Source organism: Phalangium opilio, unplaced genomic scaffold, assembly GCF_054372755.1.
Source record: "Phalangium opilio isolate 3A_F unplaced genomic scaffold, DU_Popi_V2 ptg000217l_1, whole genome shotgun sequence".
NCBI lineage: Eukaryota > Metazoa > Arthropoda > Arachnida > Opiliones > Phalangiidae > Phalangium > Phalangium opilio.
This window is the reverse complement of record NW_028324218.1, coordinates 12019960-12091518: the sequence shown is the minus strand read 5'-3', so window position 1 is coordinate 12091518 and position 71559 is coordinate 12019960. Positions and strand designations below refer to the sequence as shown.

The window sequence follows — 71559 nt, the reverse complement described above, 5'->3', positions numbered from 1 at the left end:
GCGGATAGTTAAAAAATGTTTTTGAAAATTTCCGAAGACCTTTATTAAACAATCATTCCAAAGAAGTAAAGGATAAAAATGTTAAGGTTAAAAAAATGAAAGGTTTTGAAGAGGTAAAAAATCCTCTAATGGTATATGAAAACTGTGAATTAGCAACTTCAAGAAGTTTTGTTTTACTAAAAAAACAACGATGTTAAAATCTCATAATTACTTTTTTTGTCCATACAATCTAACCAATAGATTCAATAAAAAGTGAATAGCCCCTAAAAAGTTACGTTAATTTAAAGGTGAAACCTTTCTCTTTCATAAAAGTTTTATAATTGGCCCCTAAAATGTCATCGATAGTTTATGGAAGGCCCCGGTCGCAACGGTCATTAAAGCGCCACCTCGTACACACAAAGGGTAAAAATATTTCCTCTATGAAACTGGATATTTCCCCACGTAAAAATCGACATGCATGGGCCTAGATGCTCTAACCCTAAAATTGCTTTTATAAATTATGGTATTGGCAATCGAAACTATAGCTGCCACCATGTTACCGAATACTTAGTCTACTGTGATTACCTGAACCTCCAAAATTTGGGATTGTTCACTTTATAGTAGACATTTTTCCTAGAGTAAAAGTTACTTCGGTCATTTCCGAGCCAAACATCATAACCAGCGTCGGCAAGAACTAATGCTGTGCAAGAATTTGAAAACGATAAAATTAGTTTCGGTTCTGCAACTGCTATAGGTAAGGTTAGGTTCCCGCTAGGCGAGGTTGGGTTCTTACTAGGCGTGGTTCGGTTTCTTACGAAGCGAGGTTGGGTTTCTTTCTAGTAAAGGTTCGACTATGCTAGGTGAGGTTCGACTATGCTAGGTGAGGTTCGACTATGCTAGGTGAGGTTCGACTATGCTAGGTGAGGTTCGACTATGCTAGGTGAGGTTCGACTATGCTAGGTGAGGTTCGACTATGCTAGGTGAGGTTCGACTATGCTAGGTGAGGTTCGACTATGCTAGGTGAGGTTCGACTATGCTAGGTGAGGTTCGACTATGCTAGGTGAGGTTCGATTATGCTAGGTGAGGTTCGATTATGCTAGGTGAGGTTCGATTATGCTAGGTGAGGTTCGATTATGCTAGGTGAGGTTCGATTATGCTAGGTGAGGTTCGATTATGCTAGGTGAGGTTCGATTATGCTAGGTGAGGTTCGATTATGCTAGGTGAGGTTCGATTATGCTAGGTGAGGTTCGATTATGCTAGGTGAGGTTCGATTATGCTAGGTGAGGTTCGATTATGCTAGGTGAGGTTCGATTATGCTAGGTGAGGTTCGATTATGCTAGGTGAGGTTCGATTATGCTAGGTGAGGTTCGATTATGCTAGGTGAGGTTCGACTATGCTAGGTGAGGTTCGACTATGCTAGGTGAGGTTCGACTATGCTAGGTGAGGTTCGACTATGCTAGGTGAGGTTCGACTATGCTAGGTGAGGTTCGACTATGCTAGGTGAGGTTCGACTATGCTAGGTGAGGTTCGACTATGCTAGGTGAGGTTCGACTATGCTAGGTAAGGTTCGACTATGCTAGGTAAGGTTCGACTATGCTAGGTAAGGTTCGACTATGCTAGGTAAGGTTCGACTATGCTAGGTAAGGTTCGACTATGCTAGGTAAGGTTCGACTATGCTAGGTAAGGTTCGACTATGCTAGGTGAGGTTCGACTATGCTAGGTGAGGTTCGACTATGCTAGGTGAGGTTCGACTATGCTAGGTGAGGTTCGACTATGCTAGGTAAGGCTCGACTACGCTAGGTAAGGATCCATTACTTTACGTGCTGATCGATTACCGAGGGGTCGGACGTTCGGCATTTTAGTGTACGGGATTTTGAGATTTCAAGATTTTGACCAAGTTTTTGAGATTTTCCCCAGATTTTGAGATTCTGGCTGAGATTTTAGAAATCTTGAAATCTACTCCAAGATTTTAAGATTTCGGGATTTTGTTCAGGATTTTCAGATTTTGAAGGAGATTTCGGGATTTTGTTCAGGATTTTCAGATTTTGAAGGAGATTTCGGGATTTGAAACAAGATTTTCAGATTTTGAAGGAGATTTCGGGATTTGAAACAAGATTTTCAGATTTTGAAGGAGATTTCGGGATTTGAAACAAGATTTTCAGATTTTGAAGGAGATTTCGGGATTTGAAATCGACAGTACTCTATTATAGCGCAGGCGCAAAAAATCGAGACGGAAGGCAGAGTTTTACCCTCGTGTCTTTCCCTCTTAAATAGATTCAAAACGTGTATTGTAAGCATGGGAATTTTCAGATTTTCATATTTTAGGGTGAGACTTCGGGATTTCTAGATTTTAATGTGGGATTTCGGGATTTTAGGTGAAGATTTCGGGATTTTCAGATTTTAAGGTAGTGATTTTGGGATTTTCAGATTTTGAGGTGGGGATTTTGGGATTTTCAGATTTTTTTTTTTTTTGCTTTGACTATGACGGGATTTCCACACTAAGCCTGTGGCTTATTTACAGGTGGGTCCCTTTACAATGCATAGAGGGGTGGTGGCTAGCCCCTATGCCACAGCTAACCTACAGCGCCCTATACTAACTATTACCGTTAACCTCTGCAAGTTTTGATGGAAAGGAGAAACCGGGTTAGACCGCGGAGGAAAACTCCTTTTAACAAGCGGGGAGAGAACTTGCAAACTCTACGCAGAAGGATTTGTTCCCAGATTTTCACCCGGTGCCACAGTCCGGGATCGAACCCGGGATCCTCTTGCTGCGAGGCGAAAGCGCTAGCCGCTACGCCACCCCACTTTCACGTGAGATTTTGGGATTTTCAGATTTTGACGTGAGATTTCGGGATTTTGAGATTTTAAGGGTAAGATTTCGGGATTTCGAGATTTTCGAGAGAGATTTTCATAGATTTCAAACGAACTGTACGGGATTTTGACAAACGTCCGACCCCTCGTCGATTACGCTAGTCTAGGTTGGGTTTGTTATGTTTTAGTTTGTTAAGGTAAGATATGGTTGTGTTCAGCTATAGGTTAGACTTTATGATGTTACATCTTTGTTTCAATATTTAGTTTGAAACGTACGCCCCGAACATAAGTAAAATGTTACAAATATTTGAAATCTTCCCATTAATGACGAAATGTTTTGAACTTATAAGTTATTTTTAAAAATTCCTCATCTTCGATCATCGATGTGGCTAAAAACGAAGACACGAGAAATTTATTTCCACCATTCTTTCTCAAGCGCTTAACCTTCTCGTCTCGACAAAATGGAACTTTTATTTTAGCGGAGGGAATCCTCTGTTCACTAACTTGAATGGTTAACAGCTTTTTCGAAAGTATAAAGGTTAATACCTAATGCGTAACCAGGTCCATTCACGACGAAGTAGGTGCTGCTACTTAATAAACCATGTAGTATTAGGATCGGTGGCCTTTCTTGATAACCCATTGCCTTATCGTCATGAATTCCACGCGGTATTCGTTGAAGTGCAAGGACGTATCCATCGCTAGTTTTTACACGGTGTTCCTCAGCTGGATAGCCGTACATTTTTATCAGCTCCGCCTTAAGTTCAATGATATATTTACATTTAATAAGAAATAACTGTAATTTTTTTATTATACTGATGTGAAATATATCAAAATTATTTGGTGCATAAGTATATGGGCCTGACGTAGGGGATTATGGTACGTCATTGTTAAACGCAGAATCGAGACACAGCTAAAGAGTCTTCAATTAGAATTTTCTTTTCCAAGCCGAAACAGAAAAAAGGTGTCACCTACTATTTCTTTCCTTGACAAGAGCTCATTAGATAGGGAGTTCTATACTTTAATATTTCTGGCGGACAGGAATCGAAAATCCTTCATAACGATGTGCTGGGAGAGGCTTCGGATGTGAATTTCAATGGGTGATGCTTTCTGATCTCGGCCAATCTCTCAAGATACACCTCTACCGTTTTATAAATGTCACGCGCTCGTAGCAAATATTCTTCTGGCCCATACGAATTTAGAGAGTATTGCATGTTCTTACCGTAGTTAGGTTGCATTGAGGATGTCCAGTACAGGCTCCATGAATCCAGTTGAAACACAGATTTAAAATCAGTAACGTAATAATTGTATTTGGCCACCTAAACTGCAACACATTACTCTTTTTATTTGATCTATCCATTGCAAGCAGGCACATTTATCTGAAAAACAAAAATGAATTCTTTGAGAGGCCTTTAAGTGTACGGGATTTAGAGATTGCGAGGTTTCGACAAGGTTTTGACGTTTTCACCACAGACTTGAAAAATCTTGACATCTTGTTCGAACTTTTCAGATTTTAGATGTACAATGAGATTTTGAACTTTATAATAAGATCACTTGTTTTTCAAGGAAATTTCGTGATTTTTTTTTAATGCGATTTCGAGATTTTTGTAATGAGATATCGAGTTATAATTTTAATGAGATTCTGAGATTTTTTAATGGGTTTTTGAAACTTTGCCGGTGATTTCCAAATATAACATTGTACTTCTGAGGTTCAAGGTATATATTGATATTTCGGGATTTTTACATTTTAAGGTGGGATTATGGGATTTTAGGTTAAGATTTCGGGATTTTTCGAAAAAATAAGGTTAAGATTTTTGAGGTTTTAGATTATAAGGTTGAAATTTCGGGAATTTAGATTTTGAAGTGATATTTTGGAATTTCTAGATTTTAAAGACCGATTTTATACAGATTTCTGACAAACTGTAAGGAATTTGACCAACGTCCAACTATTAATCATTTCTTTGGTTGTACACGCTAAAGTGGCTACTAATCCTTGAGATTATGTGATTATTCTGGTGGTTTCAGAAAGTGATTTATCAGGCGACGGAAATGTTGAGGTATTTACAACCTAAGACATTAGATGGGGCTTCAGCGTTAGCATTCGTACAAATTCACTTGAAGGCATTTCTAACGTCTTTGTATCCACATACCGGAAGTTCCGTTTTTAGAAAACCAGATGGTTAAACATAGTTGACCATTTAGCCAACGACTTTTGAAAAGGGTCCAGTGAACTTAAACTTTCGTTTATTTAAAATATTTTGGTTTTTACATACAAATATTCGGTTCTAATCAATTTTAAATGGCATAAATACCGTATTTCAGATCTTAAGAACACTTCAATCGGCGTAGGGCCATGATATAAAGAAATTCTAGTCACAGAAAGTACGTTCTTACTTATCTACTAAGCGATTGTAGTCCTAGCAACAATATAGTAGACCATTTTCAAAATGATAAGGCTTCAAAGTTGCCAATCCTTATTATTTGAAGTCATATCTAGCGTATTTGGATCTCTTTTATCGGATGTTCCGTCTTCTTTAGACCACAAGGTGATCAAATACCAGACTTTACTTTCTTTACCACTTTGTTTTGAAAAAGGGCTATTAGTTCGAAATATTAGGTTACTTACAATAAGAACCAATGGAAAATCTGTGCAGTTTTGGATCTCCAGACCGTTTTATTAACCTAACACTGTTAAATCATGAACGAAATAGTGAACAATTGTTCACTATTTCGTTCATGGTTAAAGTACGCTAGCTTGAAAAACGATGTTTTGACTATTCAAGGTGTACGTGTGCACAAACGAGTCACACGTAAATCAACACAATCACGCTAAATTTCATCTCATTTTCAGCACACCTACATGTTTTAAACTTTACATTCATTATACTTCAACTTCCACTAGGTGTCTCGCCTTGGTGAGGTCTTTTTTTTTTACTAGATTTTAAGAATCGCTATACTCATCGAAATTTTTTATCTTTCATTCTCACAATTATGGTGTTTGTTTTTATGTTTTTAGCAATAAATGGTTGAATAAAAAGTGATTTATGCTGTTCGTTTATGTATTAGATAGAGTATCTGTAAACCGAGTAACGTCTATAGGCTAAAATTGACGTTAAAAGGTATATTTTTTGGTATAAGGAATGGGAATTTCCGCTTCTTAGAACAACCATGGAACAACTGAACATAAAATTTTGAAAATAGCACCACCTATCGCCACTAAGCGGAAACATAATACGTTTTACCTTTATTTCCCCAAAAAATAATGCTTTGATGTGCTTTTTGGCCTATTGACCGAGGGGTCCGACATTTGCACGAAATCCCGTACGCTACTCGCAAAATCGCGAAATCTTTCACACATAATCACAAAATCTTTGAAGAAATCACGATATTACGGAATATAGAGGAAATTTTGTAATTTTTGACGAAATGGTGAAATCAAGAAGAAATCACGAAATCATTACCGAAATCGCGAAATCCCGAAATTAAGAAGAAAAACAAAATCAAAGAAAAAATCCCGAAATCTTTGACGAAATAACGGAATGAAAGAGGAAATCCCGAAATTTTTGGCAAAATCGCGAAATCAAAGAAGAAATCCCGAAATCTTTGTCAAAATTACGAAATCAAAGAAGAAATCCTGAAATTTTTGGAAAAATCACGAAATCAAAGAAGAAATCACGAAATCATTGCGAAATCACGAAATATTTCTCGACATCACAAAATCTTTGGTGATATGTGTGTTTGTTTGTTATTTTAGCTCAGCAACAAATCGTTAATTTCCAAATTTCACCAAACAAGATTGATATCAGTAACACCAGAAAGTTCTAGAAGTGATTTGATTGAGTTTCTAAAGGTTGGATCTGAGAACCCCACTAATGCCATTGAGCCTTTTAAGATTATCCTATTATACAGGGTGTTTCTGGTAAGTCTGGCATAAATTAAGGAGGATGTTCTTTGGGCGATTTTGATTTGAAAAGTTCTATGATATTTTGCAGTCCAGCTGGCCACTGTTAAGATTGGAGTATTTTACCTATGATCCCTTAAATTTAATAAGAAACTAAAAGACAATTCTAATTTAATTAAGGGGTCACCTCTAAAACACTAAAATCATACTCAAAAACAAGTTGGAAAAACCAAAATATTACCTCTCCGAGTCAAGAGGTCTACTACTACAAACTTATTTAACTAGGTATGGAATTATTTCTCTTTTTTTTTTGAAGTAAAAATTTACGAATTATTGAAGCAGTATTCCAAGCATTGCGAATAGACAGTAAAGCAGACGACATTTTACATCAAATAAGGATAAATCTTGGACACATGGAAATCAGTCAATGGGGAAAAGAACAGGAAATGAAGTGTATAAATTTTTGAGAGATATAACCTTTATGTGTTTGTAAAGGCCCAATTGTCTACGCTTCAGCTGTTTACCCGATATACTCATAGCTACATTCACAACTGGTTTGCAGTGTAAACACTATCGTCTTGTCTCACCTCAACAATGTTCTTAGTTTGTCAACATGCACCAAAGCTGATTTGTGGCTAGACGCACAGAAAGTCTTGCGCACCATAAAAAGAATAAAAACTCCGTAGCTAATACCCGTTTACTATTAGACGGTCCTTTCACTGGTCTAATTGCCACCATGATCTTTTCTCCTATTATAATATCTATACATCATTATTTAAACGTGTATTTAACTTTCGGCTCACTCTGAACCGTTAATGTCTCTTCAATACAGACACGAAAATCAACACCCATAGTTTACTACACCTTGGGCCTCAATTATTTACTCTTTAGTTCACTAGACCTATTACGGACAAGACTTGCCCTAGAGTTTTTCTTGATATAGCGAAAGCAAGGATTATTCTATATACAAATCTATATCTATATAAATCAAAGTCCTGACTGATTGACTGACTGACTGACTGACAGACTGACTGATAATCAACGCCCAGCCCAAACCGCTTGCCCTAGAAGGCTGAAAATTTGCAGGAACGTTACTCATTAGTAGTAGGCGCGTACTAAGAAAGATTTTTCCAATCCACCGCCATCTTAAAAAATGGCGCCCAGAAATGTAAAAAAATATTCTCTATGCAATTAAGTACGCGCGTTTCAACCGATTTCACAAATATTTAGTACACTGGTTTGATTTAACCTTAAGACGGGCTGAATGGTCTTTCGGGTTCGCTTTTTCGCCATCTTTTAAAATGGCGCCCAGAAATGTAAGAAAATATTCTCTATGCAATAAAGTCCGCGCGTTTCAACCGATTTCACAAATATTTAGTACAATGGTTTCCTTTAACCTATAGACGGGCTGAAAGGTCTTTTGGGTTCTATTTGTTGCCATCTTTTTAAATGGCGGCCAAAAACTTAAAAACCCTTCTCTATGGAATAATGTCCGCGTGAAAAGTAATAAAAAATATCCCGACGGGCTGACGGGCAACGCCGAGTGCCTTCGCTCCTAGGATGCTACAAAAATATTAGTCATCAGTAAAATCTACACATTCTTTATATCATTTTAGTTGGAAGTTCTTATTACACGCGAGCGCCGCCGCGGGTAACGGCTAGTGTAGTATATAGTAATATATAAACACCCATTTCAAATAATAATATTAAAAAATTTCCTTGGAATATCAAAATGAAACAGAGCTTTCAAGTTACGAAATTACTAAAGGCATCGTAATTACGAAAAATACTTCCATATATTCACTTTATATTATGGAAAAAGGGAATATTAAGGTTCTGTATGATTTCTTAACACATCAACACAAGGCTAACTGCTAACGCGACGCACTAGTGTAAAAATGGACGGACACACACAGACAAAAACATAGACTGCTTTTTAACTCTTTTCGTATTAATTTTGAGTTGAGAAACAAGATTATTTTAAATATTAAAATAAATATAATTAATATTAAATATTTTCTTCGTTAGTTGTCCGCCTTATTGAGCGTTACATCGTTTTGATAAAGAACAAATAAACATTCTTGAGAGACTTGACTAATATTGGCGTTTGAAATGAAACATACGCCGGGTGCATCGCCTTACTGAAATAGGTAGTATATAATGGTGTCGAACTACAGTTAAAAGCAAGAACAACCGCAATTGCGAAAACCTTTGGTGGACAACCCACCCTAGGGAGGCTAGACGTTTCTCGTAACCCTAGCTGATCGCCGCGAATGTCTTGAAGACAATGGAGTTAGAAGCCAATGAGACAGATTGGTGTCTATGTGGAATAGACGGAAGACCAGTAGATGGTGGTGTTTAGAAGCCAGTATGTACAGACTGGTGTCCAAGTGGAATGGACAAAGACCAGAAGATGGTGGTGATTAGAAGCCAGTATGTAAAGACTGGTGTCCAAGTGGAATGGACGAAGACCAGAAGATGGTGGGGATTAGAAGCCAGTATTTACAGACTGGTGTCCATGTGGGATGGACGAAGACCAAAAGATGGTGGTGATTAGAAGCCAGTAAGTACAGACTGGTGTCCGTAAGGGATGGACAAAGACCAGAAGATGGTGGTGTGAGAACTCAAGTAGATGAGCCATTTCCATGACTGTGAATGCAGTTCGGAAATGGCGAACACGTTTGCTCCGATTTGGAAACTGCGAACGCGGTCACGTGATTGTAACAACAGACACACACACACACACACACCCACAGACAGACAGACACACACGATCATTACAGAACCTCTCCGTGACATACGTCACTCGGAGAGGTAACAAAGGCCCGGACGACAATATGTCATAGAACATTTTCGACTCAAAATCGCTCAAAGAACATCCCCCTTAATTTATGGCACACTTATCAGAAACACACTGTATAATAGGATCATCTTGAAAGGCTTAATGGCTAGGCATTCTGGGATCGAACCTTGAGAAACTCAATCAAATCACTTCTAGAACTAGCAGAAAATATTTTAGCAATATTAACCTCTAATTAGGCCTAAGCATCATTTTATTCGAATCATTGAAAAACTGTTTAAAACAAGATGGCCCAAGGGCTGGTCCTTATAGTAGCCACATCGTTATCTATTTAATTAGCACATAAATAAAAAGAAAAGATATACAGGGTGTTTCTGGAAAGTCTGGCACAAATTAACAGGCATGTTCCTTGGGTCAAAAGGAGTCCGAAAGGTCCTATGACGTTTTGGGGTAAAGCGCTCCGTTGCGACGTTATGGGCTCTCAAAAGTAGGACGAAAAACAAGGAGATTTTGCAGAATTATAGCACTAGTATTGTGGTTTTAACCCAATTGTTTTCGATTATTGAGCATAAGGTAATGATCGAAATAAGTTCAAACTTAGTGGAAGACCGTGAACGTGTTAAACGGCCAAAAGCGTTAATCTCTTTGTTTTTATTAATGATTGTAATTAAAGGTAAGGAAAGTAGCTCAGATATCGGTTACTTGTTTGTTCAGATGTACTGGTAACTGACAGTCTTTTGTTCTTTATTTCAATTAAACACATTAATTTTACAATAATTCGAATGAACCCCATTATCTTTACAATATTAATTCACACAGTGGATACTGTACTGTTTAGTGTTTTGATAGCTAGGAAACTCTACCCTCTATTCAATCCCTTGAAATATAGATTATTTGATTGCACATTTCTACGTAATTCTCAAAATTCCGTTCACTATTTGAAAAGCTTTGGAATTTCAATAGATTTAATCTGCGAGATGAACGAGCTGTGGATCAAATATCCTTTTTGGAACCCCGGGTAAGAATATCCTTGGTGTTTTGAGAAGAGGCGCGATATCTAGTCGTGCCCTAGTGCGAGTGCAAGTGTACCGAAACTTCCTTCGAGTCCCTTCCCCCTCAGTTTCACTTCCCAAACGGTAGATTTTTACATGTGTTATCTAAGAAGGCGCTAAGTTGGAGATGGAGAAGAACTTTAAAGGGACAACGTATCGTAATAGTGTCTTAATTTTAGTGATAAGAGTGTATCTTATCCTGTAACGTCTTCAAAGGGTTTATGACTTGCAAAGTGGTTTCAATTAGTTCATGAACATCCAACAAAACAAGTTGTTACTATTATGAGCTATCTACTTAAGGTTTCTTCTCTTAGTGTTTTAGAAATTTTCAGTGTTTTAACACGGTGTCTTGTAACAGGCCCATGGGCAATGCAGTACACTGTTTCCCATATTCAAGTTAATATATGAATAATGGGGGCCCACTTCATAGACAATATGTTTTGGGGGCAAATGGGACAGTGCCCTTATGACCCAATAGATATGACGGCCCTGTTTTGACATTTCAGCTTAATCCTGTGCTCAGAAATTTATTTCAAGGACCATTAAAAAAATTAAACCAAGAATTATATAATTTGAATAGTAATTTCTTATTGTGACATGAACAGGTAGAAAAATTCGTTGGAGAAATATCATATGTTTAAACCTATAGTAAATATTTATCACTTACAATACAATGTGAAACAGAGTGTAGGTACTTAGCAAGAGTAAATAAATATGGTGAGTTAAAATATTTTAAATAATCGGCCATGGCTAAACTTCATAATCAAATTTGAACTCTTCTCACATGCAAAAATATAGTTTATTACGAGAATCCAAATTTTTATATAACGGGATTAAATATCGGAATGTCCTTCATTCTGAATGTAAATCATTTAGGTTTGATCAAGTTGATAGTTTGTCATTATTAGTTTTGTATTGTCAGGGATAGATTTAATTTTAGAAGTAGGAATGGAGAACAGAGTAATGTGGGCGCGCGTCAAAGTCCTGGACCCCCTTCCACGCGACGGGGGGTATGAAAGAAAAGGCGGGTCTTAGCGACAGAGGTAAAAACGAATTACGTATTTTTCGCCGTCCCCGTCAGCAGCGTCATCAAACCGTAGTTTAAGTGAGCCAATAAGACAATTTAAGCTTTTCGATAAGTGTTGGAGGGAGGGGCTCTATACTGGGTTATGAGTCGGACTGAAGTAAATATTAATCTTTCTCCATTCCTACTTCTAAAATTAAATCTATCCCTAGTATTATATAACGCTCACAAAAGTAATATTGAAGTTTTTCGTTGATTGATTTAGATTTGCTTTTCATATTCCCTTGAGTGGGGTTTGGGAAGGGAGGCCACTACTCCCTTGTTTTCTTTTGAAGTATCGCCGGCCGTTAAGTCTCACTTTTCTTGAATAGACAGTCAGCTGAAAAATCTCCGATGCAGCAATGCATGATGATAGAATCGTAAACAAGCACCAAGTTGCGTAAAAATACGTTTGTCCTTAGTTCACGAGTACCGGCCATCGTATCACTTTCGTTGAATTCCCAAGGGGAAACGAGTTGAGTTTCAGGGATATTGATGAATATCTCTTGGCGATAATGCGGACCAGAAAATTTTGATATTATTTCTAGTTGCAATAGAGGAACATTAATTAGATTTTAACCCTTTGTGTAACTCGCATTTGTATGTGCACCCGTTTAACTGCAAGATAATGTGTATCACGGTAAGTGTATGTTTTATAAATTTTACTAGTCTGAAAATTTTACCATTTTATAAGGGGAACTAGGCCTACTGTTTAAATATAAAATAAATTAAATTTGAGAACTTTACGGTAGAAATTGGTTTCGTGCATAAGGTGGAGAAAGCAATATCTATTTCTTTTTTGAGAATTTTATGTAAATTTTGAAAGGAATATCTGAATTGTGAGAACTTTCCGTCAGTTTTGAAAGCAATATCGAAATTTTGAAAGTGTTAATTAAGTTTCTAAAACAATATATAAATGTTGAAAACAATATCTAAATTTGGAAAGTGTTATTTAAGTTTCTAAAACAATATCTAAATTTTGAAAGTGTTATTTAAGTTTCTAAAACAATATCTAAATTTTGAAAGTGTTATTTAAGTTTCTAAAACAATATCTAAATTTTGAATCCCATATCTAAATTTTGAAAACATTACATAAATTTCCAAAGCACTATCTAAAAACCAATATCTAAATTTTGAAGCCAACATCTAAATTTTGAAACAAACATCTAAATCTTGAATCTAATATCTAAATTTTGAAAATAAAATCTAAATTTTGAAACCAATATCTAAATTTTGAAACCAGTATCTAAATTTTGAGTCATGCATATCTCGATTTTGAAACCAAAATCTAAATATTGAAATACATATCCAATTCCAAATTTTAACAGACATATCTGAATTTTGAGGAAGGTTTTGTAATTATGCATGGAGTTGGTTTATTTGAAGCCTACCTGACGTGAAATTAAATCGTGACGTATGTGGGGTACATTCCCGCAGACCTTTTTGAATACACAGTATTTTATAAGAACACTAATATTCCTTCTGACATGCTCTTCATGATTTTATATTCTTGTTGATTTTATAAGGCACACCTACAAAAACTAAACAAAAAATAAAACACAAGACGGCTAGCATAAAATATATTTTACCAGAAGTGAGATGAGACCAGAAGTACTGAGCTAACCAAATTCTTCACTCGGCGAAAGTGAATATTCTTGATAACACACCAACGGTTGGCCCTCTGGTGGCGGTTTCAGAAATTCCCCTCCAAAACGTGAGAAGCTCGCGGTGGTAGACGACCGAACTAGATTCAAGCACCCGCGTCCGTGTTCCGCGGCTTTAGGTTGAGGGGAAGGGGGTAGGAAATATTTTGGAACTCGACCAATTTTTTTCTCTCTAGTCTTAGCGCGTGGGAAGCGGCATAAAATCCTCAAATTTGTTCACTAGTGCCAGGATCTACTATCAATGCTAGAGCCCTTCACTTCTAGTCTCATCTCACTTCTGATTTTACCTATTAATTTATCTAAGTTAAATAACTAGAATTGAGATAGTAGATAAAGCTCTGTAACTGCAGCTAGATTTTATTCTTATATTTATATTTGAAAATATTAAATAGATGCAATCAATTATAGGTTTGAAAGAACCTTGTAATTTATATTAAAAGTACCTCTCGACGATATAGCCTTGAAGTCGAACCTATACTTATCTCTTACACGAATTAAACTGTATTTATAAGAGATATATGATATAAGTATGACGCTTTTTATGCTACTACAGTCTTACTAAAAGCTAGTTGACCAATCGCCACTTTTTAATCCACAAATGGTCGAAAAATTAAAATATTGTATCGAAACTTTAAAAATGATTTTTAAACAACGTTTTACGGTTTTCAGCACATCTATTCGGTGATTATATGGATTCTATTTATTTCACTAACACTTGCAAGGAGGAGGATAGTATTCAGAACAACAGAGACATCTGATTGCGGTAAGCAAATATTGAAATTTCGTCGACAAATGGATAGGCACACAACAGGCATTTGTTTGTTTTTAAGTCGATTTAGCTTCAACATATCATTGGTTGTATCCTTCTACTACCATTCCTTTTATTTTATTAATCCCTGTAATATCTGTTGTCAAATTTAAACAATAGCATATTTATGATGTGTGTGTTGTCTGTTGACCTATAGCCTACAAGTTCAGATTGCATTCCTCTCCTTCAGCTCCTTTCATGTAATATCTGTTGTCATATTCTAACAAAAGTGTTTTTTCTGATGTAAGCATTGACCTGTCCAGACCAATGAAACTATGTTACTGTGATCCTCATATGCAAAAATTAACACTAAAACATGATATATATATATATATATACCATATGTTTATAAGATATGTTGCATAAGTATGAAACTACCTATACTCGGTAATGCTAGAGACTTATTGGGAGCTAGTTCGAGAACGACGCGAGAATGGACTACACACTCATTTGGACTCCTATCTATTTAGTCTGTACTAAGTCTTTAACAGCGTCTCATCAGGCATAGCTTTACGAGAATCTATGCGATTTCACATAGCTCTCAGTAACCATTGACAAATTTATCTTATTAACTCATGATATACGTATTGGAGATGCTCCTATTGTGTTGCTGCATTTTGTCAATAGCCATAATGAACCTTTAACGTAAATGAACTACATAGACATAAACGAAATCCGTTTTGTTTTCGAGAGCTGTACTGAAATTTATTTTATTTAACTTTTGAAATAGGAGGACCAAACAGCACGATTCAATTTCAAAGTAGTTCTCTAAGGCCAGAAATCATTTTAAACCCGGGATATGTCTACATATCAGCCGAAATGAACTTGAAGCGGAATATTAGCTTAAATGGCGTACGATTAAAGATGAAGCTAGTAAAATTGGAACCCAGACGTATGAGAGTTCCTTGTTTTAGGAGGTTCGGTTCCTGGTGAGTTTTGGACTTCTTTTTTAACATTTACCATTTTTCCATGCCTGAAATGCACTGTCATGTGACTTAAAACACAAAGTATCTATAGGCCGTGATTTAACTGTCTGATCATAAACCGATCGTTTCCTCAAAACATCTTTTCATTTCAAGTATTTAACCCAAATGAAGTACTAGGAAATTTTTGATCTGATTCTCGTTTGACCGTGGTATTACAATAACAATAATGTCCTCCAAGAAAAAGTTCGTTTTGATCAGTTTTGATTAGCCTACCAGTTTCTATCAGTCATTAGTTCATTGGTTGTCAAACGCTGTGTCGTGAGACTTCAGATCAAAAATTTTGACTCTATAATTTGGAGTAAGTTTACTAGGCAAAATGGGCCATATGTTACTGAACAATCTTGAAGTTATTATTTTACACTAAATAAGTATTGTATGACGTACACTAATTAAGTATTGTATGACGTACACTAAATAAGTATTGTATGACGTACACTAAATAAGTATTGTATGACGTACACTAAATAAGTATTGTATGACGTACACTAAATAAGTATTGTATGACGTACACTAAAATTCTCTAAAACATAAAGAAAATCCACATGGAAAGGCGAGTCGCAAATTTACAATCGACAACTTTGGCAAACACTGCACTAGTTGGTCTAGTCACGCCAGATGGTAGAGCAGGTGCCTCATCGTTATTGTCGTAAACTCCGAAAGTTTGGGCTTATTTACATTAAGCAGAAGTGGATCATATTACAGCTCCCTAGAAGTACAGGACGATATAACATCGCTGTGCATCAGCATTGTCTCCCAGCACTGAAGGGAAGAGGGTAAATGCGAAACGCAGCGGCGAATTTGTGAACTAAACCAGAGGAATGATTTTGGCGCGAAAGAAATTTTTTAAAAGTGGGGAAGCAAACGGAAGTAAGTGGTAGCCAATGAAAAAAGGTTTGAGAGAGAAGAGCGCTGAAGGAAACAAGTTGTTCCATACAAAGTGTTGGGTTGTGAATATAAAAGTAGAAGTCCACTTTATGTTTCCGATTTTAAAAAATAACTGGCCGGTCAGCCGGTCTGTAGGTATTTCGCTCAAAGGCTTGTGTTGGAAGGGAAATTATAGTCTGTCAAACGAAAGAAGAGCCCTGAGAAATTGGTCCAAATTGGTGTCGCCACCATCGACCCCATAGTAATTTATCAACTTGTTTTGTTTTGTCAATAGTCGTCTGTAATATAGTCTGCTATAAACAGATAGGCTTAATCGCAATAGAACCAATACATTTTGCAATATATATTTAATATGTTTATGTTTCATGGTTTTTTACGATCATCGAGTATTAAAGAATATAAAACAAAATTAACGACAAGACACCAGTTTTATCTTTATTGAACTAGCATTGCAATATATTTTAATGACATTAGTTAAAGTACTTGTCCATAAGTCTAAGTAGTTAGCACAAAGCGTCTTCAGTACACGTCTTCATCAGAGTCTTCGCTGTCTTCTTGCATATTAATTATAAGAGGTTCAATTGTGGTTTCCTTTGACTACGGATAGTTGAGCCTTTACACATTTTCGACATAAACATATTAAATATATATTGCAAAATGTATTGGTTTTATTGCGATTAAGCCTATCTGTTTATAGCAGACTATATTACAGACGACTATTGACAAAACAAAACAAGTTGATAAATTACTATGGGGTCGATGGTGGCGACACCAATTTGGACCAATTTCTCAGGGCTCTTCTTTCGTTTGACAGACTATAATTAGAATTCAAATGATCAAAATAGCCTTCATCATGCTAGAACATTTTTCATGCATTCCTAATACAGCACTGAGTTTCCACCGATTTAAAGGTTTTTAGCGGGAAAAGTTGGACAGATTTTTACTAATTATAGGATAGAAATTTGTTTTCCTTTTTTAAGTCTGACAAATTTTTTCAATGCTTTAACGTTTTCCGTTTGCGAAAGATGCCTGGTCAATATTTTTCAGTTTTACCAAACGTTTTAGTCGCTTACGGTTAAGTGCTTTTAATATCACATAAATCGTGTTCAATGTGTCTTTCATTTGGGCATTGTAATTAAATACATTGATCCTAGGTCTTTTTCCTGATTAGCAAAAGAAAAATAAGCCATTCTAAATCAAAATTATAACGCGATAACAACTTTCACACTAATCACGACACTGACAGCCATTCCCATCAACCGGAACTTCCGTAGGTTAACTGAACTCCAGATCCGGGTTAATGGGCAAACTAAACTTGTGAAACTGAGCTATAGATGGCGGGCTTGGATGCCCTGGAAGTAAACGCTGTATATAAAAGCATAACCTACGTCCAGTACTTATAGGGAGCTGTAATATTATCCACTTATGATTAAGGGTATCAATAGGAATTTCTCCACGTTGTTATTAGAGGTATTACATTATTGTATCTAGTCCTGCAAACTATAAACCTTCACCGGGATGGCATCGCATTACGCTATGGTATAATTGTTATTTACCCTGTCATGGTTTCATTGATAGTTTACCCAAGTCCTAGAGCTCGGAATTTTCTATCCATTATCCACAAATTGGTGGATAACCGATTATTTATAAACAAAGTTGTGGATTATAATACGATTTAACATGTAAGTTCTGTCAGAAGTTAATGACTTCTTATCCTGGGAAGTATTGGACACTAAGGCTTTATATAGTATCCATCCCTGCTAGTCAAAATCGCCTATGGCAATCGTAAAAGAGGGTCGAAAGTTTCCTCCCCAGTAGGAAAACTATCTAATCTACTGAAAAAACCCCACGCCGAGAGGCTGTGGCTCTCAAACTGTGGGGCGTGTTCAAAACTTCTTCAGCACCAATCGTTGAAAAGCCGGCTAGAACTTTATGAAAATCCATTACAATCCGTGGGCCTAGGACCCCACACTAGTTTGACCGGAAGTTCTAGCAAACTCTATTAACAACTGTTCTTGTCACCGTTTCTGATTCGTTACCTCAAACCACAGGACACACCTTAAACATATATTCCGCTATAACTAAAAAAACACAGCTACGCAGCGTTTCGAGTTTTCTGGGTGTTTTTAGTTAGTAAAAAACATGTAAGATTTTCTTATTTATGTAGACCCTAACAACTAAATAGGCTTTGGTCGAACCCAAATTAAATATCTGTACGACGTTGTGTATTTAGAAACAAAAACTTATACAACTTGCAATTTTAAGAAAATAATGCTCAATTAGGGGGTATTCATAAAAATAAAATGTTACTGGTCTAGATAAGGTCCCTATAGAGTTTTAAGGTGTAAGAATTTGCGGGCCCATTCTTGCGCAACTCAACAAACCACTTTTAACATCTTCTTATAGTGTTGATAATGAAGTCTAGTGTTGATGACAGAGAGAACATAAATAGACCTTTCCAACAACTCTGCATGGTACATTTAATTTAAAAAAAAAAAACCGAAAATCCTTAATTTATTCTTAAATCAATTTATCAGTTTTAACAGAGTGGGTTAATTAAATATCGAATCTACTTCCATCTATGAAAGTCCCAAAAATTAAAGGAAAACCAGTTTAATATTTTAACAAAATATTCACGCTGTAAAAATATCTCACTTTGACTTAACTCAATTTCAAATTTGCTTATAGTTTCCAATTTCAGTATACCTAAAACCATCTCCAAAGTACTTCTAATTGATATTTCAGTTAATTTTGTTGCTTAAATAACATAAATGTAGTTTTAAAGAACAGTGCATAAATGGTTTTAAAAACATAAATGTAGTTTTAAAGAACGGTGCATAAATTACAATGGTTTTCTGTACAAACAAGAATGTACGTGTATTTTTTACTTCTCCGAGGGAGGTTTGTCACGAAGAGGTTCTGTTCTCGACGTTACTGTCTGTCTGTTACTCCTCGGGGGTATCGCGTTCACATTATGCAAATCGGAGCAAAACCTGTTCGCTTTTTTCAGGACAGCGATAACAGTTCAAATAAATTTGGAAAATCACGAACCCTTATTGGGTAATTGTACAACCAATAGTTGTTTGAGGGCAAACTTTAAAATTAAAGGAGTGTCATGTGACCGGAAATTTACCAAGCCTGTTTAAGCGACGCAGCCTTCTTGTTTGAGCTACATTGTATTCAGCACTGCCCATGGCAAGAGCTTCCACTCCCTATTATAAATTCTCTCTGCATAAACTAAACAGACAGGAGCCTGAACGGTAAGCCTAATTAATTATGTAAATTATGTGTGTGTGTGTGTGTGTGTGTGTGGGGGTGTGTGGGTGTGTGTGTGTGTGTGTGTGTGTGTGAAGGCTCAGTTGTTGAACCGCGACTAGCTTTTCATCAAATAGCAATAAAAGCTGCATATCCAGGGTAAAAATGGGAACACTTAAGTTGGAGAGGTGAAATTTTGGTTTTTCCAGCTTGTCGTAATATGTACGGCATGAGTACTTCTAGCTAGGAAGGTCTACTCTGTGCGCTATTGTCTCTCAGACTGACGTTCATGTTTCCATCGCTTCAACGTTATTAAAAGATTAGAAAACAACTCATAATTCTGCAACGAGTTTTGGTTAAATGATGAATATGATGCAAATACGTCGCGTTTTCTCAAGCAATACTTGCATTATTCCAAGTATTTTATCCATAACGGGAAGTTTTCTAATAGCTTTGGGTCAAGTTCTCCAAAAAGAGTTTATAAACTCCAACAACGTCTTGATAACTAGTTTGTACCGGTGGCTAGTTGGTCTAGTGATGTTGCAACCTATAATGACACTGAGCATCGAAAAACCAAAAGAGTTCAATCTATTACAAGCCAAGTACGCGTTTCTCTGGATAGTCATGTGGTCACTGTCACTATATTCGGAACAGTTGGCATTAACGTTAATATCGCAGTCTGACGCATCCGCCATTATCTCTGTTTGCTCCATCATAGTGTGTGTATTATCACCAATGATATCCGAAGAAAAATTCAAAGCATCAACGCTGATCGGATCAGTTTTGTCCGTTTGTGGTATTTTCATTATGAGTAAACCAACGTTTATATTCGGAGGGGAATATGGAGAGCAACCTAATGTTTACGGCATATGTTTTGCGCTTTTTAGTGCTTGCGCTATGGCTGTCACCACTCTCGTCAGCAAGAAGACTCATGGTATCGACATATACGCGATGAACTACGCCTTGTTCTTTATGTTGTCGATCGTTAGCGTCATAGTAACAATAAGATATGATGAACTTCACTTGAACTGTGATTTGTCTCCCTTTCTGGTGATTGGATCCTCGGTGCCTATCGTTACGGCATTGTTGTTCTTTAGTTTCGCTTACAAGAATGGAAAATCTAGCCTTCAAGCTTTGCTCACTCTTTCATTGGTACCGTTTTCTTTCGCTTTAGAAGTAATTTTGAACAATAATCACCCTACACTTTTTTCAATTGTCGGTGGGGTCATTGTTTTGTTCGGAATAATGTGCCCTATCTTATTTGATACGCTTCGGAATAAAGTGTGCCCATTTAATCAAAGTAAGACAATTGAAATAATGAACTTTCGAACCAAGAATACTCAAGAGTTGTTAAGTGCAAACGGAAATGTAAACCCAAATTATAATAGCTTCAGCAGTTTGGATTGAAGAAGAAATGAACAAAAGAAATTCTTCCGTAAAATAATTTTTGATGCATTGCACTAATAATTGTGGGCGGTGTGGGCATTCGATTAATGTTATAGTGGTTGTGGATCGATAACTATTTGCTTAGCACATACAAAAGTATGCATAACAAGTTGGGCAACCAAAATAAACCTTTCCTTGTCGAGAGGTTTCTCTTAAATAATTTAATAAATATAATTGGTATTAATTATCTTAATCGTCATTAATCTACCTTATTTCTAGTTAAGTCGTTTTAAGAAACGTTATTTCTATAAAATAATTTCAAGCATGGCTATTGTTGAGGTTTGAATTCTGGCGTATTTTAGGGTATATAAGGCGATTGATTTGGTGGAAGCCCTGCCATTGGGAGGCTAGACGTTTCTCGTTACCCTAACCGATAGTTTTTTAAGCAATGAACCATTCTTGAGAGCGACCAACTATTCGTTTAAATTGAAGTTAACGTCTGGAGGTTATTGTATAAGCTCATTTAAAAGTAATGCCAAAAAATTAGACACACACTGACCAACTGAGGAGAGGCGAAATAGCCCGGCCTCCTTTTACGTCCCCCCTTGTATTTCGAAAGGGGGACTAGGACTATGGCTCGCGAATACTCAGGCATCTTATACCTTCTCCCTAATAAACTAGATATCACTTCTTGGATAAACAAACAGAAACAATTACACTATTTTCTCATAAAAAAATTCGACTTTTTTTATATTTTCAGTTCATATGATGTGTGCGAAATACTCTTCGATAACCCAAACAAACTGTGTCCGATGTTTCCTTCCGGTTTGAACTGCGATTGCCAAGCTACCAAAGGATTGTACCGAGCAAATCGGACACCGCTGCAATTGCCCGATTTCGGAAGAATGTTCATCAGGATCATGCAAGGAAATTACGAAGGAAATGCGACCTTTGTCGACCAATCCGGAAAGGAAATTGGATGTCTTAACATGAGCTTCTCTATCAAGAACAAAGTTCAATCTTGAACATTTCACGGAATTCCTTCCGGAACCATTAATTATCCGTGAATTTCACGAACAATAAACTTACATAATGGGATTAATAACTAAGGTTCTACTGAACTCAAGACCACACTGTCATATTAAGTACAGGGAATCTAGTTTTTGTGATCATATCAGAGAAATTCACCAACTTTGCTGTAAATATGCGTTTTAACCCAAATAAATTAGAATTTATTTAATTCATGAATTTCATTAAATATACAGATTATCAAGTATAGCGAGTTTTTCCTTTAAAGGGATAGAAACACGTTTTTTTTAAAGGGGCTAGTTTTGGTTTTAGAACATTTATTAAATTATAATAAGCTTATATACCAAGTAAATCGACTAAAAGAAATTTATTCTTTTTGTAATATGAAAAAGAAAATGCACATTTGGACAACAACTAAATTAATTTTACTCCCCTGATGACGTTATTAGGGAAGCTTCTATCAGGAAAGAGTGTGATGGTCATTGCTCATTGCAAGCGCTAAGGCTAGAATTCAAGTTCTGTAAGGTAGTTTTAAACATCTGACTGCCGCGGCAGCCGCGTGCTGACGCTCTAGACCGTGATATCATCAAGGGAGTGCGAAGTTAAACTAATTTAATTGTTAGGAAACATTGCAACGAGTTGGCCTCGAAAGTGGGTTTTTTAATATGATTTAACAAATAGACTGTACTATTAGTCTAGCCAGAATCAAAAAGATAATAGTTAGTATAGGGCGCTGTAGGTTAGCTGTAGCATAGGGGCTAGCCACCACAGGCTTAGTGTGAAATCCCTTCATAGACAAAACTTAGATTATTATTATTATTATAATTATATTTACAAAGCGAAGTTTCGCTTTCTCTCTAGCTTTTTAGGTCGACCAGCCAGCTTTGTATTTCAAGACGTTATCTTTGTCATCTCTACGACGATAGTAGTTGCGCTTTTGAGGTATTCCGGGCATTAAAATGTTTTTGGTTTTTCATGATCATAAATTTCGTAGCGCAATCCAGGTAAATGTAATTCGGTTTCACTGGGTAGTGGGTACTCGTGCTAGTATAGACTTTTTCGATGTAAGAATAGAGAGTAGGAAACCCTCAGTACCGGGACATACAAGCTAGGGGGTTAATACACTGCCGTCTTTGAGCACTCTCATGATACAAAATGATTACAGCAATGGTGCCAAAAAAAAAGAGAATCATTTTAGCATAATTCTGGCATTTAGGAGAAAATTGAGATAATTTCTGGCATTATGGAGAAAATTTGCGTAACTCTCTTTCAAAGGTAATTAGGCTTAAGAAATACATATAATAACTCACCCAGATATAAATTATCACCTTTAAACCAGGCGCCATCAGAGGCTTGCGTATCCTCTACGCCTACACACACTAACGGCACAAGTGGAATTTGAAGCTAAAATAAATTTTTCCACCTTTTAATACATGTACTTCCTCTCTGCCAATCCCCCTAACCCGAGTTTCAACTGTTCTTACTCCGAGTGCATGGTTATGTAATATACAACGAATTAATGCTCTGATACCCAGTTATTTAGTTACGCGTTATTTAGTTAGTGTAATGCACGCGCAATGGCAGTGCACGAGATTTCATGGATATTGCAATCATAAAGGGGACTTGTGAAAGTGACAACTTTGATAGTTCAAAAATTGTGGCACCTCTGGTACTACGTAACTTGTAGATGTGCAGAATTATTTTTAAACTCGTCCCGGAAATGGAGAAGTTAACATTGTTTGATAGTTCCGTATGAGTAAATATTGTCCCTGACCCACCAGTTTTACCACCCTAGAACCAGTTTTCGTTAACATATATGTATATGTATATTTATAGAAACCCTTCCCTCACTGGGAGGCGATTTGACTCGGTGAGGTTGCTTTCGAAATTACATAGACATCGGGGACACCTGTAATTTACCAGTAAGTTGGTGGATTTATTTTTTTTTTGGCAAACGAAATTTTGAATTTTGTTACTTCATGGGTTTACTTATGATTGCGTTGATTTACTACACTCTTAAAATCAAAGGTGTGATTTAGCACCTTTTGTCTTAATTTTGACGGGTCCAAAAACAGCACCATTAAAGTGGTTAAATAACACCTCTAAAGGTTTTAAATGGCCCATTTTCAACACTTTGCGTCTTAAAAATATTTTCTCCCGACACATTTATTACACCTTATAAAGCTTTATCTTACACCTTTTAAAAACCATATATTTAAAACGTGTTCTTAAAGTGTCTGTATGTTCTTCTAATATTCTTCAAAAGGCGTCATTTTTGGCTTGAAGTGTGAAATAGTGCCGAAATGGAATATTACACCATAAGTGAATCATATTACAGCTCCCTATAAGTACTGGACGTAGGTTATGCTTTTTTATACAGCGTTTTCTTCCAAGACATCCAAGCCCGCCATCTATAGCTCAGTTTTACAAGTATAGTTTTCCCATAAACCCAGATCTTGAGTTAGGTTAACCTACGGAAGTTCCGGTTGATGATAATGGCTGTCAGTGTCGTGATTAGTGTGAAGCTTATTATCGCGTTATAATTTTGATTTAGAATGCCTTATGTTAGGATCAATGTAACTATTTGCAATGGTTGCATGCCCACATTAAAGAGACATCTGAACACGATCTATGTGATATTAAAAGCACTTAACCGTAAGAAACTAAAAAAACGTTTTGTAAAACTGAAAAATATTGACCAGCATCTTTCGCAAACGGAAAACGTTAAAGCATTGAAAAAATTTGTCACACTTAAAAAAGGAAAACAAATTTCTATGTCGACGCACATAACCTTTAATTATTAATAAATCGGTCCAACTATCCCCGCTAACCTTTAAATCGATCGGTGGAAGCTTAGCTCAGTGCTGTACTGTACTAGGGATACATTAGAAATATTCTAGCATGATGAAGGCTATTTTGATAATTTTAATTCATATTAATTTCCTTTTCAACACAAGCGTTCAAAAAATACCTATAGACCGCCAATTATTTTTTTAAATCGGAAAAATAAAGTGGACTTCCACTATTATATTCACAACCCAACACTTTGTATGGAACAACTTGTTTCCCTCCGCGCTCTTCCCTCTCAAACCTTTCCTCATTGGCTACCAGCCTACCACTTACTTCCGTTTGCTTCGCCCGCTTATTAAAAATTAATTTCGCGCCAAAATCATTCCTCTGATTTAGTTCACAAATTCGCCGCTGCGTTTCGCATATACCCTTTTCTCTTCAGTGCTAGGAGACAATGCTGATGCACGGCGATGTTATATCGTCCAGTACTTCTAGGGAGCTGTAATATGATCCACTTCTGATTACACTCATAAAAGGTGTGATTTAGCACCTTTCGTCTCAATTTAAAGATGTTAAACAACACCTCTGAAAGTGTTAAATAGACCATTTTTAACACTGCATCTTAAAAATATTTCACACTGACACATTTATTACGCCTCATTGAGCTATTTCTTACACCTTTTAAAAATAATATTTTCAAAAGGTGTTCTTTAAGTGTTTGTATGTTCTTCCAATATTCTTCAAATGGCGTGAATTTGAACTACTGAAGTGGGAAATACTGCAGAAAAGGCGTGAAATATTGTAGGAAGCCTGTATTACACAGCGTGATTTTAATACAGTTTGCCACCTTTACCACATCGTGCTACACTCACTAAAGATGCTACACATACTTTTCACTGTACACTCAAAAATATTTAGTGTTTTAACACCTTTAAAAGTAGTTTTTATTGGTCCACATTTTACACAGACCGAAACCATAATTTGAAGGTCCCATTTGACCAAAGTCCCGCAATTTAGGCGGTTTTCGAACAGAGGTAAATAGCCTCAAATGACTTCACTTAAGTGTGCATTGCTAACATTTCTCTGATAATAACAGAGTTGCAAGGTGATACATTATTTAACGATTTGAAGGCTTATCTAAATATAAGGGAAAGATGAAATAAGCCATAATCCATAGCATATCCCTTGTTATTATTGTAAGATGATGCTTAAAAAGATAAATTGATATTTAAATTATGGTAAATAAACATGTTCCAGTAAATTGTTGAGATATTTATGGATTTTTAATGAAAAGTTTGTCTGTAGTTCAAATTTACATCCGCAGAATCACGAAATTTTAGTACAGAAGAAATTTTGTTATTATATTTGTTCTCTAAACTATTAATTCAACCGATAACCGATACTTTGGACCGTACACGCAGAGTGTGGGCGTCGTAAGCACTTAACGATCAATTAACCTTGTTTGATTGGATTAAAAATGTTAAACCCGCGACGCAATGTGTCAAAACAATGATTATAGAACTTTATGGGAAATGTCAAATAAGGTAGACTTAGAAACTGTTCTTTAGATATTAAGCTCAAAGGATTTAAACACACTTATTTGAACAATGGGTGTCGAAAATAAGAATGGAAATTGTTCAGCAGAGGTGCAGTTTAACACCTTTTCAACTCGTCTTTCGTACTAAAAGATAATTGTTACTCTTTTAAGCGTGTCGCATAACAACTTTAAGAGTGTCTCGTAACGCCTTTAAGAGTGTCTCGTAACGCCTTTAAGAGTGTCGCGTAACGCCTTTAAGAGTGTCGCGTAACGCCTTTAAGAGTGTCGCGTAACGCCTTTAAGAGTGTCGCGTAACGCCTTTAAGAGTGTCGCGTAACGCCTTTAAGAGTGTCGCGTAACGCCTTTAAGAGTGTCGCGTAACGCCTTTAAGAGTGTCGCGTAACGCCTTTAAGAGTGTCGCGTAACGCCTTTAAGAGTGTCGCGTAACGCCTTTAAGAGTGTCGCGTAACGCCTTTAAGAGTGTCGCGTAACGCCTTTAAGAGTGTCGCGTAACGCCTTTAAGAGTGTCGCGTAACGCCTTTAAGAGTGTCGCGTAACACTTTTAAGAATTCCGCGTAACGCTTTTAAAAGTGTCACATAACACATTTAGCAGGTTTTATAAAGCTACCATATCACCTGATCACCAATTTCTTAGCTAGGTTTTACTCAGGGATAAAAATATTTTCTAAAGAAAATATCATCTTTAAAAATGCTGTTATATTTAATTTAATACGAACAATTAAGTCTTTTTCCTTGACTTCATAATCTTTGGATTGACTTCAAAATTAAAACAGAAACGGAAGACCTCATTTAAGAAACAAGTTTTTGATTTTCTGTCCCGCAGTATTATTATTTAATTTCCGTGTTTAATTTCAAACGGTGTTTTAAAGGTTTTTATTACCGAATTTACACCTTAAATTGTCCGGAAAACTCAAGGTGACGAAACTATATTTTGGGTGTTTTTAATTTGTAAAAAAGTGTTTTCTTGAATTACACTCTTTTGAAACTTCCATTTCGCTAAATATTAATTTTCCACAAAACTATTTCATATTATTATATTAATATTAATAATAATCATAAATCAGTGAAAAAATGCGAAATTGTTCTCTCGCCTCTCTTGCCGCTCTCCCGTTATTGTATGAGACAGTTTAACTATAAATAGAAATTTACAGAATTGTGCTAAAAAATACCAGTTTATAAAATTTAAAGTCTGAGATCTACCCTTATAACACCCTTTTTGAGAAAAAGGAGTAATTCCAGATACATTTTACACCTATATTAACTTAGCGTTTTTTCGTAGATAATGGTCACCTTTAAAATACCAATATAACACCGTTTTTGTTATTCATGTGAAAATGTTAGGTGTTATATAGGTGTATTTAAAAAGTACACCATTTTCACTCCAAAGAAACACTCAATTTTTTTTGTGTGTACGACTTACGGAAAGAGAAAAAATGTATGCTAAACTAGAAGTGTCATCTTAAAGTGTCGTGGTCACTTTATCTCGCGAGTATTGAATTGGGCAGGCATTTCCCAAGTTTATGTGGCACTCTTCGTAACTCTATAGTGTACGCGAGACACTGAATAGCCTTAATGGTACGGGAGACACGGTATAGCCTTGATGGTTGGTGGGTGTAGTACAACCTTAGCACATTGGAAACCACACGGAGTTTTGCAAATTTATTTTTGCCCTTGTTTCTATGTATAGATGTAAATAAGGTACCGTAGTTGTTGAAAAATCACATGGTGTTTTAGTTATAGCACTGTACACGTCACCAGTAGCACGAGTAATAACCTTCACTGGAAAATAACCTTTCCATTAGATGTTAAAAATAACTGAAATTATCATTACTTGGCCTTAACAATAAGTCTAATCAGGGATAGATTTAATTTTAGAAGTAGGAGTGGAGAACATTTAGTATTTACTTCAGTCCGGCTCATAGCTCAGTATAGAGCCTCTCCCTCCGACACGTAAGGAAAAGTTTAAATTATCTTATTGGCTCACTTAAACTACGTTTTGATGACGTTGTTGAAGGGGACGGCGAAATATACATATGTTATTCCTTTTTACCTTTGTCGCTATGACCCGCCTCTTCTTTCACACCCCCCCCCCGTCCCGTGGAAGGGCGTCCAGGACTTTGACGCACGCCCATATTACTCTGTTCTCCATTCCTGCTTCTAAAATTAAATCTCTCCCTGGTCTAATGATATTTGAAGAAATAGTTCTATTTTCATGCTTAAGATAAAACTAATTTGGTACTCGTAATAACGGACGATATGGTTTTAATTAAGTAGACACAAAATATGGCCTATAGGGGTAAGTTTAGCCAAGGAATCGAATCGTGATAGGTAATTTAGCGTGAAATAAAATAGGTTATATTTCTCACAGTTACATTGAAATGGTACATTTGTGTTCACTGTGCCGATTTGCTAGTGCCCAATTTTCTGACGCGTCGTACTGAGGCAGAAGACAATTGTCTCTCGCGTCTGGCGGCAATTACGCAGGGAAATGACGTGTTGCGCTAAGATCATGCGCATTTAAAACTAGAGAGACTTTTATTCTGACAAAACGTCTCTTGCTAGATCGTCCTTTGCTCAAACCAGGGATAGATTTAATTTTAGAAGTAGGAATAGAGAACAGAGCAATCTGGGCGCGCGTCAAAGTCCCGGACGCCCTTCCACGGGACGGAGGGGTATGAAAGAAGAGGCGGGTTATATCGACGGAGGTATAAAGGAATTACGTATTTTTCGCCGTCCTCGTCAGCAACGTCATCAAAACGTAGTTTAAGTGAGCCAATAAGATAATTTAAATATTTCTTTACGTGTTGGAAGGAGGGGCTCTTTACTGGGCTATGAGTCGACTGAAGTAAATATCAACCGTTCACCATTCCTACCTCTAAAATTAAATCTATCCCTGCTCAAACCGAAAGTTGTCCGAAGTTCTTTTAATACCTCATTTCTTTTCTATTAATATTTGAAGCACTGTTCTTTTTAAAGAGTCTTTGTTGGTGATGGAAATTCTTGCTAAAAACCAGAGCTCACGTGGTGTCACAAATAGTGGTCGGCATTTGGATAGGATAATATCTGTTTGTTTTATCTTTATTCATAATTTGAAATTATCCACGGGAAGTCTATGATTAATGCAATGTAATGACGAATAATTATCTGATTATTATTCATGAATAACTGTTTAACCAAAATTCTGTGGATTATCTTGTCCAAACGCCGACCACTCACAAATAATCATTTTCAAAATTCTAGGCACATACCCTTTTTTTTGTCCTTAAGTGAATATTTGACAAATTTTTAAATAAATGTAATAAATTGATTATTACACTCCCTCAAAATAGACAAAGGATGACGAAGAAGCACGTGAAGATAATCAGGTTACTTTTAGTTAAGTATGAATTTGAACATATCTAAAAGAAATAACTCCATGAATCAAGAAAGATATAGCCATGAATAAAACATTAAAACTGTCGCCATCACTATAAAGAAAGGTCTTTATATCCCTTTGCAAGTATCTTAAGCTAGTACTTGAAGTTACTAGGGCTGTAGCATAAGAATCCTTATTTAGGAATAATTTGATGATAATTCTTATGGACCTTGTATCATTCTAGGAAAGATGAAACTGCTGCTTATGCCTTACAATTTTTAGATTTTTACGTTCAATCAGTAGTTAGTAATTAAGGGTGAGAGCTTAAAAATGATGTCCGTAATTGGAGAGAAGCGAAACAGGATGTGGACCTTTTGCTGATGTTAACATTTGCCTCTCGTGGCCGTGATCATATATTCACGTTTGAATAATATATGTTCATAGATTAAGGTGTTATCTAACAGCCTTAGCTTTACAGATTACATATCACCACAGGAATACATACAGCTTTTAAGAATCATTTTGCCCCATATATTTTTCGCTTGGTTAATATATCTGCGAATTTAGTGGGTCATAATTCTGACGTCATTCTAACAGTGATTTCATTTTTGGTAGGCACGTGCAAGGTGAAAGGCAGAGCGAGATAGATTATTAGCGAGCTAACATTCGTCATACCAGGGATAGATTTAATTTTAGAAGTAGGAATGGAGAACGGTTAGTATTTACTTCAGTCCGACTCATAGCCCAGTATAGAGCCCCTCCCTCCAACACGTAACGAAAAGTTTAAATTATCTTATTGGCTCACTTGAACTATGTTTTGAAGACGTTGCTGACGGGGACGGCGAAAAATACGTATCCTTTTTACCTCTTTCGCTATGACCCGCCTCTTCTTTCATACCCCTCCCTCCGTCCCGGGGAAGTGGGTCCGGGACTTTGACGCGCGAACAGAATTACTTTGTTCTCCATTCCTACTTCTAAAATTAAATCATCCCTGAGAAAACGGCTACAAAATTATTACTTTAACTCTATGTATTCCATGCCACAAGTGTTTTCTTTGAATTTGAAGAAAGGCACTTCTTATCAAAATGAAAGTAGATTAAAAGGATCAAAGGACTCTTCACTAGTTGCTTGAGAAGGTAAATTTTAAGACGCAAGAAAATTTAACGAAAATGTCTTCTTCGCAAAACAAGTAAGGTTTTTTTTTCCTATATTCAATTATGGACATTCGTAATAGTCTAACACTTTGTATTCTTGTAAAATAAGAAAAATATGCATAAAGTCTGTAGCTGCGAAACCACTCCATACCACCATTGTGACCTTACCTGTAATCTGAAGTAAAAAAATCGTTCAACATTGTTGTAATGTTTAAAATAATAACTTTAAATATTATTTTTGGAAGAGTCAAATGATACAACATGATATATCCAATAGCCACTTTCATAGACTTATCAATGTTGTGACGTCAGTGCCTAGGTAAAACGTCATGGGCTTAGCTTTGCCAGTGGGCGGACATGTTTGGTACCGCTTTGGTTCTATGGGCAAATAGCATGGGTGACGTCACATTAAGGCTTCTGAGATAGCTCTATTGATAATCGTTGTAGTATCACCAGAAACATAGCAACAATAAATATGCAGTAGAAATCAAAACTTCAGAAATCAACTTTTAATCTTTCAAAATCTTCCTTAAAAGCGACCTTTAGTAACAACACCAATTAATAAAAAGTTTCGGAGTTTCTCTGAATTTGCCCATCCATTTATTCAAGCAAAACCCTTATCAAGATAATAAACCTTTCATAATGGTTAAATAAATCATTTCACTATTAGAAATCCTTTATAGAAACTCAATAGACCCTTTTCAAAAGTGGGTGGGGCTTAGTATCGTCTGCATGATACAGGGTTGAGACGAAACATCCGATATGTAAATCCAAAGACGTTAGATAAGGCTTCAGAGTTATGATGATATGATTGAAGCCATATGTAACATCTTTGGATTCACATACCGGATGTTACATCTTAAGAAAACAAGGTGGTGAAACACCAGACACTATTTAGCCCCAACTTTTGAAAAAGGTCTTTTTTAGCCATATCGTAGTATACGATAGGCTCTTAGTTTGACCCGAGCCGTCCGTAGTAGTAGTAGTGGCCGGGGTTGTCGCTTCGTTATCGTCAGATTTTAGCTTAAAAGGAACTTTATATTACCACAACCCACCCATAGGGGTTACTGGGCTCGGTTAGAGAATTAATTTTAATTAAAACTTTTTCAGGTCAGACCCGGGAATCGAACCCGGGTCGCTGGCGTAGTAAACAGCCACTCTACCAATGAACCATAGAGACTTGATAGAAACTCCGAGTTTTTTATTATTTATTCTTATCTCTAAAATGTCGGGGTGATGTGGGGTGGGGTACCTCTTAATCTGTGGGGTCGGAAACTTTTGAATTTTTATCTGTGGAGTCGGATACTTATGAATTTGTATGTTTGGGGTTTTTATATTTATTTTCTTTTTATGTATGTGCTAATTAAATAGATAACGATTTTCCCCGTTTTTCGTTCTCGTTCGGTAGCTATCGTCATCTATGTTATGTTTGACTGGAACGTTTTGGCGGTTAATTCAAATGTGGGTTTAGATAGAGCTAACATAGTGTTAAATGAGCGTTATGCGTTTGATCATTTTAGCATTGCTAAAGGTAATTCGAGGGGATAATCACTAAAATGCGTAATCACTATAACTAAACTTTCTCTTTCAAAAGTTTCTGGGCATAAGTCCTTGTTAGAAATTTATAAGATGCGATAAGTGTGCATCGGCATAAGTCTATGTTGTAAACTCATCGAGGGGATTATAACTAAAAACTATCTGTTCTTCGATTCGCCGGAATATTAGAATTACAGCATAAGTAAATTTATACGGTTATAATTTAATCACTGTTTAGAGTAGGGAATCGAGGGGCTATTCACTCTGATTTTATGTACGGTAAATCATTTAAGCATTGAAAAAGATAGCGCTATTCACTCATTAGGGTAACGTATAGAGGGGTTATCCACTCATTAGGGTAGGGTATAGAGGGGCTATTCACTCGTACGATATGGCTACTATTACGAGCCCTTGGGCCGTCTTGTTTTACTTATTTGATCTCCTCCGAGATTGGATCCAACTGCAGATGTGGAGGCTTGAAAAAAGTTATTTTATGCAGCCTCAAGAAATAAACGTTCCAATTGTTATCTTAGTTCTCACATTGACGGTACTAACCACTCGTTCTATGGTGGAAGCAACTATACAAACAAAACTGAAGCAACATCTTACAAAACAACGGTCGGAGATGTACATGGAATTTCAAACGTTGGAAGTACTTTCGACACGCACGCTACAGGCAACAATGTAAGTATGAAGAACAGATGTTTCTATGTGGTGGGATGAGGGCACATATATTTTATAAACTTTAAAGGGCGATATACAACACTAGCGTTTAAGCCTGTCTCTTGCAGGAAAGTCGCGTCCTCCAATACAAATAGGCTACAACTATGTGGTGGGATGAGTGCACATATACATTTTAAACTTCTAAGGGCGTTATACAACACTAGCGTTTAAGCCTGTCTCTTGCAGGAAAGTCGTGTCCTCCAATACAAATAGGCTACAACTAGAAGGTCAGGATAAAACATGGGGCAAAGTTTTTGGTCTTTAAATTTTTTTTCACATATTTCCTACATACAAGCTAGAGTCGATTAGGGGAAAACCTTTGGGGGTTTCATGATTCTTCACATCATTATTGGGCTCTCAGGAAACCACTTACCCAATTTTAACCTTCTTCTTCACCCCGAAGTAGGATCAGTGGCGTAGCCGCGTAAGCCCTACCAAAAACTGCTCGTAGCCTCCAAAAATTCTGTAGCAATATAGTGTATAAAAATTCTAATGATAGGTTCGTTAAGTTTCATCTTTGTAGAGATGAGTTTCAAAATCAAATAGTAGTGAGGACTAAAAGCAAACCAAAAACTAAATTTAAGACGAGTGATAGTCTTTCATCCACAAATTTCTCAGTCAATAATTCGGTTCCGTACTTTTTATCAATAAAAGTTTGTATATCTTTAAAATACGAATAATTTCACGTTGACACAAATTTTCGGATAGTTATAAAGGTCTACACATATTACAATGAACCAATTATGCAAAATTTGGTTATTAATTTCTTAAAACAACTTTCAAACAGTTTTCCCAAATTAGCCCCCCCCCCCCCAATTTCACACCCTAGCAACACTACTGAGTAGGATTAAAAACCCTTGACAGGAAAAACAGGAAGACATCCGTGTGTTTCTGAAAGGTCTATCAGAATTAAGGGGATTTTCCGTAGGGCGAATTTGAGTCAAAACAGTTCTATGACATTTTGTTGTCCGGGCCACCATTTTCAAGTCAAGATTATAGTATTTCATGGATAACCCCTTAAATTTAGTTAAAAAACTGAAAGACATTACAAATTTAATTAAGGTGTCATCCATAAAATACTCCGCACATAACTAGAAAACGGTGGCCCGGACGTAGCAAGATTTCATTCACGTAAATGAATGAGATCTTGACGTAGAAAATCGTAAAGCATTTTTGTCTCGAAATCACCCAAAACAAAATCACCATAATTTCTGATAAACCTTTCAGAAACAGCCTGTGTATGGTTTATTTCGACTCAGTAGCTTTGAATCAATTATTAATTCATCTCAGTGCAAAATAACGATCATTTCCCCAAATCTTTCTTGATCTTACAGAATACAGTCAACGGGATCCATATGAACGGCAGCAGCGAATCGTCACAATGATTAATTAACTTGTCCTTCATAATAAAAAATCTAAACTTTCACACGATAATGTTAAGCAACTCTGAATTTGTACATACTGTATATGATATAATGTCATAATATTAAAATTGATCGTTAGAATTGATATTGTGGAAATGTTAATTAAAAGTTGGAGTTTGTAAACAATTTTGTCCTCTACATATAATTCTCCTAGTTTGCAGTCACAGTTAGAATAGCAAATAACCCGTCAACCGATCATATAGGAGAACACGTTTTCCATTACACAAACGATAAGCTTTTATATTGGCCTAGAAAGAACTAACTTGTACCAAAGGCAAATAGAAATAATATAAAGTGAGGAAGTAAGAAGAGCGTAGGCGCATTTTAAATGTAATTCGGTCGAAGTGCCTACGTAGGCAATGCAACTGGAGTGATTTGCATTTCGAAATTATGGATCATCATCAATAATCATACGTACAATAGCACCTTGAATGCCCCAAAAGCTGAACTATTTTCGTCAACCAAAGAAACATAATTAAGAGAAAGTATGGTAAACATCATACTGGGCACTACGTAAGAATTATATCCACTTCAGTGGCACGCGTTCTGTTATTGCTATTCGTTTGAATAAATAAATAAAATATTATTTTTCAACTTGACTTTCATTAAAATAAGTTTTCTACTGAACCTTTTTGAGATGCTCTGTAGAATGAGTTGACTACCGTGAGCCGAAGTTAAAACAGAGTAAGGTGTCCAATTTACTGTTCTTAAAAACAACATAGAACCTTTTCTAAAGGTGGCTGCAGTATCGTCTGCATGATCCGTTAAGTAGATCCAAAGACGTTAGATAGGGCTTCAATGTTACCAGTCCAACAAAATCCTTGTTGTTGAAGTCATATCTAATGTCTTTGGACCCAACAAGGTAGTTAAACATCAGTCTATTTTACCTACAAGTTTTGGAAAGTCTATTAGTAATTAACACAAAACGTTTTCAAGGTAATAATTTATAACATGTTTAACAATTATTTCCTGGCCAATCATAAGAACGTATTTAAAAAGATGGAACCGCAGACGTAATAGACAACTTCGATGTAACTAAACGGCTTTTCAGACGATTCAACTTTTGACTCAACTAGATGTGTCAAAAAGTTGAGTCAGCAAAAACTGGTCAGTTGTCAGTTTTTTAATTGGTGATTCAACTTGTCCAACTTCTGTTCACACATTCCAATTAGTTTACTCAACTCAAGTTGACTCATCTAAATAAGTCAAAAATTTGTATCGTCTTTAGAGGGAAAGACACTGGGGCAAAACTTTCCCTTCCATCCCCCCTTTTAGCACTGTAGGCTTGGGAGATCGTGAGACTGCACAGAGACGGCAAGGGATCAACCCCCTTATATGTCCCGATACTTTGGGTTGCATCAAAAGGGTCTTTGGATATCAATGATCTCCAGAACAATAACTTAAAGCATTACTTCCACCATGGTCGCCAAACTCTTCAATGTTAATGGATATGAAAATATTTAATAACAGCTTTCAATCACCTTCCATATGCAAATAATTAATTTCACTCGGCAAAATCTAATTAATGAAAATTTTAGATTACGTTTTTTACTGAAATCAGGGATAGATTTAATTTTAGAAGTAGGAATGGAGAACAGAGTAATCTGGGCGCGCATCAAAGTCGCGGACCCTCTTCCACGGGACGGAGAGGTTTGAAAGAAGAGGCGGGTCATAGTGACAGAGGTAAAATGGAATTACGTCATAAGTGAGCCAATAAGATAATTTAAAATTTTCGTTACGTGTTGGAGGGAGGGACTCTATACTGGGCTATGGGTCGGACTGAAGTAAATACTAACCATTATCCATTCCTACTTCTAAAATTAAATCTATCCCTGCTGAAATATTGAGTTTCGAGCTAAGGAGGGCAAATAAAAATTAAATTTTTCGTGAAAGCAATGCAGATAAAGCAAGTTACTCGCAAATATACCGTAATAAACCTCTGGGATGAATAATCTCATTTCCAATTAGAACATGCTAAATCTTAATTACAATTACAAGACCAATTTGTCATAACTCAGATTGCAGTACACCTATATAACAAGCACAAACTCATATAAAAGTACACGCTCCCTAATTTATCAAAACAAATGAATCCTATAGCAACCTATATTTTAGGTGTCATGGCTTTCAACCTACTTTTTAGGGTGTGACTTCAATTTACTGGTAGAGACCCAGCTATATATTCAGTTCAATATCTAGGTGAGCACTGTATATTGAGAAAACATTCACGGGCGTACAATCGTTTGTCGGTATTTGCACTCAGCTACTAGATGTTGTTTAAATTAGGTTTAAGTTTTAGTTATTTGCTATTTATTATTTTTTTAAAGACATCGAAAAGCGCTAAAAGTGACTTTTACCCACCAGAAATGTATTGCGAAGGACCTGATTGTTACGCCACAACGGTAAGGTTATTTATATTAACTAGGAATGTACAGATATAACTTTAGAATGACATACGTCGCTTTAACGTGTTAGCAACCCAAGTCTCTCTCGTATTTCCCCTCTCTTTCTCATGAACGTGTCAGCCACCCTAGTCTCCAATGCATTGCCAATTTCTTTCTCCACCCTAGTCTTGTTTGTATTGCCCCTCTCCTTCATTTAAACGTGTTTGCCACCCTAGTCTCTTTTGCATTTGCCTCTCTCCTTCTCTTTAGTCTTCTTTGTATCCCTCTCACTCTTTAACATGTTAGCCACCTAGTCTTCTTTGTATTTACCTCCCCTCTCTCTTAATGCGTCAACCAACTTAGTCTGATTTGTATTTGCCCCTCTCTTCGCTTTAACGTGTCAGCCACCTTAGTGTCCTTCGTATTTTAAGATTAACACGTTTGCAAAATAATGTGTTTGTCATAGTTTAACACCCATAGTATGGGTGTAAACGCTTTGTGTATGGGTCCCATACACAAAGCGTTAAATCTATTGGAGTTGGAATCCATGGCAAAATAGGTATTCCAAGACCACTATTTGACTTAATTTTCTTCGTATTTTTCTTTAATGAGCATAAGTAACTACTATCAGTGAGGTCTAATCTCTAAAGACAAACTTATTCCTAGTTGTATATTGGACAAGTATCAAGCTATTTGTAGGTGACTAACCTCTTAGTCTTCACGGCCCTTTGGAAAAATTGTTAATTTTCGCTTTTGAAAATAATATACAGGTCTACATTCATTGTATTAATTTAAAATCAGATTTCTTGTGTAAATAATCATGTTTTCAGTTTTATGCTGACGCAATGCATTCAGTAAATATTATTGCGCATAAGTACGAAGAGCGTACAGAAATTAGTGTAGTGATAAAATTCTGTTACTATGAATAAATTTGTATCTAAATAAGTCAAAGTCCTCACTTACTGACTGATAAGCAACGCCCTTTGAGGCTAAAACGTTGCAAGGAAGTTACTCTAAATAAGTAGTAGGCGCACAGCAGTAAAGGCTTTTCCTATCCACTTCCATCTTAAAAAATGGCTGACAGAATTGTAAAAAAAACTTCATGAAATAAAATCAACGCGTTTCAACCGATTTTACTAATATTTAGTAAACTGGTTCAAAATATCCCATAGACGGGCCTAATGGATTTAGCTGTTCGAGTTACCGTTATCTTTTAAATTGGCGGCCCGAAAACTAAAAAAATATCCTGAAGGACTTATGAACAACGCTTTGAACCTATGCTTCAAATTTTTTCATAAGTGGCGTTCCAGCATATTTATTCATATTACTAGCTGACGCTGTTACTCGCGGCGTCGCTCGCGTAAAATAAGAACTTCCATCAAAATGATATAAAGAATGGGTAGATTTTACTGATGACTAATATTTTTGTAGCACCCTAGGAGCGAAGGCACTCGGCGTTGCCCGTCAGCCCGTCGGGACATTTTTTATTACTTTTCACGCGGACATTATTCCATAAAGAAAGATTTTTAAATTTCTGGCCGCCATTTAAAAGATGTCAACAAATCGAACCCGAAAGACTATTCAGCCCGTCTATACGTTAAAGGAAACCAGTGTACTATATATTTGCGAAATCGCTTGAAACGCGCGGACTTTGCTGCATAGAGAAGATTTTTTACATTTCTGGGCGCCATTTTTTAAGATGGCGACGGATTGGAAAAATCTTTCTTAGTACGCGCCTACTACTTATGAGTAGCGTTCCTGCAAATTTTCAGCCTTCTAGGGCAAGCAGTTTGGGCTGGGCTTTGATTATCAGTCAGTCAGTCAGTCAGGACTTTGATTTATATAGATATAGATTCATATTATGATTTTAGAACAGGATGTCCCGTGACTAACCTTTTCTCGCCAAATATGCAAATTGATTTTCCTTTAACACAGACGGAAATGATAATAAATAAAGGATATCACGTTGAGGAACACAAAGCCATCACATCCGACGGTTATGTCTTAACACTGAATCGAATACCATATGGAACTACTGAAAAAGGGGCACAGGGTATTAGTAATAAAAATGTGGTTCTCATATGTCACGGTATCTTCTCTTCAAGCGCCACTTTTGTTGTTAATCCAACAAATGTTAGCTTGGGTAAGTAGCATTAAGTATTATCCAATTTCTTCCAACCTCAAATGTCACTTGCAATGAACCTGTAAATATAGTCGAATTATATCAAGTATTTGGTTTAAAGAAAACACCATCTGTATCATACGCATATGGTGTTAAGTCGAAATAAGTAAAATCAGAAGTAAGATATGAAACTAGAAGTAAAGGGCTCTATTGGTAATTGATACTGGCACTAGTGAACAAATTTGAGGATTTTATGCCGCTTCCATCGCGCCTACACTAGAGAGATAAAAATTGGTCGAGTTCCTAAAAACATTTCCCACCCTGCCCCTCTTCCCCTCAGCCTAAAGCAGCAGATCACGGGCACGGGTGCTTGAATCTAGTTCGGCCGTCTACCGCCGCGAGCGTCTCACGTTTTGGAGGGAAAATTCAGAAACCGCTACCAGCTGGCCAACCGTTGGTGCGTTATCAAGAATATTCATTTTCGCCAAGTGAAGAATTTAGTTTCCTCGATACTTCTAGTCCCTTATGTTTAAGTTAACTACAAGTTGCATTTCTACACAAAGTTACGCTTGGGCCATGATGACATTATTAAAATGTTACGATACAAGCGTACCACAAAAATTCCCTGTATCGCTAATATTATTCTATTATTTTACACGTAGCTTACATACTCGCCGACGAAGGCTACGATGTTTGGCTCGGTAACTACAGAGGTACCCCGGAATCACAAAAGCATCAGAAGTACACGGTCGATGATCCAGAATTTTGGGAATTTCCGTACGTGTTGTAGTCCCTTGTGATATCATTATGTGCTTCTATCACGAAGCAATATTATGATTTTATGAATTGCACAAATATTTCCGAACTTTACTTATAAGGTTTGACGCACTTGTTCAAGAAGACAATCCCACCTTTATAGACTATATCTTGGCGCACACTGGTCAAAAGCAACTGTTTTATATTGGCCATTCTCAAGCTACCGCCGCTTTGATTGGCATGCTAGCTTACAAGCCGGAGTACAATGCTAAAGTACGATAATTTAGATTTGTTTACGATCTCTGGATAACGCTACTAGATTCTTTCAGATAAGAGAAGCTTATTTAATGTGTCCCATAATTCTGTTAACCGGTGGATTCGGAGGAACAGTTCCATTTTTCTTAAAGTCTTTCGTGAATAGGGATGCTCAGAAGGTAAACGGGCTAATTCCTAATTTCATTAGTTTGTTCATCGTCCAATTATGGGCTAGAAGACGGCAAGCTAACCTCCAAGGAAACTAACCTAAATCTAATCCGCATTGAACTTAACCTAAATCTAAACAAACCTTAGTTAAATCCAGTCCGCATTGAACCTAACCTTACCCAAATCTAAACAAACCCACTTAAACCTAACACCATTTTACTAAACCTAAATCTAACCAAACCCAACTTTAATCTAAATCTAACCTAACCCAACTTTAATCTAAATCTAACCAAACCCCACTTAAATATAACCCAATTTTACCTACACTATTTCTAACCAAACGCCGATTACCCTCATAGGCACACGATTGAAACAGACCCTCGTACAATTGAACCACCGGAAATTATAGATGCTCAATATGCAGGGTGTTCCAAAAAGCGCGTTATAACCCAAGAGCAGTAAGTTCTGCAGGGGCCATTTTGAGTCGAAAATATTTTATAATATTTTTTCGTTCAGGCAGGGATAGATTTAATTTTAGAAGTAGAAATGGAGAACGGTTAGTATTTACTTCAGTCCGACTCAAAGCCCGGTATAGAGCCCCTCCCTTCAACACGTAACGAAAATTTTAAATTATCTTATTGGTTCACTTAAACTACGTTTTGATGACGTTGCTGACGCGGACGGCGAAAAATACACAATTCCTCTTTACCTCTGTCGCTATGGCCCACCTCTTCTTTCATACCCCTCCGTCCCGTGGAAGGGGGTCCTGGACTTTGACGCTCGTCCACATTACTCTGTTCTCCATTCCTACTTCTAAAATTAAATCTATCCCTGGTTCGGGTCACCATAAACAAGATTAGATTGTTTTAAAGGTCATCCTTGAAACAATTTAATCATAACTTGTAAACGTTGACCTGGACAACAAAATGCCAGAACATTTCCGGCTCAAAATTAGTGGTCGGCATTTGGATAGGATAATATCTGTTTGTTTTATCTTTACTCATAATTCGAAATTATCCAAGTCTATGATTAATCCAATGTAATCACGAATAATTATCTGATTATTATTCATGAATAACTGATTAACCAAAATTCCGTGGATTATCTTGTCCAAACGCCGACCACTACTCAAAATCACCCATAGAACCCCTGCACATCGGTCTGACCACCCTGTATTTCGGGAACTTTATAGTAACGTACTGGTACTACTTTCATATCTCGCTAAAAAATGGGTGGTCATTCAAGGGGCTCTAATTTCGGCCTCACAGGAAGGATTTTAGTAATGGGGCCAAATCGACGGGCAAAAGAGAGTTTCCTGCTTTCCTTCCATAGAACACATAAAATAATAACATATAAACATCGAAATTTCTCCACAGTCATTTTTAAAGGATTTCAGTCCCAATCCAGCTGTATTCCCAACGCCTAAAAGCTACTACGAAATTAGGGGAGACTTTTGCGAGAAGAACTTTATGGTTGGTTTTGTGTGTTCATTTGTGAAACCTGACTATGAAAATCAGCCGGGAATCATTCAGGTAAATGTAGAATTTATCTTTTACGAGACTGTAAGAAAGCATGAAGTAAACCACCGTATCGCGAAATGGGATGCGCATTAAGACACCATCGATTCAGCATGAGCTCGTGACACCAGATACCAAACAGCGCGAATAACTTGAATGTCAGACTAGCCATGCTAGAAAATAAACCGGAATGAGATTGGAAGAGGGACTGAAATAGCTTCCAATATTCAAAAAAGAAATACAGATTTCCGGCAGTGGGTGGAACTACGCCCAAATGGCCAAGTCCCTATAGAAGCAGAAATTCATAACACTCTTAGTTCGGTTGAAAAGGCCAATGGATCAGTTTGACCGTGATAACGAAATAAAATAGAATATGATCAAAATGTCACCTATATACACTTGCACTTTCCGAAAGGGTATCTTGGTATGAACTAGTGGTCGGCGTTTGGACAAGATAATCCACAGAATTTTGGTTAATCAGTTATTCATGAATAATAATCAGATAATTATTCGTGATTACATTGCATTAATCATAGACTTCCCGTGGATAATTTCAAATTATGAATAAAGATAAAACAAACAGATATTATCCTATCCAAATGCCGACCACTAGTATGAACATAAGTTTATCGGATATGTTCCATAAGTATGACACTCTCTATACTTCGTAATGCTAGAGACTTACTGAGAGCTAGTTCGAGAACGACAATCAAGAATTGACTACACTCGGTTTTGCAGTCCATCTTCCTATTTCCTCTGTACTAAGCCTTTGACAGCTCCTCACCTTACGAGAATCTATGCCGTTTCACCTACTTGAGGACAAGCTCTCAGTAAACCAGTGACAAATGGAACATTTCTTGTGAACTTATGGCATGAACGAAGATATCTTGTGTACGAACAGATTCAACAGAATGAGGTTCTTCATTTCGGATTACCGATACTGACAACATTTTATGTTTATGGTCCATTTCTACTCACATGATGCTGTAGTGTCTTTAATGTATTATCACAAGTTGAATGTATGAAATAAAACCTAGATTCATACGTTTTGTATACTTGTAGGAGCGTATCCCAGTATACCGTACCGTTTTTCCAACTGGAACATCTGCTTACGTCATGGTTCAAGGAATGCAAGTTCTGTATCACGATAGGCTGCAATGCTTCAATTACGGGGAAGAAGAAAACATGAAAAAATATGGAAAGGTGGGAAGCCCAAAAAAGTGATTTTGTTTATGCAAAATATAAACAAGGAAGATTAATAGACCCTTTTTAAAAGTCAGGGGTAAAAAAATTATCCTGACTTTGCCCACCTTGTTTTCTTAAAGCAAAGCGAGGGTCACGTGGTTCCTCTACAAGTTAACTTTCCTTGCGAATTTCAGTTTTAGCTTGGTGAAGGGTAGTGGGCGGGATTTACAAGTGCTCTTAAAAATCACTCCAACAAATGCCTCCTGCCTTCCCCAATCCCAAACTGGAGTTTGCAATGAGAGTCAACTTGTAGGGGAACCACGTGACCCGTCCTTGGCTTCAAGACCGAGTATCCGGAACATGGATCCAGAAACAGGAAAACATTTTTATTTGGCTCTTGAGATGGCCCAAGCACATCTGTCAAACATCTCGAAGTTAAATAAGTCTCTGCGATGAAACTAAGAGGGAAAGACACGGGGTAAAACCACTGGTAAAACTTTGCCTTCCACCTTTTTTTTTCAGCGCCTGCACTCTATAGGCGCTTTGGGTTCAGAGAGTGCGCAGAGACGGGTATGGGTCAACCCCCTTGTATGTCTCGCTACTGAGGGTTGCTACCCCATTTTTACATCGAAGAGGCTTGTTAGTCTTCCTTGATGGAATTACAAATTATTGCGATTGAGAGTGGCCTTATAATAAAACAAATATATGTATTAGGCGGACCCACCAGCGTACAATTTGACCCAAGTCAGCGCTCCGATATTTTTGTTGTCTAGTAAAGATGACACTGTCGCTTCACCGGCTATGGTGAGTTACGTTCAGCATCAAATTAAAAGTATATCAGGTCATTACGTTGTGGAGACAGAATTTTTGAAGTCCTTCAGCCACGGCGACTTTACACTGTCTACTATGGCACCCAAATTGGTATACTTCAAAATTATAGAACAAATGAATAAATTCGAATAAATTTTATACATTTCTTAAACTGCTGGATTGTTTATTTATAAAGAGGGCTTACATTAACAAAAGTTTATAAGATATGTTCCATAAGTAATGCTAGAAAACGACGCGAGATTTAAGTTCACTCGGTTTTGCAGTCCATCTTACCTATTTAGTCTGTGCTAAGCCTTTGACAGCGCTGGACCGGCAGTCGCTTTACGAGAACCCATGATGTTTCACCTACGTCACTTCATAACCAGCTCTAAGTAACCAGGGGCAAATTTATGGAACAAATCTTATGAACTTGTGATATCAATAATATACTTTAGAGAGTCAACGATAAAGAGGTGAAAGATATTACGTCTACCTTGTTTATTGATTAATTTTCCCCTTCAGTTCCTTATTTTCAATAGGTAAATTTTGTTTGAAATGTTCCAAATAGTGAGAACCATGGTGAGAACACCTACACAAGCCCAATGTGGTCCTAAGCAATTAAAATTTGTGTGTGTAAGTTTCCGTATGTGTAAAGTATATTTAAATATGCATTCTAATATATATATATATATATATGTTTAATATGTATTTACGTGTGTTTAATGTATATTTAAATATATTTACGTATGTTTAATGTATATTTCAGTATATCTACGTATGTTTAATGTATATTTAAACATATTTACGTATGTTTAATTATATCTACGTATGTTTAATGTATTTTTAAATATATTTACGTACGTTTAATGTATTTTTAAATATATTTACGTATGTTTAATGTATATTTAAATATATTTACGTATGTTTAATGTATATTTAAATATATTTACGTATGTTTAATGTATATTTAAATATATTTACGTATGTCTAATGTATATTTAAATATATTTACGTATGTTTAATGTATATTTAAATATATTTACGTAAGCGGATTAATTTATCGCGCTTATGATATTTATATTAAGCTTGTGAATGCAGCTTTTGGTGCACTTCGGATTCGGAACATCATAGTTCGAGCGCTTTTTTCGCTAGGGGCGCTCTCTCTACACGATGCGAATTCCCGTAATTTTTCCCAGTCGAGCTCACGCGGAGAGGGAGACTCAGTGACTCAGTGCTAGGCAAGGCTGCTTTTATAAGCATATTGTAGCAGAAGTGAATTAATATTTTCGTAATTATCATGCTCGTGATAATAGTTGGTGAGAGGGGCCAATCACTAAGCGAAAGCGGTCAACAACGGGATTGGCAGTGCTAAAGTGATTAGCAGTAATACATAATCGGTGACAGAGAATTTGAGAAAGAGATTTAAGGAAATCTAGTTACTGAATAGGGAGCTAACAGTTCTGCCCTGAAACGTCACACCCTTCTATCTCTTACTGGAGTTTCATCCCCCCTAACGGTTGGAAATAGTATTCTACGTGCAAAAATCCCAACCAGACAGGGGCTGCGTGACGTCAGACTATCTCTTCCCCCTAGCCAGTTGTTAGCTTCCTATAATAAAATATAAACAGTGTGTTCTTGAACCATAGACCATAGGTTTAATGGTTATTACTATATAATACTACCAGAAGTAAATAGTGATATTTACTTCTGATACTACATGATATAGTGCAAATTTTAGTTCATTGATGGTTTTTTTGCGATAATATGGTACTTTCATGGATAAAGAATGCGCGTGAGGAAATTTGTTTTCACAATATAGGATAGGCAACTCCCCATCTTGAACGACAGCTTGTATGCTCTGTTCGTTGCCTACGTTAATCAAGGCCTGTGCGCGGTAGTTTCGAAGGGAGCGACTTTTAAGAAACGCGACTTCTTATTTTCTCCCTATTTTACCGCTAGATTTCATTGATAGCTGGACCGAAACGCGCTCGAAAATGAGTATTTCAAATTCCAAGCGCGAGAAATTGAACATTTCAAATTCCAAGCGCAAGAAAATGAACATTTCAAATTATTTCGGTCCAGCTAATAGCGCCTCAGGTGAGTGAATTTGGCAACTTAAATTGCCAAACGGAAAATAAAAATCGGCGCGGCGCACAGGCCTTGATTAACGTAGGCAACGCTCTGTTACAACATCGGTTGTCAGCACGCGCAAAGCTAGGGCTCTATGCAACTTGAGTTTGTGCGTGCTGACAAGAGACAAAAACTTGAGGATTTAAAATATCCGCGAGCTCTTAAGCTCGAGTGCACGGACCTCTAGACCTTAGTTTCAAATATGTGTATTGGCTGTAGCATGAATTTATTTATTAATTTATTTATTAATTTATTTGTTAATAAATAAATTCATGGCTGTAGGCAATTTCACACGTATTTGAAACTAGGGCCTAGAGCTAAAAAACTCGCGGATATTTTAAATCCTGAAGATCCTGAAGTTTTGGTCCCTTGACAGCAGGTCCCTTACATAGAGACCTAGGTTTTCGCGTGCTGACAACCCGTGTTGTAACAGAGTATATACAGAATAAGCTGTCGTCCAAGATAGGGAGTTGCCTATCCTGTAGAGTGAAAATAAATTTCCTGGCGCCCATTATTTGTCCATGGTACTTTCTTGTTTCTGAATCAGGCTTGGAAATAAGGTTTATTTCTGAACTAGTCCTCCGGACCAGTGACCCCTGATGTCTTAAATATGAAACTGGTCCCGGGACCAGTGACCCTTCCCCAATTTATTTTTCAACTGGTCCCAAGACTTGTGGTCGTTCTCTCTTCTAAAAAAATCTCTCTCGGCTTAGGGTTGTATACACAACTGGACTCCTGGAGTCGAAATTTATGTTAAAATGAAAATAATTAAAGAGGTCCCCATATCAATTTTTCATAAAAGTAGGAATTAATCAACTAGTCATTGGGACCAGTGACCCTCGCGTTTTGAATAAAAAAAGTGGTCCAAGCTATTAATAAACTGGTTTTTGACCGGTAAATTTGTCTTATTTCCTAGCCTGTAATCTGAATACACTCCCTTAAAATTCTATAACTGGAAACTTTAGATAAATCTTGCCAATAAAGTAGAATTCAATTTGGACCCTTAATTTTCCCTCTATAAAATTACTCCATGGAAAATAACTTTTGGAGCTAAAAGAAGGAGAAATAAAATAACGAATGATGCCGCTCCCGTCGGCGCTTGTATCATTCATCCATGGTCAAACGTAAAATGGCGCCCGCCATTGGAGCAGAGACGTGTACGGTTTTTGTAAACAATATTCCTAGAAACGTTACAAATGAAGAAGTTGAAGCTGTTTTTGAAGATATTGGACCTTTAAAAAAGTGTTTCGTAGTTTCCAATAAAAGTAATGTCAAATTTCTATGCCCTTTCATGTGTTTTCGCTATTATTAAGATATTAAGCCAAGGCTTAGAGGCACATGTGCGTTGAAGTTTGTACTCATGTGTTGGTAAACTTGGTAACCTGGGCTTTACCCAAGGTTACTATAGAAAAATGCACTATTGGGCTTTACCTGGCTGGTGATATTGGTAATTATTTAAGCCCTTTCAGGCAACAAGTACAGTTATAGCTGCACGGCCATACGCCAGGCAATAACCACCTTTTTGAAGGAATTGTCTGCCACTAAGGTGTCCTTTAGAATTATTTTGAACAGGGCGCATCTGTTTTCTATTGCGCAATCTTATGTTCATCAATGTAGTAATTTATTTCCTACATATGGTAACATCATAATGCTCTATATCTTACCTTAGTGATATTATCCTCCGGGGGAAATGGTATTCTCTATTACAAAATTACGAAGGCTAAGTTCATTCCCCTCCGTAAGATTTGTTGGTTATTCTAGAGTCAGAGTGCATTTTGATTTTTAAGTTAGCGCATTTTCATAATGATCGACACTAATAAGTTAGCTGGGACAAGGTGGCAATTGCCCCCACGTATTTAATGTGTTGTTTAGACGTGGTTAGGTTAGTTTTGAAATGGGCTTTAGTTGGTTAGGTACAGTGGGGGTAAGGTTGCTGTCTTTTAGCCAAGTTGTCACATATTTCAAAGTACTGACCCTAGTAATTTTCTCTATTGCTAATCTGAAAAACCTTTAGATCTTAACCAGGGTTCATACAAGCCTGGAAAACCGGGAAATATCAGGGAAATTGATTTTTGCGTCAAACGTCAGGGAAAAATAAGGGAAATTTCAAATTAATAGTAAATGTCAGGGAAATTTACGAGGATAGTGTACTTTTCGCCCAATCCAGTTTATTTTCGATCGAGGTAGCCGAAAGAAAAATAATTTCAGTATAATTTAATTATAATAATTTCCAGCCATAGAGATGGCTCCAGCGGTACTCGCGTTCCCTCTGAGGCTCTGAGTTCTCTCAAGGCCATGTTTGTAGTGTTATTAGCATACTCTATAAAATTAGGGGCTCTTACACCTGGAAATATCAGGGAAATTGATTTTCCAGATTTTGTATGAACCCTGTTAACTTACCTAATTTTTCACTTACTTAGATGATTTGGATGCAGAAAAAAGGATTGCTTATGTCACATTTGCAGTGAAGTATGTTGAATACTTTTATATGATTACGTTAATTGTGAATGTATTAAAATAAAGTTTAAATTTCAGAGAAGATGCTGAAGCAGCCTTGAAAACTCCCCTTCAGTTGAGCGGTAGTAAATTAAACGTAAAAGTTTGTGAGAGACGAGCGAAGAAAGTTCCTAAAGAAAATGGAGACGGTGAGAAACCCAAGGGCTTAGGTAAACTATTTAATTAATTTTGAAATGATAATCTTTAAAATTCCTACAATAGGTGATTTAATCTCTTTCTGTTGTTCGTTATTAGATGTGAAAGAAAAACGTAACTTGAAAAAGAAATGGCAGCAAAAGAAACCCAGATTAATCATTCGCAATCTTTCATTCAAAGTTAGTAAAAAAAAAATTGTTCAAGCCACATTAATTAAAATGAACTGAAAATTTCATAATTTATTGAAAAATTATTAGGTAACAGAGGATGATCTTAAAAAGGAGTGTTCAGTATTTGGCGAATTAGCTGAAGTTAAAATACCAACTAACCCAGGTATATAAATGCTATAGAATGCAGGGGTGTGCGAGTACTCGTTAAGTTCGAGTACCGAGCCGAGTACTCGACTCGATACTCGATAACAACACATTGAGATACTCGAGACAGATTCGAGTAGCTTTTTAACATCTTAAATACTCGACAAATACTCGATTCCGAGGCTTACAACTATAGCAGACGATGAGTTCATGATCATTTATTTTGAAAATCAATTGTTCAATATTTAATTGATCACTAACAATCTTTTTGAACTAGTTCGATATTAGATAATTGAAAATCTTCGTTATTTTCAAGAAATTTACAAAATTGCTACTTGACAAGTCAATATTTGAGACTCGATAATTACTGGAAAGAACCAAAATTTGACCTATCTAAATACTCGATACTCGAAAGTATTTTTGAGACTCGGCTCGATACTCGATAAGAAATTAGTTTCGATACTCGGACTCGGCTCGAAACCGAAAAAACGGGACTCGCACACCACTGATAGAATGTGTTTTTGTTATTAGTCAAAATCAGGGCTGTGCGGGTCCAGATCTTTGGGTGTCAGGTAAACTTCGGGTAATAGAAAATTTTACCCACGGGTATCAGGTCCAATTTTCAATTACCCGTTGGGTCCTCGGGTCTTGCAAAATCCCCAAAATTTGCTTTCGGGTCCAATTCGGGTCTTTGTTTTTCCTTACAGTCCGATTAAAAGCTAGATTTCAAAGCTGAGCCATTAGCCCATAGTGTAATTCATTAAAAAATGATAATTAAATTATTTAATTATGAAAGGCAGAAGTATTAAAACATGTGCAGTAACGTCATGAACTTGGACCTGTAGGGGTTTTGTCAGACTTGGCTTGTATTGGCAAAGGCTTAAAATTGGGACTCGGGGCCCCATTCAGGTCCTAAAAAATATGTTTCTGATAGCGGGTCGGGTACCTGCACCAGAGAGAATTTATAATAGGGAGTGGAAGCTCTTGCCCTTGACAGTGCTAAATTCAATGTAGCTCAAACAAGTAGGCTGCGACGCTAAAACTGGCCAGGTAAATTTCCGGTGACATGAGTGCGACTGGCGCCATTTGGAGTTATTTTAAGTCAGACGTTTCCGTTTCCCTAAAAAAGGTAGTGTCCATCTCCTGTAGACCCTCCCGCAACATTCTAGACCCACCCTAGAGGGAGGGGCTACAAAAAATAGTACCGGAAATAGACCTGGCCAGTTTTGTTGATCACTTGATTTTTGAGCTACATGATGTAACCTTCCGTATTAATTAAGGGACCTCCTGAGTTTCTACTCCAGGGGTGTAAGGTTACATAGAGGATTAACACCCAGTCTTACCTCTGACCTTTCCCGTACTATATAAGCATCGACTGCTTATCACTATTAAGTCAGTCTTTCTTTACTACTAAGGTGTAGTAGTTCACTCGAGCGAAGGGCTTTGCCCTATTATTGGACTTCATCGTAATTAGTAATTATTATTTAATTCTTTAGTTGTAATAAATACAAGTCGGTATTTAATTATCATTTATTAATTAATTTAGTTTCATAAAGTATGAATTAACCTAAGGAACCAGTGTAGTTATTCTTAGTAGTAGCCAAGGCTTTTATGGCCACGTGGGGCGAGTTTACGAATATCGCAAGCGTGGTTACATAAATATTCCTCAGTTTCCACTCCCTATTATAAATTCTCTCTGCCTGCACACCCCTGGTCCAAACCATTTTAATTCCTTTTGAACTATGTTGAACTCATTAGTCCCTATAACTGTTACGTGATGGCGCTTGTTAACGTTCTATTTTATGTTATATATTTCTGTATTTCTTTTAGATGGTAGGAAACGTGGTTTTGGTTTCATTCAGTTTAAAGACACAAAAAGTGCCATAAAAGCCATTAAATCACTTAATCTGAAGAAAATTAAGGGTAAAAGCTTAATTGATATAAGTCTTAATTAACTTAAGTTTAACTATCTCCTTAATTAATTAATTAATTAATAGGAAGACCTGTTGCAATTGATTTTGCTCTGCCTAAAAATAAATATCAAGAAAACCAAGCGCAATCCGGTGCCGCTAAAGGCAGTCCTTTGAAAAAAATACCCGATGGAGATGAAGGTTCTGAGGATGATGATTCTGAAGAAGATGAAGATGAGGATAAAGAGTCTGAAGACGATGACGATAAGGATTCAGAAGATGATGATGACGATGTTTCTGAAGATGATGACAGTGAAGAGGAACAGGATGAGAAAGAAAATGGCAGAAAAAAATTAAAAGTTTCTCCGGCAAAGAAAAGGCAGAAGGATGATTCAGAGTCTGAAGATGAAACTGCTGCAAATGATACTCTTGGTTCAAAACAAGATGTTGTCAAAGATGGAGATTCGAGATGGTTTGATATGAGTAGTGATGATGATGATGATGAATCTCGGGACTCAGAGGATGATGATGATGATGACAATGAGACGCAAGATCGTGATGAAGAAGGTCAAAGTGAAGATGAAAATGGTATGTATATAGTTTTAACAAGATAGAGACAGGGTTATTGGGGTTCCGGAGCTGGGAGATATTTGTTTTATGTTGAAACCTCTGGTAGATTTCAAATCAATGACTCAAGTTGGGCGATTGAACTGTTGGTGCTCATATCCCTCTTCCTCTGCTCTTGTAAATGGTTTATGCATCATGTGGAAAGGCTGGGAAATTGTAAATGGGCTCTTGAAGTCCGGGAAATTGTGAATGGGCTCTTGATTCGAAGTCAGGGAAATTGTAAATGGGCTCTTGAAGTCAGGGAAATTGTAAATGGGCTCATGAAGTCGGGGAAATTGTAAATGGGCTCTTGAAGTCGGGGAAATTGTAAATGGGCTCTTGAAGTCGGGGAAATTGTAAATGGGCTCTAGATGCATGGACGAAATAATACTGAAGGACCGATGGCAGCCCATAGAGCCCCATACTAAGCGACTAAACAACCAATGTTAAGCTTACTTCCTCCTTTTCAGCCCCAAAATACTGAGTCAAATCCCGGAAAAAGCTAGCGCCATCTAGACAAAATAAGACGTAAGCTGCTTCCCTCTTTAGAACGTTTATTCCCCCATAAGCCCCCCACTATCCGCTTTGCTACAATCTCCCGCTAGAAGGCGAATTAACAAGTATTTTTAGTCCTTCAGTATTATTTCGTCCATGATAGATGTCAGGGAAATTATAAATGGGCTCTAGAAGTCCAATAAATTTTAAATGGAGTCTTGAAGTCAGGGAAATTAAATGTTTGAATGATACTTTCTCTTTGAGTTTTTATTACAAAGATTTTTCATGTATTTCAATTTGGCGCTCATTTAGAAGCACCATGAATTTATTTATTAACATGAATATATATATCTGCATTGACTAGTTAAACTACATATTCAGGGATGGGAGGGGCTTAGTTTGCATGACGTCAGAGAATTTCCGGCGGTTTGTTTTTAAAGCTAAAGCTCTTGTCACGCGGAAGGCTAATTATGCTTGTAAATTGATCAACTACCGCATTAATTTAACTCCAACAGCAGGGAAAAACCAGCATCATCAATTCTCACGATTTAAAATGTTAGTAGTTTACTTTCAACCCTTACATTAATTTTCATAATGGCCAAGGCTTAGCACTTTACCAACAGTTTTCAGTTTCAGATTAGGAAAAACATTGCAGGCACTTAATATAATTTCCTTTAAAAGATCACTATCACTTTCGGACATCGTGTTGAGATATTTATTCACGTATTGGCGATCATTTTTAATATTCAGTTGACGCAGTTTGGTGAACCTAACCGAAAATTGTATCCCTCATACAATTTTGTTAAACTGGTCGTCTGCTGTTGGAACTTCCAGGTGTCTCGATTTTGATTGGCTACCGCGATGACGTTAAACGCGTATGTAATAGAAAGGTCCCTCCCATCCCTGAATAACATGATAGAAAGGCTAATGATACACATATATATTCATGGCTGCGTTCAGTAACCGGCATCAAAAACATCGATGACTAAAAGATGACATCGATGTCTTACTGAACGGTTTTTCGCGTCTTTGGGCGTGACGTCATGATGCTTATCGGATGCCCATCAGAAAAATCGGCTGTGAGAGGAGGTTTTTTTGATGAGCATCGGATTCATGACGTAAATTTCGTCATTTTGCGCCGCGACAATTAAAATAATGTAGAATTGACAAATATTATCCGTATCGATAATAATACTAAAAAGCAATATATAATTTCGGTAAAAAATGGATTCTGACAGAATTTTGATTTAATTGATAAATTGAAGTACAATATCTTTGTAAATATTTCGGATTTATTATTTAAGCCTCTGTAGTAACGTTATCATAATATCGTCGCCATTTTGAAAAGCATCGATTACACAAAATTGTGTCGTTCAACAACTGCAACGTCATCATGACGTCAAAAGAACACCGATTTCATTTTCCCAAACATCGATGTTTTTCCTGATTAGTGTTACTGAACGCAGCCCATGTTAATAAATAAATTCATGGAAGCACCTATGTGTGTGCAAAATTCACACCATCCAATCATTAGTCATTCACTTAACTTCAAAAATAAAGAATTGCTTGCATGGTTTTTCAGATGACGATTCTGAAGATAACTCTGAATCTGAAAATCAGTTTGATAAAAATCAAAAACCCGCTAAGAAAACACACGCTCCTAATGATGGTCGTACATTATTCATACGAAACATTCCTTTCATGGCTGATGAGGAAAGTTTCCGGGAATGTATGGAGCAGTTTGGTGATGTTACTTACGCCCTCTTATGCCTAGACCCTGAAACTGACCATCCAAAAGGCACAGGGTTTGTTAGGTTCAAGAAAATAGAATCAGCACAGAAATGTCTTGAATCAGCGGATGAAGAATCTGAGGTATGTTCTTTACTTTTGCTGATGTAAGAGATTGATACAGGGTTCGTACGGAACCTGGATAACCTGGATAAGTCAGGGATATGAAAACTAGGGGAAAAAGTCAGGGATAAGTCAGGGATTTAAAACATTTTCCTAAAAAAGTCAGGGATATGTCAGGGATTTCGTTTGGCATATCAAACCATTCTTCATGCAATGCTAAATATGAGACAGGTGTAATTATGAAGTGGGCTCTGGTAAACACCTTAAAATGGTCAGGGATGTAGGCAACGTTTGGTCAGGGATAACCTGGAAAAGTCAGGGATTTTCAATGTAAAAATTTCGTACGAACCCTGTGATAGTTAATTTTGGTTAAATACTGTTTTAGGTTGGTTTAGTACTAGATGGAAGGCGGATATACGCCTCAGAAGCATTGAGCAAAGATGATGTCAAAGCAAAAGTCAAGACAAAGAGTCAGGAAAAGCAATCAAAGGATAAACGAAATTTATACTTGGCCAGAGAAGGACTGATACGTGAAGGATCTCTTGCCGCAAAAGATGTATCAAAGGCCGATATGGCGAAAAGAATACAGGTTATATTGAATATAACACTACAGCACCACTATAGAGAGAAATTGTAGCAGTTAGTAGGGGGGGGGGCATTAAGAGTGTGATGGTAGCATCACCACGTAATTTCTCACCTACCTAAAGGAGTGACCTATTCCGGAGCCTCTGAGATATCTAGGCGCATGCGTGTCGATTTTTACGTGGGGAAATATCCAGTTTCATAGAGGAAATATTTTTACCCTTTGTGTGTACGAGGTGGCGCTTTTATGACCGTTGCGACCGGGGTCTTCCATAAATTATCGAAGACATTTTAGGGGCCAATTATAAAACTTTTATGAAAGAGAAAGGTTTCACCTTTAAATTAAGTTAATTAACGTAATTTTTAGGGGCTATTCACTTTTTATTGAATCTATTGGTTAGATTGTATGGACAAAAAAGTAATTGTGAGATTGTTTTTTTAGTAAAACAAGACTTCTTGAAGTTGCTAATTCACAGTTTTCAATACCATTAGAGGATTTTTTACCCCTTCAAAACCTTTCATTTTTTAACCTTAACATTTTTATCCTTTACTTCTTCGGAAATTTTCAAAAACATTTTTTAACTATCCGCGACCTCGGCTTCACCGCTCTACGTCTATACCTTGCCCTAATATTGTAGCAGTCGACGAGGTCATGAGGCTTAACTTGTTTATTTTACGGTGCTGATAGCGCCACCAAGCGGGAAAACACGGCGAACTAAATTAGTCAAAAAATTATTCTCGCTTCGCTACATGCATGGGATTAGATATCTCGGAGGCTCCGCCTATTCCATTTTGTATTTCTTGTGTGCATGTGAGATGATGTTCACTAAAATTATGAACATTTTTGAGGAGTTCAGTTGGATTCTAAAACCAAAGATGGCGAGGGCATTATGGCTAGATTCTTTGAGGAGGCTTATAATCTTAAGATGGTGTTTTTTTTTTTTGTTTTTTTTCTCATTTGCAAAGAGATAGGGACTCGTATTTCTTGGCTAAAAACTCTATTAAAGTTTGAATACAAACTGGTATTTCCTGATTTTTTTAGCTTGAAGTGAAGAAAAAACGAATGCTGCGGAATTTGCACTTTTTTGTATCTAGGACAAGATTGGTTATACACAATCTACCACCTAACATTGACGATAAAGAGCTAAGACAGTTGTTTCTTCACTCCGCAAATATACAAGGGTGTAAAATAACCGAGGCTCGTGTCATGAAAAATCTCAAACAAGTTGATTCTGAAGGAAAGAGTCCATCGAAAGGTTTTGGTTTTGTCACATTTACGGAGCATGAACACGCACTTGCTGCTCTTAGACACCTAAACAACAATCCAGATATATTTACAGCTAAAAAGGTAAAGTGCTTAGAGAGAAAGTTTTAAGGCAGTCGGTTCCATGGGCGATACTGAGTCGAAAGTGTTCTGTGACAATATGCCCTAAGGGCCACTGTTTACAATTTATAATTAGAGTGCTTTATGGATGATCCCTTAGTTTTAGTTTCATACTTAAATTTAAATGGACTGTAAAGAAGGCACTGGTGGGTAGGTAAAATGTTTTTGAAACACGTCATAGACACCACGTGATGCCAAGATACACATACTTCAGTGGAATGGAACTGGACACCTAGTCCTTCTTTTTCGCGAAATTGCAGTGTCAATTCCCTGAAGTGTTCGTTTTCAAAATAAAACGAATAAAGTTTCTTCAGAGAGAATTTATAATAGGGAGTGGAAACTGAGGAAGATTATGTAGCTCAAAAATCACGTGTCAACAAAACTGGCCAGGTCTATTTCCAGTACTATTTTTGTGGCCCCTCCCTCTAGGGTGGGTCTAGAATGTTGCGGGAGGGTCTCTAGTGGAGATGGACACTACTTTTTTAGGGAAAGGGAAACATCTGACTTAAAATAACTCCTCATGGCGCCAGTCGCACTCGAAATCACAAACCCTTATTGGGTAATTGTACAACCAACAGTGATTGAGGGCAAACTTTAAAATTAAAGGAGTTTCATGTGACCAGCAATTTAGCTGGCCAGTTTTAGCGTCGCAGCCTACTTGTTTGAGCTACATTGTATTTAGCACTGTCAAGGGCAAGAGCTTCTACTCCCTATTATAAATTCTCTCTGGTTTCTTTGAACCGCGCCTTTCCTCAGTCACGGGACTCTGAAGTATTTCAAATACCACCAAAATCATCATAACTTTTAAACTGTTGCCCTTAACAGGGTTCATACGAACATGGAAAACCGGGAAAACCTGGAAATATCAGGGAAATTGGTGTAGAGGAAAAAAATCAGGGAAATATCAGGGAAAATGAAAATTTCTTCGAAAAATCAGGGAAAATTAATTTTTTTTCCAAAAAATCAGGGAAATTAAATAAAGTGAAAAAATACACCCATAATCTAATTTGGTGCACGAAACAAATCGTCTTATGACGGTTTAAAGGCAAAAATAGCGAGATCACAGTTGATCAAACCCAAAAACCGTGGAGCTCGCTTCGCTCGCTCAGCAAATGTTTAACTTATTATTTAAAATTAATCCAGTTCAAATGAATGTTTTGTTTATGATTTAAAACGGCATCAATTGCTTTGAATTCTGTAATTGAATTTCGCCGTAGACCTTTTATGAGGTGACCTTTCCTTTGACTGGAAATATCTAAGACCATAGATTGGGCTAAATTACGACACTGACCTTCAAAATATCTTTTAAATCGGTCATCTCTGAAAACATTTCATTTCAAGTGGCCCTTTTTTATAGCTTAATTCGGCTTAATTTGCCCCTATTTAGTCACTTTTTGCTTACTATTTCTAAATTAATTAGTCACTTATTCAACTAAAATTGAGCGTTTGAGTGAGTTTCAGCCCTGGTGTATGGAATTCTGTATTTTGGTACTGTCTATTATAACCTAACAAAGAATGGTAAACATATAATATTTATTTCGTAACTAAAGCTACTGGCAACCACAGAGGCATGAGCCTATAAAATGTGGTTGTAGGTATAGTCTGGTATAACACTCCTCCAATGCAAAAAAATGCACCTGGAAATTTATAAGAAGTACTCTGGAAAACCTGGAAATATCAGGGAAATTGGGTTTGGAAATTTCGTATGAACCCTGCTTAAGGAAAAATTTTAAAGAACAATTTCAACTCAAAATCGCTTATGGAACTCACTGTAATCTACTTCCGTCTTACCACACTTTTTGAAACATCCTGATCATGATCTTATTAAATTAATTTATTCATAATGTAGAGACCCATTGTCGAATTTTCAATTGAAAACAAAACGGTTTTAAATGCCAAGATACGAAAACAAGAGCAGAACAATGTGAATACCTCTTATCTTCAATATACTTTTAAATATTTTTAATTAATTAATTCATTTCTTTTTTATAGAAAAAGAGGCCAGCAAATGAAACTACTAAAGGTGAAATAAGTAATGAACCACCTTCAAAAAGGTTCCGCAATAAGAATAATAAGCAGTCGACCAATAATTCTGGGAATGTAAAAGAAGAAACAAAAGAAAACTATACTGGTTTCATTTCAAATAAGGATATAAAAACCTTGCCTACACATGTTGGCCCTAAGGTTAGAAAAAGAAAGAATAAAAAGGGTGGGAAAGATAACACCAACAAGAAGATGGAAAATCCATCAGCTGCTGTACAAGTAAAGAACACTCGTGAGACTGACGTAAGTTGAAGGAAACTAGTTTTATTCATCTATTTGTAATTTATACCACTACCTCGCAACTGGGTTTATTTCAAGAAGAACTTTTGGCACAAATTTCTTAATTAAGTGAATCAAGTTTTACTTTAATCAGAGTGTGCTCATATTTATGGCGTTATTAATGCACATCAGAAACTTAAGGTCGAGCTAAAGCCAACTTGAGAAGGGGGGAGGGGTTGTTCATATGCTCATTTCCAAGCAAGTGTTTCAATTAAAAAATTTCAAGACTTTACAAACCGAAAGACAACATTTCAAAGATTACAACAAAATTGTGAAAAACTTTTATTTTTGAAATTACATTAAGTTAAATGACATTAAATTTAAAGTTACTAATTCCAATATATCTTGTCTTTCCGTCGTTTAAATTGCATACAATTTTGCATACACGCGCATTTACACCTACGCTAGTGGTTAATCGAGACACTTTTGCAAAATGTAACTAATTAAGCGAATAAATTAATTTAATTAGTGACTTAAGGTGGAATTCATAAACGTCAGACGCAACGCATTTTAGTACAGGCAAAGGCAGGGCGTTGTGCGCAAAAAGTGTAAGTTTGCGCACGACGCCCTGCCTTTGCCTGTACTAAATTGCGTTGCGTCCGACGTTTATGAATTCCACCTTTAATTAGTTAAATAATTGACATTTTGCAAAAGTGTCTCGATTAACCACTAGCGTAGGTGTAAATGCGCGTGTATGCAAAATTTTATGCAATTTAAACGACGGAAAGACAAGATATATTGGAATTAGTAACTTCAAATTTAATGTCATTTAACTTAATGTAATTTCAAAAAAAAAAGTTTTTCACAATTTTGTTGTAATCTTTGAAATGTTGTCTTTCGGTTTGTAAAGTCTTGAAATTTTTTATTTGAAACACTTGCTTGGAAATGAGCAGAAACTAAACGCATATGAAAAACCCCTCCCCCTACCCTTCCCAAGTTGGCTTTAGCTCGACCTTAATAATAGCGTTTTTCTCATGGGAACTGATATGTCTAATTCAGGATTGATCTTTAAAGCAAATTGCTGCTCTATTATTGCCCCTTGAAGATCGTTTTTCTGCTGCACAGCGTGCTAAGCTTTGTAAATTTATAATGGAAAATTTACTGATTAGGGAAGTAGCTGATAATAAGCAATACACCCATAAATCTGATTCCCCATAGTTCTATATGAGGTAAACTAGTTAGGTTAGGTTTGGTTAGGTTTCTTTAGATAAGACGGGGGGGGGGTGGGTTGTCTATCACACTGTATTTTATGTTATAATCTTGTTCAACCTCCCTTTACTGTGAAGCGCGCTTGCGTGAAACGATATAATAATTTTTATCCTATCTTTCTATATTTCGCAATATTTTTTTTTTTAGAATTCTGCTGAACCAAAAAAGAAGTCAAAGAGAAATAGAAATAAAAATACATCAAAAAATGAAAAGCTGGAGCTTCAAGATGAAAAAGCTTTTCAAAATCTAGTTTCTAAATACAGAAAAACCATGGTTGAAGGCAGACGGCAAACCAAAGGAAAGTGGTTTGAGGAAGATGGATAGCTTATTTTAAAAAATAAATTGTAACTTTTATTTATTTAAATAAAATGCATCCATAAACGTTTACAGTAGTGATTTTATTTTTTAAGCTCTTGACTTAGGACTTCTGGTTTTCAGAAAGCACAAATCAACTGAATTGCAATTTGATTTAGTGGGCATTATGATTCGTTTTCTCTAAGTACCATAAATCTTTCCTAAATGGTCGATAACATTTAGTGAAGGACATTAGTTAAGCTATGTCATTAAGAAATAAGAAGGTCAAGTTTTGAAGACGGTAACTTCAAAGGTTTAAGCCAAATGTCTACTGCAGTATTGAGAGTTGATGACCACTCTTGGATTATGAAATTTGTGAGAGAACTAACCAAGGTCACTGCTATATGTTATAGCGGTGCCTCCCGTTTTTCATGGTTGTCATGTTTCACTACAATACAATCTACAAACCAACCTTAAAGGAAAACCAAGTGATTTTATTGATTAAGGCCCGTTTTCAATCAACTTTTTCCAAGCTTTTCGCTGTGGCTTTTTTGGGAACTTTTGACGGGCTTTCGAAGATAAAAAATCTTCAAAAAAAATTAAAACGTAAAAGCTGAAACTCGTATCGTTTTCAAACAAGCTTCAAATGAATAAAAAATTACAAGTGGGCGTGTTTTCATGTGTGTAGACGTCATTTTCTTTTCAAAAAAAAGTCCTAAACCCGTAGCACGCGCCTAAACTGTTTGAGCGGCAAAAGCTTAAAGAAAATGCAAGAAGTTATATCTAGTATCTCAGAGAGAAGGTATAAATTCGCCAGATTTCCAGCTTTATCTCCAGTCCAAACGTAGGTCCGGAGTCAATCCCCGTCTCTAAATTACAACCAGCATCTCATTGGTTCTTGAATACTCACGTCAGCGCGACTACGCGAGTGACGAAAATTACAGTCATATTTTCCGACTGAGGAGAGGCGAAATAGCCCGGCGCCTCCTTTTACGTCCCCCCTTGTATTTTGAAAGGGGGACTGGGACTATGGCGCGCGAATACAAAGGCATCTTATACCTTCTCTCGGAGATACTGATATAACTTCTTGAAAATGAGAAGCAAATATCAAACTCATTTAGATATCTGCTTCTCGAAGGTTTAAAGCCTGAAATGACGAAAAGCTGAATTTGAAGCTTGTTTGAAAACACCAAGATTTTTTGCTTCGGCTTTCCGCTGCTACTTTTGAAGCAAAAGCTTAATTTTTGTTCAAAAAAATCTTGATTGAAAACGCGCCTTTATTCTACCAAGAGCCTATAGTTTAAACTATAGTTTTAAACTATAGGCTCTTGATTCTACTAATTATAAGACCAATCTGCATTGTGAAACATACAGGAAATACAACCGAATTATTTAAAAATCAAGTTTAAGATATCATGGATAATTTAAAGTTAGTAGCTCCGACCAATCGCGTAACTCCATGACAAAATTCTCGTGGCACGCTCCGCAGAAGCCGACATTTGGTTCTTCTGTACTTTTGCACTTGTTATGCAAATAATGTGGGCTTTGTGTAATTTATACCATACTGCGGTTTTACTTCAATTTTTTACGCGCTTAATGTGAAAAGAAGTAATTTCATATACGTCATTGAACTCTTTAATGCTACCTGAACTGAGACGCCCCTAGCGGTGATAATATTAACTTTGATCACAATTACAAATTGCAGCCAATATTGTACGTGCTGAGAATTATATTCTACTCGATATTTATTCAGTGTGGAACCTTGGCATAGAACGAACCTAACGAACACTCATTTTCAATAAAATGTTGCTGTACTCAGTACTGCCGTCGGAAAAATCATTGCCTACGCAACGGTAAAATGAAGAGTTTTCGTCTTATCTGTTTCCACACTGTATATTTTGTTTCCTACAGACCAATAAATCAATCGTCAAAATACATTAAAAAGCAGAATCGAAATATTTTTTTCGCAACACATTTTATTTACACTTAGACTAGAAGATACTCATCACGTACATTACTAAGTTCTTTTTACTTTCTTTGAAAAATATGAATTTTTAACATCTTAAAGCAAAATACACGTAGAAACTAAACGATCCGTTGGAAGGGAAGGTTGTGCACCATTTTATATTTTTTGGGTTGCAGACAGACTGCGTACTTGCAATTACTCCTTAGTTGCATATTTGAAATGCTTCCAAGAACGTTTTAAAATTGTCCTATTATTAGAAGAAAAGGATTACGTGTAGTACAATAAAACATATGTACGCTAATGGAGCTGTGTAGGAAGAAATAGTATTTTTATCAGGGTTGCCACAAGTCAGGAAAAGTCAGGTAATTTTACAATGGACCGAAAAGGTCAGGGAATTTGATTAAAGTTGCTAAAATATCTGCGGTTCAACCATCCAACTGGGTGATGTTTTAAACGCCGTTTTAGCGAGATCACGTCACGTTTGACCAGACGCCGAAATCGTGGAGCGAACGAAGAGAGATATCCGCAATGTTTTACGTTACTGCGTTTTAAAAAAAATCTTTTACTGATAGCACTCCTTGTATAACAATAATAATTGAGCCTAAAATGGTCAGGGAAGATCTCAGAGTAAAGTTAGGAAATTTGCATCTGAAAATTTCGTGGCAATCCTTTTCATGTTACAGCGCTAAATATTAAAATTTTTTAAAGTTTTGACTGTAGAAGGTAGAGTATTTAGTGGTGAAAATGATTTTGCACATTAATTAATATCGCTTACTTATGTTTATATACTGTACTTTTGATAATATTTAAATAACTGTTATTGACCTATTTGAGAAAAACTTTCGTACCGTACGTAACCTCAAAAGAATCATGCATAATTCCATGAATCTATATAACTAGTTAAGTAGATTCATGATAATTCGTAATCGTGTTTCCAATTCCTACTAAAAGTCCATGCATGTAGTGCAATATTCCCCAAAGTTTTCGAAGCTATAAAGAATCATTTCAGGGTTAAAAAACCGGTTTTTTTATAAAAAAAAAGCCCATCCCACCGGGTTTTATTGGGATTTTGGGGTTTTTATCTTTAGCAGCTGCGTGCATGGTAGAAAGTGTCATTTAAAAGTGCTTAGTAAAAAAGTCTTAAAATGTTTCATAAATAATATTAAGTGGTACTTTTGAAGTTGAAACAAACAATATCTTTAAAATGAAATTATTCTATCATTCAAATTCATCGTACATGAAGATCTTAGTGATAGGTTTTACTAAGTGTGTTTTTATGGTGGATAAACCCCAATAAAACCCGCGGCTTTTTGGGCTGGGTTTTTTTAGTTCGAACCCTGTATCATTTGCTCAATTATAAATATAAGACTCATCTCTCCATGTGAATTTAGTTTTTGTATTTTATAGAGGAGTATTTTGATCACTTTCTATATTTCGCTATATAGACTAAAATGATTAATGAAAATATGATTTTTATAGCCATTCTTAATCAGGGTCACTAGACTAGACTTCTAGAGACAGTGAGAATAACCGTTTGTTTGTGGGCCAATAATGACTTAAATCGAATTTGTAGCATACACATTTGCGATAATTTATTATGTTAATTTTGTTTATGAATCCTATTTAGGAATTTTTAACCCAAAATTTAAACAGTTGATCTGAAAATCTCGCAACATAGTCTTCAAAAGTCACGACACAGCTTTTGGGCTTGGAAGAGATAAGTGAGATGGAGTAGAATTGCTCGTGGGCCATGTGCGGCAATGAGTAGCTTGCGCACGTCTATACCTTTGTTAGGGAATTGTTAAGTGCTGCCGCGTAGCGTCACTTTAAAAATAGAAGTTAGTTCTCATGAATTTGCTTCTATTTTTAAGACACGTTGGGCATTGTCGTCATATTCGTACCGTACAAAGCTGAGGATTCTGGGAAGTCTTCGTTGCCGTTCAGTAGATGGTAGTACAGAGGCTAGTTACAGGTATGGAGATTTCTACCACATCTCATTTCTCTCATCTAAGGTTTGCGGAACATTGAATTGCAGTGTGAGTCACTTTGTACAAGCGCACTTGATAAAATAGGGAAAGCTTAGTAGCGTGAATACGCATTGTCGAACCTCAAATGGAAAGAAAGTATTGATTATCAAGTGCACTTGTGCACGAATATACAGTAGAATACTATAACAATATATATTTACAACAATGCCAATTGAAACTATTTTAATAAATTGAATAAATAATAAGTTAAGACTTTTGATTATTTCTCGACGTCACTACCACTATTTTGGGTTGATTTGTATCGACGCTGTACGGGTCACTGTATTGTCTCGATGTGGTGGAAATTTTACGTGCAACAGCACCCTCAAGATTTTTTGAAAATTCAAGAAAGTTCATTCTGAGATCGGACTGCCTCAGAACGTTGGTCAGCGAACCGACCTGAGTGTCAGTTTGACCCGCACCCATTTCCACCGTTTCTTCATCTACCTCTTTGATTTCGTCGAACGTGATTGGTTGAGTTCTGTAACGGTTACGGTTTTTACGCATGTCCCGTTTTTCTTCGCGTTTGTAGCAATGATGAGGTAGCTCATGCGTTTGCAACGAGCACCGGTGCTGATTGAATAACGATATAGGATAAGGGATATCTACAGCCTTTTTCGCGTTTGTTATTTGGATGGCTTCGCTGGAAGATAGTCGATCCGGATCGAGAGACATGGTCTTAGTTCAGTGTTACACCACTGTAAGAGATGAAAATCTTCGTGATTCACTTGCACTCACTTTGGTAGAGTTGCACTTTAGACCGAAAATGAGGCTAGTTCAAAACCACTTGTGGTACACCTTTGGGAATTTCTAAAGCTCTTGAATGAACCGTCTAATGTTCAAAATAATTCTTAGAAAAGTAGTATTTATCAAGGAATATAAATTTTAAAATTGTCATTTAATAGTGCATTTAACTTAGAACTGAATTTTAAACCTCGAACTTAAAGTTTCACTTTTTGGTTATTATAATTTGTAGTTTTAATCTACAGTGAAATTTCTAAGCACTTTATTTCAAAGATAAATATCTTTTTTAAAGTAAAAAATGTTACGTAATCGCAAATTTAATTAAAAGATGCTGATGCAACCGGTTTTATCCGCCACGTTGCCCAAAATATGTATTAATAAATGTATTTATGGGTAGCAATTATCTTTCCAAGGGTATAGGGAGTAAAAATTCCTCGAATTAAATTATGCTACAAGGCCGTTGAACTTTGCCAGGAGTGTAAGCAACGGGGCAGGGTTATCTCGCTGTCGACGTCTTGAGTTTTAATCTTTTCCATGCTTTCCGCGGTGTCTTTCGTAGTTGCGGATCGTCTATTTCACGGTACACCTTTTCTTTAAGAGATTCCCAGGACCATCGAAAATGTTCCGGCCCGAGCGTCAGAAACTAAAAATAGATAATAGCGAAAGAGTCAGTCTTGAAACAGTTAAGTCAGCCCAAACACGTACTGTTGTAGGTCTCTACTCTCTAGCTATGAGGGTACGATGGAGAAAACCTTTAAAACTTTCTTCGCATCGCTTAAGTTCTTTTTTATTTATTAGCAACTAATGTAGAATGGCTAATATGGGTTTTGAAGGAAAAACGAAAACACCACGCCTTTCTTTTTAAAGATGCTAATTTTCATGGCAACGCGGAACAGAAACTACTGAGCGTTGAAAATGTAAATTTTGCATTTTCATAGCCTCACCATAAGATCTCGGAGCGTCTTTGTTAGAGGGTGACGTTCTCTATTGGTACATTGCTTTCCGTAGCCCTGACATTGGTTGAGCAAAGCGAATGACAACGTGAATCCGAAGGACCTTATGCAATTGCACCTATGAAGGCTCGTAATCTGTTTTTACAATTTTTAAAGAATCCGCAATTGCTTTATTACAAAAATTGGGGCAGTGGCTGGACTTAAGGACTTATTGAAATATTGCAAAGAGTCTTTTGTCACATCAGACATGTGAAACAATTTGTGTTTTTATTGAAAATTCATTAGCTTTAGGGTTTATTCAATAGGGTATTGAGAGAAATTTCTTTGTCGTATAACATTGCTGGTTAGATCACAACGTTCAAAGTTTATTTCGTTCATATTTATAGCAGGCCTTTGTATTAGTGGTTATGTCTTTCTTTTCTTAACAGGAAGAGCTAGCGATCAGTCAACCTGAGCATAGTGAGCGTGGAAGAATGCATCTCATTTACTACCTTCAAAGATGGCTCTGAAATTGCGAGTGACCTTGATATACTAGGAAAAACATCCACATATAAGTCACTCCTCGCGCCTAGCAAGACAAAGAGCTCTTGTTGAAAAATAAGCAAAGTTAATTGTGCGGCTTTGTATATTGAACATGTTTTACATTACATAAAAAAGACCTTCAAATTATCAATTACATTCGACATCTCAATTTCTCTGCATCATGCAATGCTGCAATGTCCACAGGATGGGGAACCTCAAAGGAGAGTCCTATGGCATCAACTTTAAGGCGTTAGGCATGGTAATAGTTATGGCCAGTGTCATGAGTGAATCATATACTAGGGAGCTAGTACATGATTCACTCATGCCCGTGTATAAACCTGACCAATTTTGGCCATACTGAGAGCCTACCTTACTAATGGTTGTGTATGTATTAGTAGATGATACAAACTAATTCTAATATTTAACATATTACTAGTGCTGACGTTTAAGAAATCGAGCATTTAAAATCTGAATTTTAGTCTAGACGCCTTCTATTTTTAACTTGTTGACATTAAGTTGTCTATTTAATAACCTTAATTGGCCTTTTCTTGATAAGAAACAGGTGTGTAAATATTATATGGTCAAAATTATATTTAAGTATCCCAATTTTTCAAAAACATTTTATCATCTGCACAATGTCATCTTAAACTCTATGCTTTATTCCATTAGCGAAATTTTAAGAAATGTCTCATTAAGCGTATACGCTAAACTTACCCAACTAATAATACCTTCGTAAGTGAATACATATGTGAATACCCAATTAAAGTAAGATTTCAATATATTTAATTTATAGCATAATCATCCAAATTGTCAAGGAATATATTTTATTGGCAACGAGAACACGGTTCGTTCCGACAAGTCTCGTTCTTGAGAAATAGTAATAATAAAATGGAGACGAGTGATATGTCTCTTCCCGTGCATCAAATTCTGACGAAATTGAGAAGAAAAGTGAAATTTATCTCTTGGAAAAACATAAAAAATAAACCTAAGACGCGAGAGACCGATTCTGGTGTCGAGCCAAAACGGGGTGAGTTAAGAGATGGTTTGTTAGTTTTTCTAAGAAACCACAACACGGTTTCAAATTTTGTCTGATAGTCTTAATAACCTACCATTAGGACATGAAAAATTCTGACGGTCACAGCCAGTATAGAGGTATTTTCGACAAATCGTTAATCATATTAGTAGGCCTAGTCGACAAATGGCTTGAGCATTTTCTTGGCTTGACGATGTGAAGGTGGAAAAACGTGAGCGTGGTAGGCCTAATATTGACAGTTATTCTATTTCCAAAATAGACGATTTCGATGGAACTGAGAGGGGTAAAACTCTGCCTTCCCTCTCGAATTATGGTGCCTGCTCTGTAGTCTTTGCGTATCGTAAGAACAACCAGCGACGACTATGTATAAAACTAATTTTTCGATATCTAGAGATGCCTACACCCACTTTTACCGTCAAATGATCAATGCCGTTCATTTGATCACGATCCTTGAACTAGGCCCAACTGCAAATTGTTACGATCATAACTACATAAAGGCTGCCGTTAAACTAATCCGAATGGAACTCTATACATTTTCCTTAATAAAGACTTGGCAATACTACGTCATGCAACGTCACGCTGGCTTCCCTATAGTGTTAAAAAAATATACCAGGCTGAGAGGTATCGTTCCTTTCAACCGAATTCCCAATGGACCGAAATCCCATTCGACCGAAAATCCCGCAATGATTTTAGATTTCCAGCCCAATGGCTATATTCCCAATGGACCGAAATCCCAATCGTCCGAATATGCCCCTAAAAAATACATGAATATAGCTTGAAACACAGTAGCCGTCAGCAATTCGGTGGTGTAGTGGAAACGGTGTTGGTCTAAGAAGCGATAGGTTGTTGGTTCGAATCTCCGAAAGGTATGTTAATAATATTAAAAGTAAATATTTCGTGATACTAATTATAACGCTCACTTTCATTCCTTTCAAGGCAAGAGATATATAGAATTAATAAACAAATTGTGCTTAAAATGAAGTACAGTCTTAATGGTAGTTCCATCAGTGTCTTTAAGTTTTAAATTAAAATTATAATATTTTGGTTTCGGGTGGGTTAGGTTAGGTTAGGTTAGGTAAGGTTAGGTTAGGTAAGGTTAGGTTAGGTTAGGTAAGGTTAGGTAAGGTAAGGTTAGGTAAGGGAAGGTTAGGTTAGGTTAGGTTTGGTTCCGATAATTCGTTGACACCTTTTCCAAAATATGCTCCTTTTAATTAGCTTTCACCTTTTCCAAAATATTCTCCCTTTAAATAGCTACCACCTTTTCCAAAACATTCTCCCTTTAATTAGCTGCCACCTTTTCGAAAAGATTTTCCTATTAATTAGCTGACACCTTTTCCAAAATATTCTCCTATTAATTAGCTGCAACCTTTTCCAAAACATTCTCCTACTAATTAGCTGCCACATTTTCCAAAACATTCTCCTATTAATTAGCTGCCACCTTTTCCAAAATATTCTCCCATTATTTAGCTGCAACCTTTTCCAAAACATTCTCCTACTAATTAGCTGCCACATTTTCCAAAACATTCTCCTACTAATTAGCAGCCACATTTTCCAAAATATTCTCCTTTTAATTAGCTGCTACATTTTCCAAAATATTCTCCTTTTAATTAGCTGCCACCTTTTCCAAAATATTCTCCTATTAATTAGCTGCCACCTTTTCCAAAATATTCTCCAATTAATTATCTGACATCTTTTCCAAAATATTTCTATTATTGCTAAAAAATTGTTCGTGGTAAGAGGCGGGCTTTTAATACTCATATAAATAATCTTTTTACCTCCAAACAAGTTTGGGTTAGGTTAGGTTACGTTTGGTTAGGTTAGGTTAGGCTAGGGTAGGTGAGGTTCGCCGTAATTAAAACGCTGTTAAAATAAGTGCAGTAATACATTTTCAACTCACATCTATTTTAACAATAATAAGTTGTGAAATTAAAAATATATTTAATGCAAAACCACACAGTATGTCTTCTTCCAGTTCAATAGAATTTCGGTCCAATGGGACTATAATAAAATCGCACCTTTGGCTACGTTCGGTCGAATGGGACACCGCAAAAAAAGCCGTTCTGTCGAATGGGAATTCGGTTCAATGGGACCAAAGCGGCTGAGAGGCTTAAGTAGTTTTCATTCTGTTAAAAAACATACCATAATGGCGATGGGGTGGAACTAAGCTCGACTTGCCAAAACTGTCCTAATTACTTTTGACAGGCTGTACTGACGTGATTTTATTTGTATAACATTAACTTTTGGAATTTAGTTTAATTATCTTAAATATTATAAAATAATCAAATTTAAGGAGTATTTTCTGAGAAAATGCCATTACGTATATAATGTTTAGTGATAGTTATTCAAATATTTAAACAATGCAAAGCAATTGTCGCTGATACCAATACGGTACCACTATTTATGCTTTGGAAATTAATTCTTGTTAAAACTGCTGCTACCAAGGATTTTAGTTTAGGGCACGTATAATATGCAGCACACTAAATTGGGTTGCTGTTTTAATTTTTGAAGATATAACTACTTGTATTAATCTGTTAAGTGATACTTTACGCGTTGGAGCCCTTGCACTTCAAACGGACAAGTATATGTATTTTTTGCAAGGTTGGGAACTTCCAAACCTTCTTCGTCGTGTTCCAGTCTTATCTTCATGCATGGGTCTACTCTTCAGAAGGCATGAAAGGATTTACGGGTATTTTAAAAATAGTTTTTATATGCGTGTGATTATGTAATAACCAACGCAGATTATGCGCTGATACCCAGTTATTTATCTGACGATATGGAAACAGTGAATTAAACGAAAATCCGTTTTATGTCTTCCATCAGCTTTAATAAATAATGTGGTGAACCCTCATTCCTCTAAGTTAATTTCAAGTATCATTTCCAACTGTTATAACTTGTGCAAAAAGCAATTTCTGCATCTAAAAATGTACTTCGACTGCGCCACGTCAAAGGTTTTGAAATTAGTTGATCTTAATTTAAAGTTAATTTTTTCCTCGTATATCTTTGAGGGTCATATATTTAGGATCAATTAAGGACCGCTTGAATTTTGACAAAATTACATTCATCGGATATGGTTTTGCAAGGCTTAACAAAATAATTTATTTTTTTTGATCTGCAAGCATCAAAGGTACCCGCCGTTGCCTGTCGGGACATTTTTATTACTTTTCTGGCCGCTATTTTAAAAGATGGTGGCGTATATAACCCTAAACGCTACAAAGCCCGTCTATGGGATTTATGTAAACAGCGTATCAAATAATAGTGAAATTGGTTGAAACTCGTGGACCTTTTCCCATAAAGAAGGTCGCCATATTTCAAGATGGCGGCTGATGGGAAAAAATCTTTCTTACTTTCTTTTTTCCTACTAACGTTCCTTCAAATTATCAGCCTTTAAACTAAAACGATTTGGCTCAGTCAGGAATTCCTGTTACGTTAGTAGCGCAATAAACAAATACAACCGCACGTTTGTACAGAAATTTAAATGCATAGTTTGTTCATAGGAATCCAGTACCTCCCTAAGCTGAGCAACATTTTAGCTTACCTTGAAATTAGCTTAAAATCCTCATTTTCCCTGTATATGTACTCCGCACAATCCGAAGAGTTTTGAGTCTGTCTTGAGTCTTTCGAACACTGCGAATTAAAATAGACGAGCAATTCGTTCGCGGTGATGATGCTTTGCACACAAGGTTCCAGTGTTTCGAGTAACAGTATTTTTCTTAAGCCCGTCGTGAAATCCCGCAATGCAGAAAATCCTTTAAAAAGATAGAGGCAGCGAAAACATAACAGATCTTGCTCTGCGGAAAATCGCCAACAAGGATTTGGAAAGACCCCTTCTTAGAAATGTTTTCCTCTGGAAAAATAAAAGTTTCAAAGAAGAAAACTCCTTACAACGACCCTCCCCGAGTTTAAAGACACCAGGAAAACCAGAGAGGAACAGTTCTATATGACGCGATGGAAGCGGAGAGGCGAAGTAGTGGTGTGGTGCTCGGTGGTAGCGAGACATTGGAGGGCTTTAAGCTACAGGTATCTATCTCTTAGGCTAGTCTTAGTTCTAAATCGGGAACATTTCGGAAAACGGCACGTGCTCTCAGCTGTTTAGTCATCTTGGAAGTATTTTTTTTTTTCGCTTTTCTTTCTCTTCTCAGGCTTATACCCCAATATCTTCGCCTCGCGCCTGTAAGGCTTCATGCACTTCCCCCGGATTTCAGTGTCTGTTTTCAGCTTTATCTAAGTAGGAAAGGACCCTGATGCCTTTCAATATTCAGGGTCTTTCCGCGTTGATTTTGGAGATAAAGGTTAATTAGCTAATGATGAGTTAGGTCAAAGGCGTTGAGTGACTATTGAAATGAAACCTTCGAAGACGTATTGCTTCTATTTTCATAAATGAACTAGGAGTAAAAATATTGGACAAGCTGATGGCTCGTTTTCCGTTTGCGTCTAAAGGCTACAGTAATGTTTGCATGTGATTGTTTGGTCCTGAACTATTTTCCCCGTAGTTGTTTAAAAATATTGACTGCTTTGTTCCACTTTCCTTCTTTTATATAGTTTGTTCTCATAGCCGAATCTATAATAGAGAGTACGACTTTGAATAAGAAAAGCAGTCAAACATACCGTACATACGCCGTTACGCGCGTGTTGGTTCTGAGCCAGTAGACGGTGCAATCTTGGCATGGTTTTCATACACGGATTAACCAAGCGTTGAACCATTTATTCAAGGTCCTGATAGCTTGGTTTTTATAACGCCAGTACATGGTTTAACACGCAAAGACCTGTTACCATTCGAAAGCTCCTTTTCGGTACCTTTTTCCTTTCAGTGATGTTCTTATATAGACCATTCCATTAATTACACACAGAGTAACCAACACACAGAAGGTAGGTTGCCCACTTAGGTTGTCACCCTCGCTCCAAGAGCCAACACCAGACGGAGCCCGAGTTCACTAAGCGCAGGAGGCTAGCCGATTCGCACTGCCTCTAACGGTGCTTCTTGGCACGAGGGAAATAACCCATGAAAGCGGCCCATCCCCTGTGTTGCTTGCTGGCTCGAGCCCGGCGTTATCTATCCATTATACACGTCATTTTATCTTTATCCGTAAATTATCCACAGAACTTCCATGTTAAATCGTATCATATCCAATAATGGATAGGTAACGCCAAGCTCTTTTGCTGGCTAATCTTCTACAACATAATTTACCTCACAAAAGACAGGGACCGTTCAGAA

The 71559-nt window shown here is 36.7% G+C and overlaps 6 protein-coding genes and 1 long non-coding RNA gene across 8 annotated transcripts in view; 5 read left to right on the top strand and 2 right to left on the bottom strand.

Annotated features, from left to right (window-relative positions):
• The window catches only part of LOC149616336 (gastric triacylglycerol lipase-like), a 12618-nt gene extending 7547 nt beyond the window's left edge, over positions 1-5071 (bottom strand). The window contains exons 1-4 of one of the 2 annotated variants that reach the window (XM_089856675.1): positions 4938-5071; positions 4010-4166; positions 3337-3544; positions 565-679 (exon numbers count right to left, since the gene is read on the bottom strand). In XM_089856675.1, the coding sequence (XP_089712801.1) occupies positions 565-679; positions 3337-3544; positions 4010-4162 (476 nt within the window). In that variant the 5' untranslated portion in view covers positions 4163-4166; positions 4938-5071. Of the gene's footprint in view, positions 1-564; positions 680-3336; positions 3545-4009; positions 4265-4937 lie in introns of those variants that run through there. The other variant, XM_089856674.1, reaches the window with a different exon arrangement.
• A 6873-nt stretch (positions 5072-11944) lies between these two features.
• On the top strand, positions 11945-21806 carry LOC149616335 (ganglioside GM2 activator-like). The gene is made up of 4 exons (XM_089856805.1): positions 11945-12243; positions 13937-14030; positions 14806-15004; positions 21348-21806. Exons 1-4 carry the CDS (start codon positions 12232-12234, stop codon positions 21610-21612), a joined length of 570 nt encoding a protein of 189 aa, XP_089712931.1. The 5' UTR covers positions 11945-12231; the 3' UTR covers positions 21613-21806.
• A 9589-nt stretch (positions 21807-31395) lies between these two features.
• LOC149616334 (uncharacterized) lies at positions 31396-34256 on the top strand. The gene is made up of 2 exons (XM_089856770.1): positions 31396-32693; positions 34067-34256. The coding sequence occupies exons 1-2, from the start codon at positions 32401-32403 to the stop codon at positions 34089-34091; spliced, it is 318 nt and encodes a 105-aa protein (XP_089712896.1). The 5' UTR covers positions 31396-32400; the 3' UTR covers positions 34092-34256.
• Positions 34257-38398: 4142 nt separating this feature from the next.
• Positions 38399-43525, top strand: LOC149616333 (lipase member N-like). Its single transcript, XM_089856185.1, has 7 exons — positions 38399-38683; positions 39325-39448; positions 39502-39691; positions 39748-39852; positions 41218-41373; positions 42421-42561; positions 43258-43525. Exons 1-7 carry the CDS (start codon positions 38449-38451, stop codon positions 43504-43506), a joined length of 1200 nt encoding a protein of 399 aa, XP_089712311.1. The 5' UTR covers positions 38399-38448; the 3' UTR covers positions 43507-43525.
• A 3057-nt stretch (positions 43526-46582) lies between these two features.
• Positions 46583-59193, top strand: LOC149616332 (RNA-binding protein 28-like). The gene is made up of 13 exons (XM_089857515.1): positions 46583-46748; positions 47904-47952; positions 48019-48149; positions 48235-48314; positions 48393-48468; positions 50280-50372; positions 50447-50947; positions 53043-53332; positions 53697-53900; positions 54936-55241; positions 57127-57201; positions 57270-57563; positions 58956-59193. Exons 1-13 carry the CDS (start codon positions 46598-46600, stop codon positions 59130-59132), a joined length of 2427 nt encoding a protein of 808 aa, XP_089713641.1. The 5' UTR covers positions 46583-46597; the 3' UTR covers positions 59133-59193.
• A 3905-nt stretch (positions 59194-63098) lies between these two features.
• Positions 63099-70276, bottom strand: LOC149616330 (uncharacterized). Its single transcript, XM_089856380.1, has 2 exons — positions 69883-70276; positions 63099-64482 (listed from the first exon to the last, which is right to left on the bottom strand). The coding sequence occupies exon 2, from the start codon at positions 63768-63770 to the stop codon at positions 63303-63305; it is 468 nt and encodes a 155-aa protein (XP_089712506.1). The 5' UTR covers positions 63771-64482; positions 69883-70276; the 3' UTR covers positions 63099-63302.
• LOC149616331 (uncharacterized) lies at positions 64506-69195 on the top strand. Its single transcript, XR_016375816.1, has 4 exons — positions 64506-66046; positions 66108-66341; positions 66430-66968; positions 68453-69195. It is a non-coding gene; the product is annotated as an uncharacterized LOC149616331 (long non-coding RNA).
• Positions 70277-71559: the final 1283 nt, after the last annotated feature.

Coding starts and splice junctions, on each gene's coding strand:
- LOC149616335 (XM_089856805.1), top strand. Junction 14,031..14,805: donor AACAGAGACATCTGATTGCG/GTAAGCAAATAT, acceptor CTTTTGAAATAG/GAGGACCAAACAGCACGATT. Junction 15,005..21,347: donor TTTAGGAGGTTCGGTTCCTG/GTGAGTTTTGGA, acceptor TTATATTTTCAG/TTCATATGATGTGTGCGAAA.
- LOC149616334 (XM_089856770.1), top strand. CDS start 32,401: ATGGCTACTATTACGAGCCCTTGGGCCGTCTTGTTTTACTTATTTGAT. Junction 32,694..34,066: donor CGCACGCTACAGGCAACAAT/GTAAGTATGAAG, acceptor TTGATCTTACAG/AATACAGTCAACGGGATCCA.
- LOC149616333 (XM_089856185.1), top strand. CDS start 38,449: ATGCAAATTGATTTTCCTTTAACACAGACGGAAATGATAATAAATAAA. Junction 38,684..39,324: donor TCCAACAAATGTTAGCTTGG/GTAAGTAGCATT, acceptor TTTTACACGTAG/CTTACATACTCGCCGACGAA. Junction 39,853..41,217: donor TGAATAGGGATGCTCAGAAG/GTAAACGGGCTA, acceptor ATTTCTCCACAG/TCATTTTTAAAGGATTTCAG.
- LOC149616332 (XM_089857515.1), top strand. CDS start 46,598: ATGGTCAAACGTAAAATGGCGCCCGCCATTGGAGCAGAGACGTGTACG. Junction 47,953..48,018: donor TATGTCACATTTGCAGTGAA/GTATGTTGAATA, acceptor TTTAAATTTCAG/AGAAGATGCTGAAGCAGCCT. Junction 55,242..57,126: donor ATATATTTACAGCTAAAAAG/GTAAAGTGCTTA, acceptor TTCATAATGTAG/AGACCCATTGTCGAATTTTC.
- LOC149616330 (XM_089856380.1), bottom strand. CDS start 63,770: ATGTCTCTCGATCCGGATCGACTATCTTCCAGCGAAGCCATCCAAATA.